The 68679-nt window shown below is 48.0% G+C and overlaps 4 protein-coding genes across 5 annotated transcripts in view; 2 read left to right on the top strand and 2 right to left on the bottom strand.

Annotated features, from left to right (window-relative positions):
* The first annotated feature begins 10196 nt into the window (after nt 1-10196).
* On the top strand, nt 10197-22571 carry SMG5 (SMG5 nonsense mediated mRNA decay factor). The gene is made up of 22 exons (XM_044272892.1): nt 10197-10449; nt 12209-12307; nt 12419-12542; nt 12633-12789; nt 12981-13070; nt 13244-13333; nt 13407-13485; nt 13573-13698; nt 14794-14862; nt 14997-15205; nt 15601-15732; nt 15905-16558; nt 16641-16810; nt 17481-17556; nt 17635-17810; nt 17892-18050; nt 18408-18467; nt 18548-18707; nt 18826-18916; nt 18995-19069; nt 19919-20057; nt 22117-22571. The coding sequence occupies exons 1-22, from the start codon at nt 10385-10387 to the stop codon at nt 22198-22200; spliced, it is 3084 nt and encodes a 1027-aa protein (XP_044128827.1). The 5' UTR covers nt 10197-10384; the 3' UTR covers nt 22201-22571.
* Nucleotides 22572-25840: 3269 nt separating this feature from the next.
* PAQR6 (progestin and adipoQ receptor family member 6) lies at nt 25841-50540 on the top strand. The gene is made up of 8 exons (XM_044272889.1): nt 25841-25984; nt 43096-43230; nt 43926-44053; nt 46620-46825; nt 48580-48706; nt 48944-49040; nt 49373-49517; nt 49708-50540. Exons 2-8 carry the CDS (start codon nt 43180-43182, stop codon nt 49977-49979), a joined length of 1026 nt encoding a protein of 341 aa, XP_044128824.1. The 5' UTR covers nt 25841-25984; nt 43096-43179; the 3' UTR covers nt 49980-50540.
* Nucleotides 50541-51801: 1261 nt separating this feature from the next.
* LOC122922311 (bone gamma-carboxyglutamate protein) lies at nt 51802-59513 on the bottom strand. The gene is made up of 4 exons (XM_044272880.1): nt 59305-59513; nt 59005-59046; nt 57992-58058; nt 51802-55332 (listed from the first exon to the last, which is right to left on the bottom strand). The coding sequence occupies exons 1-4, from the start codon at nt 59363-59365 to the stop codon at nt 55200-55202; spliced, it is 303 nt and encodes a 100-aa protein (XP_044128815.1). The 5' UTR covers nt 59366-59513; the 3' UTR covers nt 51802-55199.
* Nucleotides 59514-64122: 4609 nt separating this feature from the next.
* Nucleotides 64123-68679, bottom strand: part of PMF1 (polyamine modulated factor 1) — a 4852-nt gene continuing 295 nt past the window's right edge. The window contains exons 2-5 of one of the 2 annotated variants that reach the window (XM_044272884.1): nt 65396-65501; nt 64778-64878; nt 64374-64569; nt 64123-64295 (exon numbers count right to left, since the gene is read on the bottom strand). In XM_044272884.1, coding sequence (XP_044128819.1) covers nt 64278-64295; nt 64374-64569; nt 64778-64878; nt 65396-65501 — 421 coding nt within the window. In that variant the 3' untranslated portion in view covers nt 64123-64277. The remainder of the gene's footprint in view (nt 64296-64373; nt 64570-64777; nt 64879-65395; nt 65502-68679) is intronic. The other variant, XM_044272883.1, reaches the window with a different exon arrangement.

Here is a 68679-nt window from a genome sequence, read left to right on the forward strand (position 1 = left end):
CTGATTGTATATTCTGCTCTTGGGTTTTTACGCCCCAGGTGCATTATCTTGCACTTATCAACATTACATTTTAGTCCTTTTCCATTTGGTGTATCCCTCCAGGAACATCAACCCTGTTACAAATCTTTGTGTCATCAGCAAAAAGACCCACCTTACCATCGAGGCCTTCTGCAATTTTGCTGATATTAAACAATATGGGTCCCAGAACAGATCCCTGAGGTACCCCTTCTGCTACATTACGATGAGAAAGGTCTGGAAACGCGTGACTCTCCCATCACACAATACAGGAGACACGACTGACACCGCACACCCCTCTGATCGGGCAACCATCCTTTAATCCGGAACTTCCGCTTATTTGCAATCCGGTTTTTCAGATTATAGGAGAGTTGCTCTGTGCTCTGTCTTTCCAACTGCAGTGGAACTACAAATCTCAGCAAACCCTGTGCATGCGCAGTCAGCTGGAGCGACCACAGAGATAGCGATATCTCCGGATGCTGGAAGTCCTCCACCCAGATACAGGGTGTAAGAGAGAGCGGTGGGGACTCACCTGGCAGCTCTGGCCCTATAAATAATACCATTAAATGTGCCCAGGGATCATGAACGCAATGAAAAAGCTGCGGTGAAAACTGACACACAACACACGAGAGGGCAAATGCAGCCTGATGTCATTCTGCAAAACAGTATCAGCCCCATCAGGGTCAGTGGAAACCAGGGTGACAACTGTATACCCTGCGCTGCGCGATCTGGATCTTTGTACACAGCCGTCTTCATTTGAAGCCCCTTTCTGTATGTCCAGTTAGGGCACATGGAGGCAGCGAGGGGACCCCTTCACCATACATCACATGTGGATTCACGGGTCAGTTTCCCAGCCATCTCCTAACCCCAACTTTACACAGGAGGAGGGTGTACAACAGCGCCCCACACAGAAGGAGGGTGTACAACAGCGCCGCAAACAGGAAGAGGGTGTACAACAGCGCCCCACACATGAGGAGGGTGTACACCAGTGTCCCACACAGGAGGATATAACCGGAATACCCCTTTAAGAATTCTGCCTCGAGGTGAGAAAAGCCGCGGGACCATTAAAACGTGAAAGTCGCCCTCAGGCTGTCACAACCAGACAGCTGAGAAGCTCTGACAGAGGCCTTTCAGAACCTCCTCCTTGAGTTTCTGTGTTGTGGTATTCAGCTCCTCCTCTCGTTAGCCTCTCTCAGCTGTCATGTGTTGGACTAATTGCTTCCCTTTAAATTCTTCCCCAGAAGGCTTTTCTGGGCGGCTTATACTACTTCCTGGAGTGTGTGTGCTCGCTGACTCTGTCCTCCTGTTTGCTTCAAAGCTAAGTGTTGTACCTTTATCTGTTATTTTCTGTTTGCTGGATCCCAGGTGACCCTGACTCCCTCCATATCTTGTGTAGGGAGCCGGTGGTCGTGTCCCCTCACTATTGTAGGGTGCTCAGGGCTTTATAGTCAAGGTTCGTGGTTATGCAAACCTCCACCATTCGGATCTTTGCATAGGCTGAGCAGCCAGGGAAAGTGCCAGGTCTTCTGCAGGGGTCTCCCTTGGTTCCTTAGTTTTGGGATCCAGCGAGTCGTTTATACATGTTGCTTTGCCTTGTTGCCTGTACACCGTCCGTGACATTATAAGCCGCCATAACCGTCTCAAGCATGGATCCGGTTTCACTTTTGGCTGAACGCTTCCAGGGTCTTTCATTGGAGGTAGCTGATCTCCGTAAGACTTTTTCTCAGCTTCAAGTGACCGGTTCAGCTTGCGTTCATGGAGTTTGTTCTGAGCCTAAGATCTCGCTCCCGGATACGTTCTCCGGGGGTAGTGAGAATTTTGTGCGTTTTAGAGAGGCTTGCAAACTCCATTTTCGCCTTCTTCCCCACTCCTCTGGTGATGAGGAACGGAGGGTGGGGATCATTATATCGCTGCTCAGAGGTAACGCTCAGTCCTGGGCATTTTCGCTGCCGGAGGGGGCACGGCCTCTCCGTTCAGTGGATGAATTCTTTTTAGCCCTGGGTCAGATATACAGACGTGGGCAAAATTGTTGGTACCCTTTGGTCAATGAAAGAAAAAGTCACAATGGTCACAGAAATAACTTTAATCTGACAAAAGTAATAATAAATTAAAATTCTATAAATGTTAACCAATGAAAGTCAGACATTGTTTTTCAACCATGCTTCAACAGAATTATGTAAAAAAATAAACTCATGAAACAGGCATGGACAAAAATGATGGTACCCCTAGAAAACACAGAACATAATGTGACCAAAGGGACATGTTAATTCAAGGTGTGTCCACTAATTAGCATCACAGGTGTCTACAACCTTGTAATCAGCCATTGGGCCTATATATATGGCTCCAGGTAATCACTGTGTTGTTTGGTGATATGGTGTGTACCACACTCGACATGGACCAGAGGAAGCAAAGGAAAGAGCTGTCTCAAGAGATCAGAAAGAAAATTATAGACAAGCATGTTAAAGGTAAAGGCTATAAGACCATCTCCAAGCAACTAGATGTTCCTGTGAGTACAGTTGCACATATTATTCATAAGTTTAAGATCCATGGGACTGTAGCCAACCTCCCTGGACGTGGCCGCAGGAGGAAAATTGATGACAAATCTAAGAGACGGATAATCCGAATGGTAACAAAAGAGCCTAGAAAGACTTCTAAAGAGATTCAAGGTGAACTTCATGCTCAAGGAACATCAGTGTCAGATCGCACCATCCGTCGTTGTTTGAGCCAAAGTGGACTACATGGGAGACGACCAAGGAGGACACCATTGTTGAAAACGAATCATAAAAAAGCAAGACTGGAATATGCCAAACTACATGTTGACAAGCCACAAAGCTTCTGGGAGAATGTCCTGTGGACAGATGAGACAAAAATCGAAGTTTTTGCCAAGGCACATCAGCTGTATGTTCACAGACGAAAAAATGAAGCATATCAAGAAAAGAACACTGTCCCTACTGTGAAACATGGAGGAGGCTCTGTTATGTTCTGGGGCTGCTTTGCTGCGTCTGGCACAGGGTGTCTTGAATCTGTGCAGGGTACAATGAAATCTCAAGACTATCAAGGAATTCTAGAGAGAAATGTACTAGCCAGTGTCAGAAAGCTTGGTCTCAGTCGCAGGTCATGGGTCTTGCAACAGGACAATGACCCAAAACACACCGCTAAAAACACCCAAGAATGGCTAAGAGGAAAAAATTGGACTATTCTAAAGTGGCCTTCTATGAGCCCTGACCTCAATCCTATTGAGCATCTTTGGAAGGAGCTGAAACATGCAGTCTGGAAAAGGCACCCTTCAAACCGGACACAACTGGAGCAGTTTGCTCATGAGGAGTGGGCCAAAATACCTGCTGAGAGGTGCAGATGTCTCATTGACAGTTACAGGAAGCGTTTGATTGCAGTGATTGCCTCAAAAGGTTGCGCAACAAAATATTAAGTTAGGGGTACCATCATTTTTGTCCATGCCTGTTTCATGAGTTTATTTTTTTACATAATTCTGTTGAAGCATGGTTGAAAAACAATGTCTGACTTTCATTGGTTAACATTTATAGAATTTTAATTTATTATTACTTTTGTCAGATTAAAGTTATTTCTGTGACCATTGTGACTTTTTCTTTCATTGACCAAAGGGTACCAACAATTTTGTCCACGTCTGTATGATGATCCGGATCGTATTGCTCTGGCTGAGTCTAAACTACGTCTATTATGCCAGGGTAAACAATCCGCAGAAATATACTGCTCAGAATTTCGGAGATGGGCAGTTGATACTGGTTGGAATGATGCTGCGCTCCGAAGTCAATTTTGCCATGGTCTTTCAGAGGGATTGAAAGATGCATTTGCCTTTCATGAGAGGCCTATTTCTTTGGACTCTGCTATGTCTCAGGCCGTTCGTATTGACAGGCGTCTTAGAGAGAGGGGAGAGATGTCCCCTTCCTGTCATACTCAGTCCCAGGACAGTGCAGCGGTCCCGTTCTGTGCGCAGGGGTCTCAGTCGCCGTCAGCCCCTTCTGAGCAGGAGCTCATGCAGCTGGGGTTGAGTGCTTCTGACAATAGAAGATTCAGCCCGCATGGGAGGGTTTGTTTTTGTTGTGGAGGTATAAATCATTTGGCAAATATTTGTCCCTCTAGGAGATTCAGGCAGTTTTCTGGGAGTAATAAAGAAACAAACAGGAAAAAATCTTTTAAAAATGTTCCGTCTGTTACTATTGGCAGGGTTGAGGCGGAGATTGAAGGTTTTCCATTTGCTTGTAGTTCCCGTTTTGTCCTGCCGGCTAGGGTGGCGCTAGAGAGCAAGAACATTTTTTGTGAGATTTTTGTGGATAGTGGAGCAGCGGTTAATCTCATTGATAATCAATTTGCGATAACTCATGGTTTCCAGGTGCGCACTTTGGGAAAGGATATTCCTGTTTTTGCTATCGATTCCGCTCCACTTTCTCAAAAATCATTAAAGGGCATAGTTCACAATATCCGTTTAATTGTGAGTGATGCTCATGTTGAGGATGTGTCATGTTTCGTCCTTAGCGGTTTACCCACCCCTCTGGTGTTGGGGCTGCCCTGGCTCACTAAGCATAACCCCACCATTGATTGGCAAGCGAGGCAAATAAATGGTTGGAGTGACTTTTGCAGAGAGAATTGCCTCATGACATCTGTTTCTGAGGTTGCTACTAAGACTATACCATCTTTTCTCTCTGAATTTTCGGATGTCTTCTCTGAGAGTGGAGTTCAGGATTTGCCCCCGCACAGGGAGTACGATTGCCCTATTAATCTCATCCCAGACGCCAAGCTGCCTAAATCTCGTTTATACAATCTTTCCCAACCTGAGAGGATCGCTATGCGTGCTTATATCTCTGAGAGTCTGAGAAAGGGACACATACGACCCTCGAAGTCACCTGTTGCCGCTGGTTTTTTCTTTGTTAAGAAAAAAGATGGTTCCTTAAGACCTTGTCTGGATTTCAGGGAGCTGAACAATATCACAATTCGTGACCCTTATCCGCTTCCTCTGATCCCGGACCTATTTAACCAGGTTGTTGGGGCTAAAGTCTTTTCCAAATTAGATTTAAGAGGGGCATACAACCTGGTCAGGGTCAGAGAAGGGGACGAATGGAAGACGGCCTTCAATACCCCTGAGGGCCATTTTGAAAACTTGGTTATGCCTTTTGGTTTGATGAATGCCCCAGCCGTTTTTCAGCATTTCGTGAACAGCATTTTTTATCATTTGATGGGAAAATTTGTATTGGTGTATTTGGATGACATTTTGATTTTTTCTCCCGATTTCAAAACCCATAAGGAACATTTACGTCAGGTCTTGCTCATCCTGCGGGAGAATAAATTATATGCGAAACTGGAAAAATGTGTGTTTGCGGTTCCAGAAATTCAATTTCCGGGGTTTCTTCTCTCCGCTTCTGGTTTTCGCATGGACCCCGAGAAGGTCCGCGCTGTGCTTGAGTGGGAGCTTCCTGAGAATCAAAAGGCGCTGATGCGTTTTTTGGGCTTTGCCAATTATTACAGGAAGTTCATTTTGAATTATTCTTCTATTGTTAAACCACTCACTGATATGACCAGAAAGGGGGTCGATTTTTCTTCTTGGTCAGTAGAGGCGCGTAAGGCTTTTTCTGATATCAAGGAGAGTTTTGCTTCCGCTCCCATCTTGGTGCAACCTGATGTTTCTTTACCCTTCATAGTTGAGGTTGATGCTTCTGAGGTGGGTGTGGGGGCGGTCTTGTCTCAGGGTTCCTCTCCTGCCAATTGGCGACCGTGTGCCTTTTTCTCAAGAAAACTCTCCTCCGCAGAGAGAAATTACGATGTGGGAGATAGGGAATTGTTGGCCATCAAGTTGGCTTTTGAGGAATGGCGCCATTGGCTAGAGGGAGCCAGACACCCTATTACCGTATTTACTGACCATAAAAATCTGGCCTACTTGGAGTCAGCCAAGCGTCTGAACCCGAGACAGGCCAGATGGTCTTTGTTCTTTTCTAGGTTTAATTTTGTTGTCACGTTCCGCCCTGGAGTTAAGAATGTGAAGGCAGATGCCCTGTCACGTTGTTTTCCGGGAGGCGGGAATTTTGAAGACCCGGGTCCCATTTTGGCTGAAGGTGTGGTGGTCTCTGCTCTTTATCCTGAATTGGAGGCAGAGGTGCAGGTAGCCCAGTCAGAGGCTCCTGATCTTTGTCCTCCTGGGAGGTTGTTTGTGCCTCTCGCTTTAAGACACAAGATTTTTAAAGAACACCACGATACGGTCCTTGCTGGGCACCCGGGGGTAAGAGCCACACTGGATCTCATCGCTCGGAGATTCTGGTGGCCTGCGCTTCGTAAGTCGGTTGAGGGTTTTGTGGCAGCCTGCGAGACTTGCGCTCGTGCCAAAGTCCCTCATTCACGGCCATCAGGTCCTCTCCTTCCCTTACCCATTCCTTCCCGTCCTTGGACACATCTGTCCATGGACTTCATAACGGACCTGCCTCGTTCCTCGGGGAAGACTGTGATTCTGGTGGTGGTGGACCGTTTTAGCAAAATGGTGCATTTCATCCCTTTTCCTGGTTTGCCCAATGCTAAGACGCTGGCGCAGGCATTTTGTTGATCACATTGTCAAATTGCACGGTATTCCTTCAGACATAGTCTCTGATAGGGGCACGCAGTTTGTTTCCAGATTCTGGAAGGCTTTCTGTTCTCGCTTGGGGGTTCGGTTGTCATTCTCTTCTGCTTTCCACCCGCAGTCGAATGGCCAGACAGAGCGCGTCAATCAGAATCTGGAGACATATCTGCGTTGTTTTGTGGCGGAGAATCAAGAGGATTGGTGTTCTTTTTTGTCCCTTGCTGAGTTTGCTTTAAATAACCGTCGTCAGGAGTCCTCTGATAAGTCACCATTTTTTGGTGCATATGGGTTTCATCCACAGTTTGGGACTTTCTCGGGAGAGGGGTCTTCTGGTTTACCTGATGAGGACAGATTCTCCTCGTCTTTGTCATCTATTTGGCAAAAGATTCAAGATAATCTAAAGAGCATGAGTGAGAGATATAAGCGTGTGGCTGATAAGAGACGTGTGCTTGGTCCGGACCTGAATGTTGGTGATCTGGTGTGGTTGTCTACCAAGAATATCAAATTGAAGGTTCCCTCCTGGAAGTTGGGTCCTAGGTTTATTGGGCCTTACAAAATCCTGTCTGTCATCAATCCTGTTGCCTACCGTCTTGATCTTCCTCAGACTTGGAAGATCCATAATGTTTTTCATAAGTCCTTATTGAAACCTTATGTTCAACCCATTGTACCCTCGCCTTTGCCTCCTCCTCCGATTATGGTTGATGGGAATCTTGAATTTCAGGTCTCTAGGATTGTGGATTCTCGTCTTGTCCGCGGTTCTCTTCAGTACCTTGTTCACTGGGAGGGGTATGGTCCTGAGGAGAGGATGTGGGTCCCAGTGACGGACATTAAAGCCTCTCGTCTCATCAGGGCTTTCCATAGGTCCCATCCTGAGAAGGTGGGTTCTGAGTGTCCGGAGTCCACTCGTAGAGGGAGGGGTACTGTCACAACCAGACAGCTGAGAAGCTCTGACAGAGGCCTTTCAGAACCTCCTCCTTGAGTTTCTGTGTTGTGGTATTCAGCTCCTCCTCTCGTTAGCCTCTCTCAGCTGTCATGTGTTGGACTAATTGCTTCCCTTTAAATTCTTCCCCAGAAGGCTTTTCTGGGCGGCTTATACTACTTCCTGGAGTGTGTGTGCTCGCTGACTCTGTCCTCCTGTTTGCTTCAAAGCTAAGTGTTGTACCTTTATCTGTTATTTTCTGTTTGCTGGATCCCAGGTGACCCTGACTCCCTCCGTATCTTGTGTAGGGAGCCGGTGGTCGTGTCCCCTCACTATTGTAGGGTGCTCCGGGCTTTATAGTCAAGGTTCGTGGATATGCAAACCTCCACCATTCGGATCTTTGCATAGGCTGAGCAGCCAGGGAAAGTGCCAGGTCTTCTGCAGGGGTCTCCCTTGGTTCCTTAGTTTTGGGATCCAGCGAGTCGTTTATACATGTTGCTTTGCCTTGTTGCCTGTACACCGTCCGTGACACAGGCAGCTTGAGGCCAGTGGAAAAGGATGGGCAACGCTGACGCATTTTGTGTTTCACAAATTCTGTGAAAAGGAAGGTGGTGTCAGCGCCTCGTCTCAGCCCCTGTTCACACCTGCACTATGGCTTCCATCTTTATCAGAAACCACAATGCTCTGTGCGATTCATCGACCAATGGATCCCACATGGATAGACTAGAATAATATAGACCCCTTGACACATTATTGAAGTTTGTGGTTTTGACTGCATGTATCCTAAGGCCAGGTTGGCACTGCTTCATGGCCCCCCGCTGAGCTGTCCCTTGGGGGGTATACGTTTGGATACCATAAAGCGGTATTCTAATGTATAATGTGACGTTAAATGAGGCAGACGGAGTCCAAGGGATTCTTATCTTAGGATTTAGACTGACCTTCTTTCTGATTGTTTCCAGCTGAACAGAATAGCATAGAAGACTACAGGAATTGCAGGAAACATACAGAAAGGTCAGTCTGAGTCCATAGATGAATCTCTTGGACTCAGTCATGGTGTGCATATGAATAACACCTTGGGGCATGCAAGCCTATGTTCATCTGGACAGCCCTGTGGGGGACAATAATGTGGAGTGGTATAGGTATATAATATACATGTTGTAGGAGATTGACAGGAGGCGGGGCAACAGAAGTAGGAGGGGCCAGCAATACCATAGAGCAAAATACCATATACCACAATGCAGCACGATATACTGCCCCAAAAGCTTTTCTTCTGTGGCTGCCATCTTCTGTCCTCCTCCTCCAGTTGTCTCTGATTAAGGCTCCATTCAGACGTCCGTGTGAATGGTCCGGATCCGTTCCGCATACGGACCTATTCATTTTCAATGGGGCCGGAAAAGATGCGGACAGCACACAGTGTGCTATCCACATCCGTTCTTCCATTCTGCGGCCCCGAAATTCCAGTCCGGGGCTCCGCAAAAAAGTAGAACATGCACAACCCCTCCTCCAGCTGATTCCAACGCGTCCACATGAGTTCCGGTGCAGCTACATCACTTTCGGGTATAGACTTTTGTCCGGGTATAGACAGGTGGCAGAACACGGGCGATGTGCACATGGCCGGTGTCAGTGTTTTGAGGATCTGCAGAACACTTACGGATGTGTGAATGGACCCTTAGACATGGAGCAGGGGCTTAGGAAGATGCGGCCATAGTTGAATTCAGGAGGACATTCACTGGGTACATGAGTACCTAAATCCTGCTGAGACCTCATTATGTACCCGGCCAGCGGCAGAGAGGGGGCTTGGGCGGCCCCCAGGGCATCAGCCCACCAGGAGATTTCCCTGTAAGGTCTATGACCAGTCCGCCATTGAATATAAAACATATTGTATATGTATAATATTGGGAGGTATATAATATACTGAGGTATGAAAGGAGTGTATGATGTAGTATGAGGTATATAATATACTGAGGTATATAAGGAGTGTATGATGTAGTATGAGGTATATAATATATAATACACGGTATATCTATAATACTATGAGGTATATAAGGGGTGTATGATGTAGTATGAGGTATATATAACACACGGTATATGTATAATACTATGAGGCATATAATATATAACACACGGTATATCTATAATAATATGAGGTATATAAGGAGTGTATGATGTAGTATGAGGTTTATCATGTATAACACACTGTATATCTATAATACTATGAGGTATATCATGTATAACACTGTATATCTATAATACTATGAGGTATATAAGGGGTGTATGATGTAGTATGAGGCATATAATATATAACACACGGTATATCTATAATAATATGAGGTATATAAGGGGTGTATGATGTAGTATGAGGTATATAATATATAATACACGGTATATGTATAACACTATGAGGTATATAAGGGGTGTATGATGTAGTATGAGGTATATAATATATAACACACGGTATATGTATAATATACTGAGGTATATAAGGGGTGTATGATGTAGTATGAGGTATATAATATATAATACACGGTATATGTATAACACTATGAGGTATATAAGGGGTGTATGATGTAGTATGAGGTATATCATGTATAACACACGGTATATCTATAATACTATGAGGTATTTATTACCATATCACACACCATACACCCGTCTCTGCACTCTATCTCTCAGGTACCCTACACCGACCACTTTCCCGCCGCCAGGTCGGTGACGTAACGAGTCCTATAGACTAGCTCCGCCTACTGAGTCCCGTTTGGGGACGGTCCAGGCAGGCACGCCCACCCGCGTAGTCTTTCCTGTACTCCCGCGATATTTGGCAGCTGACTGACAGACATGGCGGACTTGGTGGATCGGCGCTGACCGGAGACATGAGCCAGGGAACCGCTGACACCGAGCCTGAGGCCAAGGTGCTGCACACCAAGCGGCTGTACAGGTGAGAGGACGGGACGTGCGGGGGACAGTGTGTACAGGGACATGAGAGCATGGGGCAGTACAAAGGGGGGCACCAGGGGGCAGTGTAAGGAGGGCACCAGGGGATCAGGAGGCAGTGTAAGGGGGGCACCAGGGGATCAGGAGCCAGCGTAAGGGGGGCACCAGGGGGCAGTGTAAGGGGGGCACCAGGGGATCAGGAGGCAGTGTAAGGGGGGCACCAGGAGACAGTGTAAGGGGGGCACCAGGGGATCAGGAGCCAGCGTAAGGAGGGCACCAGGGGATCAGGAGGCAGTGTAAGGAGGGCACCAGGGGATCAGGAGGCAGTGTAAGGGGGGCACCAGGGGATCAGGAGGCAGTGTAAGGGGGGCACCAGGAGGCAGTGTAAGGAGGGCACCAGGGGATCAGGAGGCAGTGTAAGGAGGGCACCAGGGGATCAGGAGGCAGCGTAAGGAGGGCACCAGGGGATCAGGAGGCAGTGTAAGGGGGGCACCAGGGGATCAGGAGGCAGTGTAAGGAGGGCACCAGGGGATCAGGAGGCAGTGTAAGGAGGGCACCAGGGGATCAGGAGGCAGTGTAAGGAGGGCACCAGGGGATCAGGAGGCAGTGTAAGGGGGGCACCAGGGGATCAGGAGGCAGTGTAAGGAGGGCACCAGGGGATCAGGAGGCAGTGTAAGGAGGGCACCAGGGGATCAGGAGGCAGTGTAAGGAGGGCACCAGGGGATCAGGAGGCAGTGTAAGGAGGGCACAAGGGGATCAGGAGGCAGTGTAAGGGGGGCACCAGGGGATCAGGAGGCAGTGTAAGGGGGGCACCAGGGGATCAGGAGGCAGTGTAAGGGGGGCACCAGGGGATCAGGAGCCAGCGTAAGGAGGGCACCAGGGGATCAGGAGGCAGCGTAAGGAGGGCACCAGGGGATCAGGAGGCAGTGTAAGGAGGGCACCAGGGGATCAGGAGGCAGTGTAAGGAGGGCACCAGGGGATCAGGAGGCAGTGTAAGGGGGGCACCAGGGGATCAGGAGCCAGCGTAAGGAGGGCACCAGGGGATCAGGAGGCAGCGTAAGGAGGGCACCAGGGGATCAGGAGGCAGTGTAAGGGGGGCACCAGGGGATCAGGAGGCAGTGTAAGGAGGGCACCAGGGGATCAGGAGGCAGTGTAAGGGGGGCACCAGGAGGCAGTGTAAGGGGGGCGCCAGGGGATCAGGAGGCAGTGTAAGGGGGGCACCAGGGGATCAGGAGGCAGTGTAAGGGGGGGCACCAGGGGATCAGGAGGCAGTGTAAGGAGGGCACCAGGGGATCAGGAGGCAGTGTAAGGAGGGCACCAGGGGATCAGGAGGCAGTGTAAGGGGGGCACCAGGGGATCAGGAGGCAGTGTAAGGGGGGCACCAGGGGATCAGGAGGCAGTGTAAGGGGGGCACCAGGGGATCAGGAGGCAGTGTAAGGGGGGCACCAGGGGATCAGGAGGCAGTGTAAGGGGGGCACCAGGGGATCAGGAGGCAGTGTAAGGGGGGCACCAGGGGATCAGGAGGCAGTGTAAGGGGGGCACCAGGGGATCAGGAGGCAGTGTAAGGGGGGCACCAGGGGATCAGGAGGCAGTGTAAGGGGGGCACCAGGGGATCAGGAGGCAGTGTAAGGGGGGGTGGACAGGAGAGGGTCAGGAGGCAGTGTAAGGGGTGGACAGGAGACGTGGGGGACATGATAGTAAAGCGCTCCTGGGATATGTAGTCCACCACGCTGTCAGTAAGAGGCACGTTTCGTGTCTTGCAGGGCCGTGGTGGAGACGGTGCACCGCCTCGATCTTATCATTTCCAACAAGACCGCCTACCAGGAGGTGTTCAAGCCTGAGAACATCAGTCTACGGAACAAGTGAGTCCGGTCCTCCACCATACTCCTGCTAGAGCGCCCCCTATAGTCTTTTATAGCGCCCCCCTCCACGCAGACAGAGGTTGTCTCACCCATGTTGTGCTCCGCCCGCAGGCTACGGGAGCTGTGCGTCAAGCTTATGTTCCTTCACCCCGTGGAATATGGCAGGAAAGCTGAGGAAGTTCTCTGGAGGAAAGTCTACTATGAAGTCATCCAGCTCATCAAGACCAACAAGAAGGTGAGCCTTCTGCCCGGCAGTAGATTGTAAGCTCTGCGGGTCAGCGGTATCCCTGCTGTGCTGATATAATGCTCTGGCTTTCTTCTGCAGCACATTCACAGCCGCAGCGCTCTGGAGTGCGCCTACCGCACCCACCTGATCGCCGGGGTGGGCTTCTACCAGCACCTCCTCCTCTACATCCAGTCCCACTACCAGCTGGAGCTGCAGTGCTGCATAGATTGGACCCACGTCTCCGACCCGCTTATCGGTCAGTCCGTGGGGGGGGGGGGGGGGATGCCTTGATCCAATAGAGAACAGGGAACGTTGATCAGCTACATTGATTTTTTTTGCTAAGCAACAATTAAAAATTTAGCGAGTCATTAAGGCCCTGCCCTGTCAAGTGGAGTTCCCCTTTAAGCGGTCTGTGACCATTTCCTCTGCTTTGCGTTCCCGCCACAGGCTGCAAGAAACCGGTTTCTGCCTCCGCGAAAGAGATGGAGTGGGCGCAGATGGCATGCCACAGGTGTCTGGTGTACCTGGGAGACCTGGGTAAGGCCGCTTTATGCATCTGCTAATACTGGTTTATCAAGATCTCTGCTTGCTGTTAGTGAATAGGAACCTTTACTGTTTACATCCAGATATTGGGAATTGTACAGACCCGGTTTGCCGCGGTTGTACCCCTCGCCCCCTACAGAATTCAACGTGTGTTTGTCTCTCTCCAGCTCGCTATCAGAATGAACTGGCGCTCGTCGACACGGAGAAGTTGGCGGAGAGGTTTTATTACCAGGCTCTGACAGTGGTGCCTCAGATGGGTGAGTTGTCGGGGGCACAGAGCAGGGTCCGGGAGCGGCGTGCTTGACGTGAACGTGTTTTCCTCTTTGTCAGGGATGCCCTTTAACCAGCTTGGCACGTTAGCCGGGAGCAGGTACTACCACGTGGAAGCCACCTACTGCTACCTGCGCTGGTGAGTGCAGTCACTGCGCAGCGGATGTTTTCTCTGCCTTGCGCTCCCCTCCCCCCCTGACATGTTCCCGTTGTCTCCCCTGCACAGTATACAGTCCGAGGTCTCCTTTGAAGGGGCGTACGGCAACCTGAAGAGACTGTACGACAAGGCGGCCAAGATGTATCACCAGCTGAAGAAGACTGAGAACCGCAAGCTGTCCCCCAGCAAGAAGAGGTGAGGGTGGCGAATACCGGGGCAACCAGGCGTCATATGGTACCGGACAATCCCAGAACCTCACATGGATCCAGAGATCTCCTCAATCATTGCTCCATTTGCTGTGCTAGATGTATTTCTAACTGGCAGCTCCGGGGGCGTGTCCCTTCTGCTGCAGCTCTCTCTCTATCACAGCTCAGGGGGCGTGTTCTCTCAGCTGCAGCTTTCTTCCTATCACAGAACACGCCCCCTGAGCTTTCTGCTGCAGCTCTCTCCCTATCACGGCTCAGGGGGCGTGTTCTTTCTGCTGCGGCTCTCTCCCTATCACGGCTCAGGGGGCGTGTTCTTTCTGCTGCGGCTCTCTCCCTATCACGGCTCAGGGGGCGTGTTCTTTCTGCTGCGGCTCTCTCCCTATCACGGCTCAGGGGGCGTGTTCTTTCTGCTGCAGCTCTCTCCCTATCACGGCTCAGGGGGCGTGTTCTTTCTGCTGCAGCTCTCTCCCTATCACGGCTCAGGGGGCGTGTTCTTTCTGCTGCAGCTCTCTCCCTATCACGGCTCAGGGGGCGTGTTCTTTCTGCTGCAGCTCTCTCCCTATCACGGCTCAGGGGGCGTGTTCTTTCTGCTGCAGCTCTCTCCCTATCACGGCTCAGGGGGCGTGTTCTTTCTGCTGCAGCTCTCTCCCTATCACGGCTCAGGGGGCGTGTTCTTTCTGCTGCAGCTCTCTCCCTATCACGGCTCAGGGGGCGTGTTCTTTCTGCTGCAGCTCTCTCCCTATCACGGCTCAGGGGGCGTGTTCTTTCTGCTGCAGCTCTCTCCCTATCACGGCTCAGGGGGCCGAAGATACGGCTGGTGACAGCTGAATACTTACTGATTGCGCTCATCCAACCCCCGTGGGGTTGACGAGAAGTAGGGAAAATAACAAACAGCAGGTGGCGCTATACAGATAGATGTTACTGAATAGCTCACCGGCTGTACTAAATCTTTATTTACATGCAATTGCTAAAGCATTAGGGTCCAGGTGATGGAAAAGTATGTAGAATGTGGAATGTTTTTAGTAGATGCCTCTGGAGCGAGGCACGAGGCTCTGGCTCCACTGACTTTCTATTGCTCCTGCAGGTGTAAGGACATCAAGCGATTGCTGGTCAGCTTCATGTATCTTCAGAGACTCCTGCAGCCTAAGAGCAGGTAAGTGGCTCTTCCCGCCTGTCCTGTAACACAGTGTTCACCTACCTGCGGCACGCCCTGAGATCCCTCAGGTGTCCGGGTACACTTCTGGATCCAGGATGCTTCCTTTAATCACCCGTCTCCCCTCCCCCCAGCTTCATGGATGCAGAGCTCACCTCTCTGTGCCAGTCAGTCCTGGAGGATTTCAACCTGTGCATGTTCTACCTGCCCTCCTCCATCAACCTGAGCTCTGCCAGCGAGGATGAGGAGGAGTATGACGGAGGCTATTCCTTTCTGCCGGATCTGCTGGTCTTCAGGATGGCTGTCGTCTGCCTGATGTGCGTCCACAGCATGAAGAGGGCAGGTGAGATTGCGTCTAGGCGCCAGATCGCCGATCACCATTATCGCCGATCACAGACACTGCCTCCAGGTATTTGCTGTGTAAAGCAGCAGGCATCTGACAGCTATGGCGCTGGTTCAGTTCCTGAGGGGCGGCATCATTAATGTCCGGATATCCACTGCACATGTATGGCAGATGTCCTAAAGGGGCGTTCCCTTTCCCTCAAAATCTGTGCAAATTAGCCCCACAAGTGGGTAACCCTGGTTGTCTCTTCTCGGTAGATGTGTGGGCACATTGGTTTCCTGCCCCAGACGGGCACTGTGGTGGACGCCTCTTTTTCTATAGCATTGTGCAGTACACATCTGACTGTAAACCAGTACATACCAGTGATCCCCAGTGACTACTCCTTCTCCTACCAGATTCCAAGCAGTACAGCGCCGCCATAGCCTTCACGCTCGCCCTCTTCTCCCATCTGGTGAACCATGTGAATATCAGACTTCAGGCAGAACTAGAGGAGAGCTCGGTCCCTGCCTTTCCGAACGACAGTCCAGGTGGGTGCTCAGATCACTTACGATGGGTGTTCAAGCTCCGTTACGATTGCTGCCTCCATTGGGCAGATCCTATACAGGAATTTCAGGGTGGCGCGTGATTCAGCACTTTTTGGGGGGTTTCAAGTCCATGTATTAGAGAGTGACGCCATTGGCTTGTAATTTCCTTCTGCAGAAGATCCAGAATCCAGAGAGGTCTCTCACGTGACTGAGCGAGACCCTGAACCTGAGCTGAACCAGGTCAACAAGCAAGCACGAGCCAAACCTCAAAGCAAGAAAAGCCAGAAATACTCGCGCCTCTCCCGTCTCAGGAGAAGGAGACCTGTCAGAAAGGTGGATGAGAGCGACCTGAGTGAGGGGTTTGACTCCGACTCCAGCCACGGATCGGCCAAGGGCAGTGACATTTCTGAGAGCGCGTCGGAAAAGAGCGACGAAGAAGCCGCCTTTGACATAGAGTCTGATTCTGACATGAACAGTCAGGAGTCACGCTCTGACCTGGAAGACATGGAGGACCACCCCAAAGAGGAGGCAAAGAACCCAACGGAAATCAAGGAAGCTCTAAGGACCACAGAAGATACCAAACCTGTAGGCTCTGCCAAGGCAGATGCCCAGGAGTCTGTGAATGGTCCTGTTGCCACCACCAGTGAAGCCAGCATAGCCAGTAACCTGCAAGCCATGTCTACCCAGATGTTCCAAACCAAGCGCTGCTTCCGCTTGGCGCCCACCTTCACCAACGTCTTTGTGAAACCAGAACCTGCACCTCCGGTCACCAAAGAACCTGAACCGCTCATGAACGGAGAGGCAGAGAAGACCAACCTGATGGGACAAGGTAAGTTTGTCACCCAGACTTCCTATTTGATGCATGTGCCTTTCCATCGCCTGCCAATTATTGAGCCGCCGACTCTTCCTAGGAGATGTCTCTGACTCTGAAGAAAGTGTGGAGAGCAACAAATCTGGTCCCAACGAGCGGAGTCTTCAGGAGAGGCTGGAGGTGATCACCAGCGAGGGGCTTCTGGCAAGTGTCAAGGTCTTCCTGGACTGGCTGAGGACCAACACGAATATAATAATCATGTGTGCACAGGTACAAGGCTGAGAAACCGTTGATATGCCGGGGCTGTGATCTATATTGTGACCCCCCCGCCCCCCATCCCAACTGGGGAGTCAGTCTTAAAGGGGTTGTCCCACAATTACATATATCCGTGGTATAGATCATACATGACCATTGCTTACCGTTCCCTCTCATCTAGTAAAGAGTTAGGACAAACATGCGCAGTATGGCGCCACCAGGTGTTCCTTTACTTACATACTACGGCGCCACCAGGTGTTCCTTTACTTACATACTACGGCGCCACCAGGTGTTCCTTTACTTACATAGTATGGCACCACCTGGTGTAGAAATGCTTTGAATGAGCTGAGTGCTGGTGGTCAGTCGCTCCCCCGAAGATGGCGTCTCTGCATATGCTCCTCCGATCACAGCAGGTCAGCCACTGACTGGGGAGCTGAGAACCATGTTCACAACTGCCAGGGGGAGAAGCAGACTGACCAGGGAACTTTCTGAAGACTATGTGCAGATGCTAGAGGGGGAAGCGGACTGACCTGTGAACTGTATTTGTAGTTCTTAGCGGGATAACCTGTTGATGATCCCTCCATCCATTGCTTGCCGTCCCGGCTCCCCCCTCCAGCCGGGCTCTGTATTTAGGGGTCTGCATTAGATAGGGTCTTGTTCAGACGTCTCCTCTTTCCCCTCTCAGAGCTCCCAGAGTTTATGGAACAGACTGTCGGTGCTCCTCAACCTGCTACCGTCTGCTTCCAAGATCCAGGAGTCTGGTAAGCAGATGATGGGGGTTGTATGACCTGTGCATATCTGCTGCCTGTACCCATGTAGTAATCCGTGCTGTTCCTCAGGGATCTCCCTGTGCAGCGAGGTTCAGAGTCTGCTGCAGGAGTCGGAGCAGGCGGACATGAGCCACCACATCTTGCTCCCCGAGGACGCTGCTCTGAGGAACCTACCGCCACTCAAGGCAGCACATCGCAAGTTTAATTTTGAGAAGGAGCGTCCAGTGCTGACTGTCCTGGAAGAGGTAAGGATCCTCATCATCCGGTCTCTAGTAATCGCTTGATTGGTATGCGCCACCCTCACATCTCTGCTCTTCTGATTTCAGTCCATTGTGCGCAGCTGTTACATCCGAAGCTTCGGCCATTTCCTCACTCGGCTGCAGGGCAACGTCTTGCAGTACAACCCGGAGCTAGGGATCTTCACCAGCATCGTCGAGTCCCAGCAAGACAACACTCTGCACCAGGCGCAGGCGCAGTTCCGCATGGTGAGCTCTGCCTTATATCCTAATGAGAAGCCTCATCAAGGCTGCAGTGCCTTCTTGTGACCACTAGATGGCAACCTATTCATTCACCAGTTACACAGTCCACAACCCAGTCTGTTGCTGGTGGGTGACTTGAGGCTTCCACCCATATGCTGGCATGCAGAAGGTTAATATTTTATGTCACCCGTTTCTCGTGGAATCATTGTCAGCTGAGCAGGGTTTAGGCTGGAGATGGATGGGGACAGCTGGCACCGCCATTAATAGCCACTGTCACTTCCGGTGGGAAATGAAGCTGATCCTCTGGTATTTTGTGAACCGTGACCCCGCCAAGATGTCTGACGGCTAGTGTCTTTTTCCTAGGCTCAGGAGGAAGCTCGGAGGAACCGTCTGATGAGAGACATGGCCCAGCTAAGGCTCCAGGTAACCTGTCCTGTCCCTGCCACCCCCCTGTACCTGAGCACACCAGGTCCATGGGTCACGTTTGGTTTCCTTGCCTGTAGTTGGAGGTATCGCAGCTAGAGGGCACCCTACAGCAGCCTAAATCTCAGTCCGCCATGTCGCCGTACCTCATACCGGACACCCAGGCCCTCTGCCAGCACCTGAACGTCATCCGGCAACTTGCCAACAGCGGGAGGTTCATCATCATCATCCCTCAGACGGGTAAGTCCACGGCCCAGTGCCACGTTCAGATCCCATCAGCAGATTGGGCCCGTGATGCGTTGCGGTGGAAGTTTGCTCAAGCATTAATTGAGTGACCCCCATCCTCCCCCTCTTCTAGTTATAGACGGCCTAGACTTTCTGAAGAAGGAGAACGCCGGTGCCCGAGACGGGATCCGATACCTAGAAGCCGAGTTTAAGAAGGGGAACAGGTAGGATCGTGTCCTCGCAGAGCGTCGCCCTGGGCTTGTAAGGGTTAATCGTGACCAGCGCTCTCGCCTTGGTTTCAGGTATATCCGCTGCCAGAAAGAAGCCGGAAAGATCTTCGAGAGGAGCAAGCTAAAGCGGCAGGATACCAACGCCTGGTAAGAGACGCCCCCCCCCAGTGCTTTAATGTAATAGGGCAGCGCTGGCTCATTCCTTGCCCATTCTCTGCCCTTCATTCCCGAGCCGAGACTGGTTCCTAGGAAAAAACGCCAATGAAGCCCCTCCATAGCAACCACACTGCCAGGTTCGGAACGCCCACCAAGGTTGGCATCTTGCAGCCAGAAGCGGAGAAGCTTCCTGGCGACAGTCATGTCATCCCATTCTCTCACCCTATAGTCTTGGGGTCCATTCACACGTCCGTAGTGTATTGCGGATCCGCAATACACCCGGCCGGCACCCCCCATAGAACTGCCTATTCTTGTACGCAATTGCGGACAAGAAATAGGACATGTTCAATTTTTTTGGTGGAGCCGAAGCCCGAAAGTTCAGTGCTGCGTTCCGGAAACGCGGAGAGCACATAGTGTCCGCATCCCATTCTGCCCCATTGAGAATGAATGTCCCGCACCCATTCCCGATATTGCGGACCCATTTGCGGACGTGTGAATGGAGCCTTAAAGGGATCTGAAAAAACATGGGCAATTCCCCCCCCCCCCCCCCCCCAAAAAAAAAAACAGCGCCACAGTTATAAGCAGGTTGTAAGTGATATTGCATCCCTTCTGCAGTACCACACACAGCCTGTGGACAGGGGTGGCGCCCTTCTAATCGTGTACAACTCCTGTATTCCACAAGTTTGCAGTGTGGGGCGGCCTGCTTTGTGTCGCCCCGTTCTCGTATGTGGTCACCCCTCTGGGATACTTGGCTAGGGCAGGTCTTGGCACTGGTGGATGGAGGGGGTCTTCGGACGTGTCCTCCCCTCATGTATGACTCCTCACCATCATCTATGACAGGCATCTGTATAAGATTCTGGACAGCTGCAAACAGCTGACGGTGTCGCAGGGCAGCAACGAGGAGGAGACGGCCGGCATGGTGACCATTATAACCGGCTTCCAGCTCGATGACCCGGAGCGTTTCTCCCCGGCTGTGCAGGTATGTGCTCGCCCCATGCAGGTATGTCCCCCCCAATCCCATGTATCTATTACTTGGTACAGGAGGTGAGGGGGCACCAGGAGCCTCTCGGCTGTACAGTCCCACCAGTATACTGAGGCAGGGGCCCAAGCGGCGGAGACGTTTCCATGTTTAGTTTTGGGACTAGAAAGCTCAGGAAATGTTTGCGCTTCTCAGTCTCTGATGTTTTGTGTAGATTTCATCTCCTACTGGGCTCAACACAAAAACCACAGCTTCCGTTTTTCAGAATTTTTTTTTGATTTCTAAAGACTGTAGAAACCACGGAAGGAACCTGCTGTGTGGAAACCAAGGATTGGCGTCAAACAGGGACTTAGAAAGAGAACATTCACCACTAGAAGTCAACATAGATTACTCATCCTGTATTATACTCCAGAGCTGCACTCGCTGTGTACATACATTACTTATCCTGTACTACCTCCTGTATTATACTTCAGAGCTGCACTCACTATTCTGCTGGTGCAGTCACTGTGTACATACATTACTTATCCTGTACTACCTCCTGTATTATACTTCAGAGCTGCACTCACTATTCTGCTGGTGCAGTCACTGTGTACATACATTACTTATCCTGTACTGATCCTGAGTTACATCCTGTATTATACCCCAGAGCTGCACTCACTATTCTGCTGGTGCAGTCACTGTGTACATACATTACTTATCCTGTACTGATCCTGAGTTACATCCTGTATTATACTCCAGAGCTGCACTCACTATTCTGCTGGTGGAGTCACTGTGTACATACATTACATTACTTATCCTGTACTGATCCTGAGTTACATCCTGTATTATACTCCAGAGCTGCACTCACTATTCTGCTGGTGCAGTCACTGTGTACATACATTACTTATCCTGTACTGATCCTGAGTTACATCCTGTATTACACTCCAGAGCTGCACTCACTATTCTGCTGGTGCAGTCACTGTGCACATACATTACTTATCCTGTACTGATCCTGAGTTACATCCTGTATTATACTCCAGAGCTGCACTCACTATTCTGCTGGTGGAGTCACTGTGTACATACATTACATTACTTATCCTGTACTGATCCTGAGTTACATCCTGTATTATACTCCAGAGCTGCACTCACTATTCTGCTGGTACAGTCACTGTGTACATACATTACTTATCCTGTACTGATCCTGAGTTACATCCTGTATTATACGCCAGAGCTGCACTCACTGTTCTGCTGGTGGAGTCACTGTGTACATACATTACTTATCCTGTACTGATCCTGAGTTACATCTTGTATTATACTCCAGAGCTGCACTCACTATTCTGCTGGTACAGTCACTGTGTACATACATTACTTATCCTGTACTGATCCTGAGTTACATCCTGTATTATACTCCAGAGCTGCACTCACTATTCTGCTGGTGCAGTCACTGTGTACATACATTACTTATCCTGTACTGATCCTGAGTTACATCCTGTATTATACTCCAGAGCTGCACTCACTATTCTGCTGGTGCAGTCACTGTGTACATACATTACATTACTTATCCTGTACTGATCCTGAGTTACATCCTGTATTATACTCCAGAGCTGCACTCACTATTCTGCTGGTGTAGTCACTGTGTACATACATTACTTATCCTGTACTGATCCTGAGTTACGTCCTGTATTATACTCCAGAGCTGCACTCACTATTCTGCTGGTGGAGTCACTGTGCACATGCATTACTTATCCTGTACTGATCCTGAGTGACATCCTGTATTATACTCCAGAGCTGCACTCACTATTCTGCTGGTGCAGTCACTGTGTACATACATTACTTATCCTGTACTGATCCTGAGTTACATCCTGTATTATACTCCAGAGCTGCACTCACTATTCTGCTGGTGTAGTCACTGTGTACATACATTACTTATCCTGTACTGATCCTGAGTTACGTCCTGTATTATACTCTAGAGCTGCACTCACTATTCTGCTGGTGCAGTCACTGTGTACATCCATTACTCATCCTGCATTATACCCCAGAGCTGCGCTCCCCCGTCACTTACCCTGTGCTGTTCTGTCAGTCTGCCTTGCAGGCCGTGTCCACCTCCAACATCGAGATGAAGAACGTCCTAGATTTCTACAAGCAGTGGAAGGAGATGGGCTGAGGTCAGAGGTCATTGGCGCTGGTGATATAAGAAGAAATAAAACGATTTGGAAAACGAAGAAAAACGAAACCAAACAGCGAAGAAGTAACAACCAGCGAGATGTACAAGAGACGCACCCCGTCCTCTCCTGCGCAGCGGGTGGGCGTGGCCCCAGAAAGATGGTGGGCGGAGCTTGCCTCCCGCTGGCTGTGCCCTCCGTGTTTGACTGGGGGTCGCGGCGTCCATCTTCCAGACCCCTGGCCTCTGTCTCGTGTAGTGTGGTGACTGGACCTTGCGCAGTGCCCCCCCCCCCTTTGTCCCCTCCCCCTTCCCATGATCCCCTGTTTTCTTTATGCTCTTGGAGAATGTCGAATAAAGAAAACGGCGCTATTTTATTTAACGCACGACCGGAAAGTGGTTATTGTGTGCGCTGTGCGCGGAGAGCTCGGGGTAGGTGGCCGATGCTGCCGCACGGTGGTGGCTCCCGTGTACTGCACTGGCTTTGTACCAATGACTGAGACTTGATGACATCATCAATAGGTGAAAACGGAATCCTACAAATATCGGAAACACTTCGCCGGGTATTCTACTTCGGCTGCGAATAAGATTCATGTCTTGTGCTCCGGTCACATCCAAAGCTGTGTGTACAATGCTTTCCTGTGTCCTCTAAAGCTTCAGAGTTTCTGTCTCCGGTACAGTGCACGCTCGGCTCTGCTGCATCACGAGAGATGTAGTCGCACCAGAGAGTCGGCTGCATGCCGGAGAGAATGCGGTGCGCTCAGCGGGTTATACTCTGATAACCAGTTCATAATGGGGACCAGCAGAACTGCGACTGATGCAGCTCTAGATGCGACTGGAGGATACGGTCTGATGCAGCGCTAGATGCGACTGGAGGATACGGTCTGATGCAGCGCTAGATGCGACTGGAGGATACGGTCTGATGCAGCGCTAGATGCGACTGGAGGATACGGTCAGATGCAGCTCTAGATGCGACTGGAGGATACAGTCTGTTGCAGCTCTAGATGTGACTGCAGGATACGGTCTGATGCAGCTCTAGATGTGACTGTCTGATGCAGCTTTAGGTGTGATTGGAGGATACGTTCTGATGCAGCTTTAGGTGTGATTGGAGGATACGTTCTGATGCAGCTTTAGGTGTGATTGGAGGATACGGTCTGATGCAGCTCTAGGTGTGACTGGAGGATACGGTCTGATGCAGCTCTAGGTGTGATTGGAGGATACGGTCTGATGCAGCTCTAGGTGTGATTGGAGGATAAGGTCTGATGCAGCTCTAGATGTGACTGGAGGAAACGGTCAGATGCAGCTCTACATGTGACTGGAGGATACGGTCTGATGCAGCTCTACATGTGACTGGAGGATACGGTCTGATGCAGCTTTAGGTGTGATTGGAGGATAAGGTCGGATGCAGGTCTAGATGATACTATCTGATGCAGCTTTAGGTGTGATTGGAGGATAAGGTCAGATGCAGCTCTAGATGTGACTGGAGGAAACAGTCTGATGCAGCTCTACATGTGACTGGAGGATACGGTCTGATGCAGCTCTACATGTGACTGGAGGATACGGTCTGATGCAGCTCTACATGTGACTGGAGGATACGGTCTGATGCAGCTCTACATGTGACTGGAGGATACGGTCTGATGCAGCTCTACATGTGACTGGAGGATACGGTCTGATGCAGCTCTACATGTGACTGCATACGCACTTGTTCGGCTGTTCTTGTAACTCCTATAGAACTGAAAGTAGGAGCAGTAGGGAGCTGTAGTATTAGAACAGCTGGAGTATAAGCTATGGATTGATGCAGCTCTAGCTGTGACTGGAGGATAAGGTCGGATGCAGCTCTAGCTGTGACTGGAGGATAAGGTCGGATGCAGCTCTAGATGTGACTGGAGGATAAGGTCGGATGCAGCTCTAGATGTGACTGGAGGATAAGGTCGAATGCAGCTCTAGATGTGACTGCATACACACTTGAGCCGGAGTATAAGCTATGGCTTGATGCAGCTCTGGATGTGACTGGTGTAGAAGACGATGCAGCGCTTTATTTTGCTCAGTTACAGGTGGGTATTGTGCTGCCATCTGGTGAAATGGCGTAACCAGGCTGTTTTCAGTACGAAGCTGCAGCTTTGAAACCCGGAAGTTTACTAAAACCCTGCCTCCTGTAGCTAAAGGCTGGGAGCCTCCCTTATATTTGGGGGTGCGATGGGTCTGATGGCGGCGCTTGGCAGGGATTGGCGGCTCGTTCTCCAGCGCAGGGATGGCTGCCCGCTTTCCCTTGGCAAAGCTTTTCGGGCAGGAGCCGTGAATGTTAATGAGAATTACGGCCCCAGAAAAGAACGGGAGCAACTGCAGGCTTAAAGGGGCCCGAGCTTAACCCCTTCCCAGCTGGCATGGGGTCAAAAGCATGGCGGCTACAGGTATAAAGCGGCATTATAACTGCCTGTGCAGAATCCGATATCAGCGGCGCCCGCATGGGCCCCACGTCTCCTCGGATTCCACATGCGTTATTGTTATCTGTGCCCTTATCCCAGTGGAAAATCGCCCGTAACTTTATTAAAGGGGCGTTTCTAAGTGCCCTCCCCTCCTCCGTGGGCTAGCTGCTTGTAGTTTACATTCATTCTGGCCCTGCTTCAATAGAAGTAATGCTATGTGCTGAGCCAAGCTGCAGGGTAAAGCATGGGAGAGAAACTTGGCAGCAGGCGGGGCTTCTTATCACACAGAAAATAAACTGAACTTACAGTATTACAGATCCATCGGTAATTAAAGTCTGGTTCTATAATACGGTGTAATAATCTGCAGGATATATCACTGTGTATCTGTCAGGAGGTAGAGGATAGAGCGATGTTCTGCAGATCTCTAGAGAGGTCAGTGGTGTAATAGTCTGCAGGATATATCGCTATGTATCTGTCAGGAGGTAGAGAAGACAGAGCGATGTTCTGCAGATCTCTAGAGAGGTCAGTGGTGTAATAGTCTGCAGGATATATCGCTATGTATCTGTCAGGAGGTGGAGAGGACAGAGCGATGTTCTGCAGATCTGTAGAGAGGTCAGAGGTGTAATAATCTGCAGGATATATCACTATGTATCTGTCAGGAGGTAGAGAGGACAGAGCGATGTTCTGCAGATCTGTAGAGAGGTCGGGTGTAATAGTCTGCAGGATATATCACTATGTATCTGTCAGGAGGTAGAGAGGACTGAGCGATGTTCTGCAGATCTGTAGAGAGGTCGGGTGTAATTGTCTGCATGATATATCGCTATGTATCTGTCAGGAGGTGGAGAGGACAGAGTGATGTTCTGCAGATCTCTAGAGAGGTCAGTGGTGTAATAATCTGCAGGATATATCACTGTGTGTCTTGGTTCCCGTGACACTTGTTGAGGATCAGTTCCTTGGGATGTGAGGAAATTAACCCTTTCCCTCCCTGCAGCTGCGGTCTCTGGGGAGGATGGGGTTAAGTCCGCTGTCACCGTCTTTTCTTTGGCCTCCGGATTGTTGAGGGAATTGATTGCTGTGGGGCTCACAATGGAGGGTGTGTACATGGGGCACAGTGCGGGGCCCGCTCCAGGGTAATACAAAGGACCGTCTTACAGAGCCCGGATCTCCTGACTACAAGCCTCTGACCAATGGGAGACTGGGGGGGGGGGGGGTCTGGCGCTGGTCCAGCCGTCCAGCCAAGGAATGTGGTGAAAAAAAGCAGTCGGCTAAAGCAGATCAAATCCATCCAAAAACAGCAACACCACCTACAGCAAAGCCGGGAGTCGAGGAGGACCCATGACAGCAGGAGCAGCCAGGACCAGGTCAGTCATGGGGGCAGCAGACTGGCACTACCAGCTGTGCCCTGCCTGTGCATACCTTATATCGCGCCATCTTCCTGTACTCTGCTTGTGTCCTTATGTGTATCGTGCCTTATAGCATAACTGAGCCAACAAGCTGACACTCCAATACCTGCCAGTCATAAAAATAAGGAGTAACTATTCACTTGTATGCAGCCTGTCAGTAAAACATAAGCACTATTGTGTTTCCAGGACGTACGCATCTGAGGATGCCGCCTACATACAGCATACCCACATATCTACTGTGTGTTATATAGATGGGTGACTGGCTGATCTGCACTGGGAGCAAGAGCCGGACTGCAGGAATACCATTATCACAATATAACTGCTATAATACTGCTCCTGTGTACAACAATATAACTACTATAATACCGCCTCCTATGTACAGGAATATAACTACTATAATACTGCCTCCTATGTACAAGAATATAACTGCTATAATACTGCTCCTATGTACAGGGATATAACTACTATAATACTGCTCCTATGTACAAGAATATAACTACTATAATACTGCTCCTATGTACAAGAATATAACTACTATAATACTGCCTCCTATCTACAAGAATATAACTGCTATAATACTGCTCCTCTGTACAAGAATATAACTACTATAATACTGCCTCCTATGTACAAGAATATAACTACTATAATACTGCCTCCTATATACAAGAATATAACTACTATAATACTGCCTCCTATGTACAAGAATATAACTACTATAATACTGCTCCCATGTACAAGAATATACCTACTATAATGCTGCTCCTATGTACAAGAATATAACTACTATAATACTGCTCCTATGTACAAGAATATAACTACTATAATACTGCTCCTATGTACAAGAATATAACCACTATAATACTGCTCCTATGTACAAGAATATAACTACTATAATACTGCCTCCTATCTACAAGAATATAACTGCTATAATACTGCTCCTCTGTACAAGAATATAACTACTATAATACTGCCTCCTATGTACAGGAATATAACTACTATAATACTGCCTCCTATGTACAAGAATATAACTACTACAATACTGCCTCCTATGTACAGGAATATAACTGCTATAATACTGCTCCTATGTACAAGAATATAACTACTATAATACTGCTCCTATGTACAAGAATATAACTACTATAATACTGCTCCTATGTACAAGAATATAACTACTATAATACTGCTCCTATGTACAAGAATATAACTACTATAATACTGCTCCTATGTACAAGAATATAACTACTATAATACTGCCTCCTATGTACAAGAGTATAACTACTATAATACTGCCTCCTATGTACAAGAGTATAACTACTATAATACTGCCTCCTATGTACAAGAGTATAACTACTATAATACTGCTCCTATGTACAAGAGTATAACTACTATAATACTGCTCCTATGTACAAGAATATAACTACTATAATACTGCTCCTATGTACAAGAATATAACTACTATAATACTGCTCCTATGTACAAGAATATAACTACTATAATACTGCTCCTAGCTGGGAGGACGTGTGTTAGAGGTTCCCCTAATCCCAACAGCAGCACAACTGCGGTATTACTGCCTCTGTGGACAATCAGGACAGGTGGAACTTTTTATTAATTAAATCAAAATAGTGATAATTAACCAATTAGGCCCCTATAAAGACCTCCCCAAACACAGTGCGAGTTATTTATTATTTTTTTATTTGCGGACAGAAGGGACAGGTCGCCGTCTCTTGGAGACCCATTTGTTCTCTATGTATTCCAATTTCTCTCTGTTCTTACAGTTTCAGCCGTGAGGATCGGCGTGCGGTTTCCGCTGGGGGCGACGGTCCCTTGTACCTGACGCAGACAGGGTCTTATGTTTACCTTGTGTAGAGCAGTTTAGGTAGCATTTTTCTAAACCTACCATGCTCCACCGTCGCCATTTTGGTCCTGGCGTCTCTGCCCCTCTCCGGTTGGCGGGGGGGGGGGGGGGGGGGGGGGATCGGGGAACTACCAGACCGGAAGTACTGGTTTAAACCTAAAGTATTAATCACTATTTTAATTTTCTGACATAAAATTGGTGGTTTTCCCCGCTTCTACCTTGAGCTTCCCCCTATTTAAAGAGGACCTTTCGCCTAGATATCCTAAATCAAATTATTATCCTACCTCATAGTGTGGCCCCCACTGATGTCTTGGCGGTCGTCTGCTGTGGTCCCCGTATCTTTTGTTGCCTCATATGCTATCGAGGCGACTCGGTTATACTAGTCGTGGACTTGTATTTCTCCTGGGCGCGGTTATCTTCTCCCTGGCCACGGGACCACAGCGGGCGAACGGGGGGTTCTCTAGAAAAAAAAAAAAGGGCCAAGACATCAGTGGGGGCCGCACTATAAGGTAGGATAATAATTAGATTAAGGATATTCAGGTGAAAGCTATCCGCTATTTTCATTAATAGTTTTTTTTAAAATTGTTTTCAAAGGTCTTCTCCGGGCTCGGGGAAAGTGCCCTCTTCGGGACGGAAGGCCTCTTCCAAACGCAGGCACCTGATGTGTTGGGGCTGTAGAGCCTTGCTGCCTGACGACGATATTTATAGCAAATGTCAGAGTTGTCGCCCCCTCCAGATACTGAGCCCCATTCTCTGGACATGATAACCTGGGTGAAGGAGTTCGTGGGCAAGTCCATAACTGACGCTTTAGCCCAGAAAAGGCCTAGACATAGTTCTCCTAGATCTTCGTTTTTTGGAGAAGACCTGATGATTGTTGATGAAGCCCATTCCTCAGCTTCAGATAGTGAGGAAGATGAGGACACTACCACCCAGATATTCCCGGTGGAAAAAGTTCACGACTATTGAGATCCATCAGGTCAAGGGACCAGGATGTTGATCAAGGGGAAGCTTCTACATCTACCACTTGGGGGCCTAGAGCCTTCAAAGTGGAAGAGTCGCTCAGAAATAAAAAAAAACTGAATGGAAGCATCCAGAAAAGGGACTGGTAATATCTAAAAGGTTTAAAACATGATATCCCCTAGTCCAAAGTCAACTGGACCAATGGGTTCTTCCTCCCAAGGTGGATTTAGCCATATCCAAGCTGTTAAGACGCACGGTGGTTCCCTCCGAAGATTTTTCTAATCTCCAGGATCCACTGGATAGAAGAGTTGAATGCACTTTAAGACTAAGCTATTCTGCCGCCTCAGTTGCAGTTGCGTCCTCGGAGGTTGCAAATTTTCGCAAGAAGAAGCTACTGGAAATTCCAACAGATGTAAACTCTGGCGTGGCTAGAACTGATATCAGTTCAGTTCAGGTCTGCTCTTTTGGGAGCAGATTTCCTGTGAGGCAGCTTCTCAACAGCTTAAGTTGGCTTCAAAGTCGATGGCTCTTTCTGTGGCCAGTAGGATTGCCTCTAAGTACAATCTCTGTGGTCTCCCTTACAAACCGGGGAGACTATTCTGGTCTGAGCTAGATAGGATTATGGAGGGACTCTCTGATTAAAAAAAAAAAAAAAAAAAGCAATGTGTCTCCCTCAGCAATCCTCTATAGGGAGAGGTAGGAAGTTTAGGGGATCCAGATGCCAATCCTACCATAGATCCCGCAGAGTACAAGGCTCTCGCGGCAGAGGAAATCCTCGCACCCAGGACCCTAGGGAGAAGAAGTCGAGCCTTTGACGCCATCTCTACTCCCCTGGCAGGTCTTATTGTAGACCCTCTTATTACCCCCGGCTTGCTCACTCCTGTAGGTGGACGTCTCCACCATTTCCTAAAAAATTGGGAACACAGTATTTCAGACCAGAGGGTCCTTCAAGTTATAAGAGAGGGGTACAGAATAAGCTTTTTAGCTCCTCCTCCTTCAAGGTTCGTGAGGACCTTACTCCTCCCTCCTTTAAAACAGGCGTGCTTAGAACAATACATTCTTCTTAACCTACAAAAGGAAGCGCTGGATGAAGTGCCCTCTGCAGAGAAAGGATCCGGAGTGCATTCCCCTGTGTTCCTTGTACCCAAGCCGGTCAAGAACTGAAGAATGATAATAGATCTCTGTTACCTGAACCGTTTTATAACCCAAAAGCGGTTCAGAATGGAGACAATTCGCTCGGTCATACAGGTTCTGCAACCAGGGGATCTCATGCTCACCATAGACTTCAAGGATGCATCTCTTCATGTACCCGTTCATCCGGATCACAGAAGATACCTACGGATTGCTGTCTCTCTCAGGGGCACTGTCAGACATTTTCAGTTTGCTGTCCTGCCCTTTGGAATCTCTTTTGCCCTCCACACCTTCACAAAGGTTGTGGTCATTATAGTGGCAGCCTTAAGGCTAGGGGGTTTAGAAATTATTACTTATCTAGACGACTAGCTACTAAAAGCCGCGTCTCTAGATATGTTGCAGTACCATCTTCATCAGGCTCTTACTTTTCTCCGGCATTTAGGCTGGATAATAAATTGGAAGAAATCTGAGATCGTACCAGCAACATCAAGAGGTTTCTTGGGGTTCATAATAGACTCTTCTCCGATGACTCTCCCTCACTTCTGAGACGCCAGAAAGTAATCAGGGCTGCAGTGTTTCTGATGGTCCCCCGTGTGGTTTCCATCACAACCTTGATGAAGATGAGGCAGTTCCTTGAACCCTAGCACACTTGCGCCCTCTTCAGTCAGAAGTGTTGGGCCTGTGGAACCGCAACCCTACTAGGTTAGACAAGAAATGCTTCCTGTCTCTTCGGGTACGCCGCTCCCTCAGGTGGTGGAAACAGCTGAAAGATGGGAGGTCCTTGATTGCACACCAGTGCATCATGTTGACCACAGATGCGTCCCTTCTAGGTTGAGGAGCCCATCTGGAAGAAGTTCCAGTACAGGGTAGTTGGACTCCCCAAGAGAGCCAAATGTCGTCAAACGTAAGAGAATTAAGAGCGCCTCAAGTCTAGGGTAAGGCAGTCAGAGTTCGCTCAGACAATATGACGACCGTATTCTACATAAACAGACAGGGAGGAACGAGATCTCAACCTCTCCTCCAGGAAGTGGGATTGATCTGGTCTTGGGCAGAGAAGAAACTTACCCACCTAGCCACAGTTTACAATCAGAGGAACTCTCAATGTGGTGGCGGATCGTCTAAGTCAAAATCTTCCAGTGCCAGGCGAGTGGTCCCTAAGGGCTCTTTCACACTTGCGTTGCCCGGATCCGTCGTGTACTCCATTTGCCGGAAGTGCCCGCCGGATCCGTAACGCCGCAAGTGAACTGAAAGCATTTGAAGACTGGATAATAAATCGGAAGAAATCTGAGATCGTACCAGCAACATCAAGAAAATTCTTGGGGTTCCCGGGGCGCTTCAGAGTGACGTCAGGGCGCCCCACGCGCATGGATGACGTGATCGCATGGACACGTCATCCATGCGCATGGGGCGCTCTGACGTCATTCTGGAGCGCCCCGGGAGCTGCACAGACGGTAAGTATACTGCTCCCCACTACTACTATGGCAACCAGGACTTCAAAATGCGTTCAGTGTTACTATGGCATCCAGGACGCTATTAAAGACGGATCATCTTAAAAATGCGTTCAGTGTTACTATGGCAGCCAGGACGCTATTAAAGACGGATCATCTTAAAAATGCGTTCAGTGTTACTATGGCAGCCAGGACGCTATTAAAGACGGATCATCTTAAAAATGCGTTCAGTGTTACTATGGCAGCCAGGACGCTATTAAAGTCCTGCTTGCCATAGTAGTAGTGGGGAGCAGGGGAGCAGTATACTTGCCGTCCGTGCGGCTCCCGGGGCGCTCTAGAATGACATCAGAGCGCCTCATGCGCATAGATGATGTGTCCATGTGATCACGTCATCCATGCGCATGGGGCGCCCTGATGTCACTCTGAAGCGCCCCGGGAGCCGCACGGACGGTAAGTATACTGCTACCCACTACACTTTACCATGGCTGCCAGGACTTTAGCGTCCTGCCAGCCATGGTAACCATTCAGAAAAAGCTAAACGTCGGATCCGGTAATGCGCCGAAACGACGTTTAGCTTAAGGCCGGATCCGGATTAATGCCTTTCAATGGGCATTAATTCCGGATCCGGCCTTGCGGCAAGTGTTTAGGATTTTTGGCCGGAGCAAAAAGCGCAGCATGCTGCGGTATTTTCTCCGGCCAAAAAACGTTCCGTTCCGGAACTGAAGACATCCTGATGCATCCTGAACGTATTTCTCTCCATTCAGAATGCATTAGGATAAAACTGATCAGGATTCTTCCGGCATAGAGCCCCGACGACGGAACTCTATGCCGGAAAAGAACAACGCAAGTGTGAAAGAGCCTTAAGCCAAGAAATCTTCCATCAGATTACGCAACGGTGGGGAATGCCAGAGATCGATCTTATGGCGACAAGGTTCAACACCAAGGTGGACAGATTCTGCTCCCTATACGGGGAGGACAATCCTTGGGCGGTAAGTTCTCTGCCCATTCCGTGTAGGTTGAGGCTGGCCTATGTATTCCATCCAGTTTCCATGATACCAACAGTATTGATGAAACTCGGGCAAGACCAGACCTCAGTGATCGCCATAATACCCTTCTGGCCGAAGAGGTCTTGGTTCACCCAGCTCAGGCACATGAGCCAGGGGCAATATTGGAAGCTTCCCCTGAGGCAGGACCTAGTACATCTGGCAGGGTCCTGCCTAGACTTTGAAGAGTCTCAACCTGATAGCCTGGAAGTTGATTGCCCCCTTCTAGAGTCTAGATTGTTTTCTGCGAGGGTCCTGAGGACTTTATCTCATTCCAGATCGGTAGCTACCAACAAAGCCTATTCAAGAAGGATTTTTGTGCAGTGGTGTGCCCTAAATGAGGTGTCCTCATTGGATCCCCCTCTTTCTTCCGTTCTTCAGTTCCTACAGGATGGATTAGACAAAGGTCTCAAACCTTCAACCTTAAGGGTACAGACCTCAGCTTTGTCTGCAGTTTTGGGCAAGCCCTTTTCTCAGGACCCTATAATCAAAAGGTTCCTTAAAGGAGCCGAAAGACTGCAACCTAGGATCCTGAGCCCTATACCTCAGTGGGATCTGTCAGTCGGCTCAGGGGGTTATGTTCTCCCCCCTTTGAGCCCCTACTGAGCGTGGTGTTAAAATTATTATCTTGAAAACCAGTTTTTTGCTTGCCATTACTTCAGCAAAGAGAATTGGAGAATTGCAAGCCTTGGCTGCTGTGGAGCCATATACTCTAGTCGTCCTGCGGTTTCTCCCTACCTTTGTTCCTAAGGTACCTTCTTAATGCAATTTAAACCAGGTCATTTCTTTACCTGTTTTTTATCTATCTCCAGTGTCGGAAGAAAAGCAGGTCCTACAGCCCCTAGATGTTGCCAGAAGTATGAGAATATACCTAGAAAGAACTAAAGACTTCCAGAGATCCGAGAATTTTATTTTTCATTCTTTTTGCCGGAAGGAACAAAGGTCTTAAAACTTCGAAACCGACATTAAGCTGTTGGATCAAGAAGCCATCAGAAAAGCTTTTGTTGCTCAGAGATTAGTGCCCCCTGCTTTTATCCACACTCATTCTACCCGAGCGGTAGCCTCTGCGGCTGAGAGGAGCCTAGTACCGTTGGAGCACATTTGTGCTGCTGCCTCATGGAGTTCTCACTCTAGATTTGTAAGCCATTATAGGCTTGACTTAAGGAGTTCAGAACACACCGCCTTTGGCAGGTCTGTCTTGAATTCAGTTCAGCTGGAGGACCCTCCCTCATAGGTTCTCTTCTTGCTAAGTCCCCAGTTGTGCTGCTGTTGGGAAGTAAGGGAATTGTTAATTGTTTCATGGAAGTTTAAAAAGTAAAAGTAAAATCCAGCAAGGTGCCCAGCATGGAGGACAGAGCTCGTCCCATGCAGCAGGTGTGCAGCTCACAGACAGTGGAGAACCTCCCTTGAGAGATTGATATTACAGGAGGACCAGCAGCAGCATGATCAGGTGTCCGACATGGCGTGCTCAGGCCGCACAAGATCTCAGGCTGGTGGTGGGAGCATGAAACATGCTGAGAAGCCTGTGGAGATGGCCCAGAGGAAACCTGCAGCAAAGTCTCCAGGACTATCACAGGTGCAGACTCTAGAGCCAGTGATGAGACCATCAAGCCAGGAATGGGGAAGCTGAAGGACACTGAGTTTTAACAGCCTCAGACTTTGCCCAAACCAAGACGGCGCTCTCACCTGAGCTGCAGCTGGAGGAGGAGATCCCAGGGCTGGTAAGAAGAATGGGGGAGCTGAACCACCATAAGGAAATGCTGCAGATGCAGATACTGTCTGTATAAACTAAAGACTGCAAATACTGAGAGTAACACCTTATATGATGGCAGGCTGCACTCACTGAGCGTAGAGCTGGCTGGGGTTTTGAGGGAGATGGACTGTGTCCTGGAGAAAATGGGGCCCCTGGCAGAGTCCTATAACGGTTTGCCACATATAGGCAGAGTACAGAACTGGAGCCCAGATCCTCTAATAATACCCCAGATGAGCCCCGGCAGAGGACACGGCTTGTCCTGCAGGCTCCAAGCTTCTCCTTCCAAGAGGGTGATGCATGCAGAGAGAAGCAAGCATAACACAGTCCCAGCAGGCACCATGCAACAGAGACCTACACCCCAAGTCCTAGCAGGCACAATGTAGCCTGTACCACAAGTCCTAGCAGGCACTGTGCAACAGCAGCCTCAGAGTTCTGCAGCTGTGTCACGGTAGGTAGGTAAGCGGGAAAATTCCCAAACACGGGAAAACAAACTACTAGGCACAAAAGCTAGGGAGAAAAGTGTCACCTCCTAGCGATCCCTAAAAGCTTTCCCTAAACTGCTGTGCCCATGTGCATACCCTTAGGGTGGATATGCACATGCCCTTGTGCCTAAAACCTAAACACCCTGGGCAAACCCTAAGCAGCAGGTAAAAGGGAAGAGGCAACCTGCTTCTTCAAACCAGGAGGAAGCAAGCGTCTCCCTAGAGGCCTAGAAAAACACACAAAGGGAAATGGAGAGCAGAGCTGAAGCAGATGATCCACCACAAATCGCGAGCTCCCAGGAAATAATTATAACCCGCACAGGCCACTGAAGGAGAGATAAATGGCCTCACTAACAATAAAACCAAGTACACCTGAGGGAAGGTGGTTCCAGCTCAAACCCAAATCAAAACAAACAAAGTCAGACATGTGCAGCCAGTCTGACAGATCTCCGCATATTTACAGGGCAAGGCGTGACAAGCTGTCCCTGAGCAGCAGTAAGAAGCCCAAGAACCAACAGAGGCACCAGAAGTCCCAGCAGGCATGCACAGCATAAGGACAGTGGACATTCCCCCAGGTATCAGGGTGATGTGGTAGCAGAGCTCTATTGCTGGGGAACAGACTGGGACTGATGGAGGACATGAACCTGCTGGGTCAGAGACAGGAGGGGGACATACAATCTGTGTGGGACCTATCTGATGGTGAGATATAGGTGGATGGGGTGGGAGAAGCTATGCAGAGTAATGTGCAGGATTTCCCCCCTTTACCTACAACCACACAAGGTAGTACAGACCCCTCTAGAGCAGACGCCCCCCCTGTAGATCAGGCCGTGAGATCCGTCAGGACACCATCAGAAATGCCTGGAGTCACGGTGCTCCATCATTCGCTTCCAGTGCAAGCTATACAGGCCAGGCCTTTAAAAGAAGAAATGTGGTGAGGTTCAAACACTGAGGCGGCAAAGAAGACCTGATAGGTTTGTAGTGAGGGAACTTATGTGTCACCAGATGGGGTTCGTGCCAGCTGACATCTTGCCGTGATAAACCAACCAGATATACAGGGCTATGGTGTCAGCTTTAAGCTCATGTCTAATCTGGATAGGTTCTGGGCTAGTTTCCCCAGGTTTAGGGACACAGAAGGTTGGAGTGAATTCATTTTTTTTTCCAATCTCCAAACCAGACAGTCATATTCTGGAATGAGGCCGTTCCTCCCCAGGATATTGTGGTGTGGCTCCGGAGACACTGCGACCTTATGTCTGACCTGACTAAGAACAGGGATGATGATGGCATATGGACGGGAGGGTGGAAGGTGCTGGTAAAACTGCGGCAGCAACAATATAACATGGCATCTACCCAACTCTTTCTACATTGGGAGAGAGAAAGGCGTCCGATTCTACCCAGGAAGTGCTTCACTGTGGTGAAGTGCAATCTGTGTGGTGAGGTCGGCCATACAAGTGCAAGCTGTCAGACCTTCAGATGTAATCTGTGTGGAAATATGGGCAGAGATTGCCCAGATGCATGGCACAACATCTGTAAAGAGCTTCCTGATGAGGAACTGGTTGAAGAGGCAGAGGCTGTAGAGGAGGAGGCCTTAATGTCAAGGACAATACTGACCAGGCAAGAAGTCCAGCAGGGTGACATGGAGACTGTATCTCAGGTCCAACAACAGCCAGATGGAGCCTCATTTGTATCACCATCTGTACCTGAGGAGAGCAAGCAGGGCAAACGGAGGGAAAAAGACAAGTCCTCCCATAAGCCCGAGGCAGATTACAACATGGGCCAGAGGACCAAGAAAAAAAAATACAGGTGCAGATGTAATGGTGATATCTATTAGGTACGAGGTCCGATGGTGATTACGACAGAGAGTTACAAAGATTAGATGCTGAATGTGAAGGCGACACAGGAAGACACCCCCCCACCCCCCCAACAAAAAGGAGACCCATTGCTGTATAAGATCACCTAGAGTCAGACATGGAAACAAGTGGCAGACAGGACAACCCAGACTCTGACCTATGATGATGGGGACTTCCCTGCTTTTACTTTATCTGATGGCCAGCTTCAATTAATGGGAACAGCAGAAAAGTAAGGAGTACGAGAGACTCTGTGTACGACCATCTCAGGTATCTGGATGTAGATGTCATCATCTTGCAGGAGACCCTTATGACCACATTGGGGCTTTTAGGTGAGGCAGAAAGAGATTGGAGGCCTGGTCCCTCTTTCTGGTCACAGACTGTGGAGCCCTATGCTGGAGTGGCTATCATGTTCACCACCAATAATGTGACTGTACATCGGTTAACAGAGGTGGCTATGGGAAGACGTCTGGTTCTAGAAGTCACTATTCATGGTAGAAGGCTCCGGCTCATTAATATCTATGGCCCACAGTCAGTGGCGGAAAGGATCCAGTTGTTCAGTGAGGTGAAGCAGTATCTCTTTACCTCAGTTCCTGTGTAATGGCTGGAGATTTTAATGTTGCTAGAACATTGGGTGGCAGATCCTCTGGTCGAGCAGTGACCAGGGACTCCAAGGTCTTAAATAACATGATCTTGCAGGCAGGTCTCAGTGATGTCTTTGCCCAGGGAGGTAGGAAGCCAAACTTCACCTACTCTTATGCTGACAGAAGAAGTAGGATAGATTTGGCTTTTGTTAGTCCGGCAGTGACTGTCAGTGGGATGAAGGCGCGAGTAGTCCCTTATTCAGTTCATCTGACCTTGTTTTTCTGCTTGGGATCCATGAAGCACCCTGATATTGGTAGGAGGTTATAGAGACGTATCTCCAGTCTTCTGGAGGATCCTTATGTCCAGGGTTGTGTCCCCTCTCTTTTTCAGCATCAACTACAGAGGGTAGGCTTTTACAACAACATGGCTGACTGGTAGGAGGACGTCAAGGAGGAGATCAGATCCCTCTTGAGGAGACTGTCATTTAAGAAAGGGAAGAGTAAGTATAGCCAGTACTTCAAGCTGCAGAAAGAATTGGAGTCACTGTATTCGGCGGGTGGGGATGAAATGGGTGGGGATCATTACAGTCATTAAGTACTATCACTGGAACACCAGAACCAGAGTGTCCATCAGTAACGAACCGTTCAGCCCACAAAGGCAGTGAACCTCATTATGTCAGAGCTGAGGTGGATCAAATCCCTGGAAATCGGGAAAAATAGTGGACATTGTGGAGGAATGTGTATATGGATTAACGTTACTCTTAATGCATTTGGAATATGCTTGATTTAATTTATTTATTTTCTCTCCCTCTTCTATTAAAAGAAATGGACCCATATTAAGTTGAAGTTATGAGTTTACTCTGTATTGTAGGTGTATGATTTTCTGCTTAATGACTATTGTTTTTAAACGTTTGTAAATGAAATTTCATTTTTCTGTTTGTTTTTATTAATAAAAATTGCCTCCTATGTACAATAATATACCTACTATAATACTGCTCCTATGTATAAGAATATAACTACTATAATACTGCTCCTATGTATAAGAATATAACTACTATAATACTGCCCCTATGTACAAGAATATACCTACTATAATACTGCTCCTATATACAGAATATAACTACTATAATACTGCCCCTATGTACAAGAATATAACTACTATAATACTGCCCCTATGTACAAGAATATACCTACTATAATACTGCTCCTATATACAGAATATAACTACTATAATACTGCCCCTATGTACAAGAATATAACTACTATAATACTGCTCCTATGTACAAGAATATAACTACTATAATACTGCCTCCTATATACAAGAATATAACTACCTTAATACTGCCTCCTATGTACAAGGATATAACTACTATAATACTGCCTCCTATGTACAGGAATATAACTACTATAATACTGCTCCTATGTACAAGACTATAACTACTATAATACTGCCTCCTATGTACAAGAATATAACTACTATAATACTGCTCCTATGTACAATGATATAACTACTATAATACTGCTCCTATGTACAGGAATATAACTACTATAATACTGCTCCTATGTACAGGAATAAATCTACTATAATACTGCTCCTATGTACAAGAATATAACTACTATAATACTGCTCCTATGTACAAGAATATAACTACTATAATACTGCCTCCTATGTACAAGAATATAACTACTATAATACTGCCTCCTATGTACAAGAATATAACTACTATAATAATGCCCCTATGTACAAGAATATAACTACTATAATACTGCTCCTATGTACAAGAATATAACTACTATAATACTGCCTCCTATGTACAAGAATATACCTACTATAATACTGCTCCTATGTATAATAATATAACTACTATAATACTGCCTCCTATGTACAAGAATATTACTACTATAATACTGCTCCTATGTACAAGAATATAACTACTATAATACTGCTCCTATGTATAAGAATATAACTACTATAATACTGCCCCTATGTACAAGAATATAACTACTATAATACTGCCTCCTATGTACAAGAATATAACTACTATAATACTGCTCCTATGTACAAGAATATAACTACTAATACTGCTCCTATGTACAAGAATATAACTACTATAATACTGCCTCCTATGTACAAGAATATAACTACTATAATACTGCTCCTATGTACAAGAATATAACTACTATAATACTGCTCCTATGTACAAGAATATAACTACTATAATACTGCCTCCTATGTACAAGACTATAACTACTATAATACTGCCTCCTATGTACAAGAATATAACTACTATAATACTGCCTCCTATGTACAAGAATATAACTACTATAATACTGCCCCTATGTACAAGAATATAACTACTATAATACTGCTCCTATGTACAAGAATATAACTACTATAATACTGCCTCCTATGTACAAGAATATAACTACTATAATACTGCCCCTATGTACAAGAATATAACTACTATAATACTGCCTCCTATGTACAAGAATATAACTACTATAATACTGCCTCCTATGTACAAGAATATAACTACTATAATACTGCCCCTATGTACAAGAATATAACTACTATAATACTGCTCCTATGTACAAGAATATAACTACTATAATACTGCCTCCTATGTACAAGAATATAACTACTATAATACTGCCCCTATGTACAAGAATATAACTACTATAATACTGCCTCCTATGTACAAGAATATAACTACTATAATACTGCCTCCTATGTACAAGAATATAACTACTATAATACTGCCCCTATGTACAAGAATATAACTACTATAATACTGCTCCTATGTACAAGAATATAACTACTATAATACTGCCTCCTATGTACAAGAATATAACTACTATAATACTGCCCCTATGTACAAGAATATAACTACTATAATACTGCTCCTATGTACAAGAATATAACTACTATAATACTGCTCCTATGTACAGGAATATAACTGCTATAATACTGCCTCCTATGTACAAGAATATAACTATTATAATACTGCTCCTATATACAAGAATATAACTACTATAATACTGCCTCCTATGTACAAGAATATAACTACTATAATACTGCCTCCTATGTACAAGAATATAACTACTATAATACTGCCTCCTATGTACAAGAATATAACTACTATAATACTGCCTCCTATGTACAAGAATATAACTACTATAATACTGCCCTATGTACAAGAATATAACTACTATAATACTGCTCCTATGTACAAGAATATAACTACTATAATACTGCCTCCTATGTACAAGAATATAACTACTATAATACTGCTCCCTATGTACAAGACTATAACTACTATAATACTGCCTCCTATGTACAAGAATATAACTACTATAATACTGCCTCCTATGTACAAGAATATAACTACTATAATACTGCCCCTATGTACAAGAATATAACTACTATAATACTGCTCCTATGTACAAGAATATAACTACTATAATACTGCCTCCTATGTACAAGAATATAACTACTATAATACTGCCTCCTATGTACAAGAATATAACTACTATAATACTGCCTCCTATGTACAAGAATATAACTACTATAATACTGCTCCTATGTACAAGAATATAACTACTATAATACTGCCTCCTATGTACAAGAATATAACTACTATAATACTGCCTCCTATGTACAAGAATATAACTACTATAATACTGCTCCTATGTACAAGAATATAACTACTATAATACTGCTCCTATGTACAAGAATATAACTACTATAATACTGCCTCCTATGTACAAGAATATAACTACTATAATACTGCTCCTATGTACAAGAATATAACTACTATAATACTGCCTCCTATGTACAAGAATATAACTACTATAATACTGCCCCTATGTACAAGAATATAACTACTATAATACTGCCTCCTATGTACAAGAATATAACTACTATAATACTGCCTCCTATGTACAAGAATATTACCTACTATAATACTGCTCCTATGTTAAGAATATAACTACTATAATACTGCTCCTATGTACAAGAATATAACTACTATAATACTGCTCCTATGTACAAGAATATAACTACTATAATACTGCTCCTATGTACAGAATATAACTACTATAATACTGCCCCTATGTACAAGAATATAACTACTATAATACTGCCCCTATGTACAAGGATATAACTACTAATACTGCTCCTATGTACAAGAATATAACTACTATAATACTGCTCCTATGTACAAGAATATAACTACTATAATACTGCTCCTATGTACAAGAATATAACTACTATAATACTGCTCCTATGTACAAGAATATAACTACTATAATACTGCCTCCTATGTACAAGAATATAACTACTATAATACTGCCTCCTATGTACAAGAATATAACTACTATAATACTGCCTCCTATGTACAAGAATATAACTACTATAATACTGCTCCTATGTACAAGAATATAACTACTATAATACTGCTCCTATGTACAAGAATATAACTACTATAATACTGCCTCCTATGTACAGAATATAACTACTATAATACTGCTCCTATGTACAAGAATATAACTACTATAATACTGCCTCCTATATACAAGAATATACTACATAATACTGCTCCTATGTACAAGCATATAACTACTATAATACTGCTCCTATGTACAAGAATATAACTACTATAATACTGCCTCCTATGTACAAGAATATAACTACTATAATACTGCTCCTATGTACAAGAATATAACTACATAATACTGCCTCCTATGTACAAGAATATAACTACTATAATACTGCTCCTATGTACAAGAATATAACTACATATAATACTGCTCCTATGTACAAGAATATAACTACTATAATACCTGCTCTATTGTCACGAATATAACTATAACTGCCTATAATAACTGCTTATATACTAGTACAAGATTAACTACTATAATACTGCCTCCTATGTACAAGAATATAACCTACTATAATACTGCTCCTATGTACAAGAATATAACTGCTATAATACTGCTCCTATATACAAGAATATAACTACTATAATAATGCCTCCTATGTACAAGAATATAACTACTATAATACTGCTCCTATGTACAAGAATATAACTACTATAATACTGCCTCCTATATACAAGAATATAACTGCTATAATACTACCGTGCAGGATGTCAGGTTGTTGTACCTTTAATAGAGAGCAGTGTTACTGTATAGCGGAGGTACAGTGCCGTGCAAAAGTATTCACCCCCTTGACTTTTTTCGTATTTTAGTGCCTCCCCCCCTGGAATTAACATGGATTGTTTGAGGATTTGCATCATGTCATTTACAGAAGATGCCGACAACTGTGAAGAGGTTTGACTTTTTCTGTTATTTTGTCCTATTTGTGGTTTTCTTCACAATAAACAAACCTCGTCAGAGTTGTCGGCATCTTCTGTAAATGACATGATGCAAATCCTCAAACAATCCATGTTAATTCCAGGGGGGGAGGCACCAAAATACGAAAAAAGTCAAGGGGGTGAATACTTTTGCACGGCACTGTGTGTGGGTGGCGGGGGGTGTAATAGGGAGAGGTCTGGCTCCAGTACATTATACATGTGATCTGGGGTCACGTTATCTCGGTCTGCAGACTGATGTCTTGTTTTCCATCACGCTGTATGGCAGGATTGTATTCATCCTGATCTTAATGTTCCATGAATATAATTCCAGAACAACAGTGATCACTGACACAGAGCAGTAGAATAGAGGGAGCAGCGTAGGGTTATCTGGCACTGCAGGTCCGCGGAGATGCTGGGTGCGCACGCAGTAGGGTTGTCAGGTTCGGCTGTGTTCGGAGCGCCCCCTTGATTCCTGGAATCGCAGGCACAGAACATCTGGAGTTGATATTTGCTGCTGGGATGATGTTTGTGCAGTTGACTTGTTGCCAGGGACGCCCGCTCTCGTCCTCTCGCTGACACTCTCCTCACTTCCTCTGCCGTGGGTCTGTCTTGCAGGGCGGATGTGTGGTCGGGGCCTGCAGGTTGCATCGCAGGTTGCAGAAGCGGCTCCATCCCTGAAGTGGACTGGCCGGGGGCAGGATGCTGACCATCAAACTGCCCCAGCTGCTCAGCGTCCATCAGATGCCCCGGGTGAGTCGACCTCGAGTGTTACTGTTCTGAGCAGGTCTTATACTCCAGTCACAGCCAAAGCTGCATTCACATTTATCACTGGTGTGCATCAGAGCCCCATGAAGCACTGCACTGACATGTACAGGGGTGGACTTCACCATCATCCAAACAAGGGACCATGCTGCCCTATGGGGCCCCCAGACATCACTTTGCTTAGGGCCACGTAGATGTAAAATCCGCCCCTGCTGATGCACCCTTCATTACCGTTTTATAATTCTACATTTGCCATAATGCACCACAGCAGAACATGCCTCATGTCATACTGCAGTCACATCCAAAGCTGCAGCGTCACAGGTCCTCACTTCTCACTAGCTCCCCCTGCACTGTGGGATATGAGGCAGTGAAAGAAGCAGCCTGCAGAACACTGATTGCAGCTCTGGATGAAACTGGAGTATTGGACTCATCAAAAGCTAATTAAAGATGGGGCAGCATTATGTGTGACTGGAGTACAAAATAGAAGGGAAAATCTCTGAGCTAGTAGAATACACACTCCATGTGGTGCAATAATCTGCAGGATATGTCACTGTGTATCTGTCAGGAGGTAGAGAGGACAGAGCGATGTTCTGCAGACTGTAGAGAGGTCAGTGGTGTAATAATCTGCAGGATATGTCACTGTGTATTACATTATAACCTGTGAATCATTTCCCGGATGTCAGGTGTTCTGGGAGGACGGGATCATGTCGGGGTACAGACACCCCAAAAGTTCTGCCCTGGACTGTCTGCTCAGCTCTTTTCAGATGACCAATGAAACTGTTAATATCTGGACCCATTTTCTACCAACGTGGTGAGCAGAGACCTAAGAAATCCATGTATCTAATCCTGTCCTGTGTGATACTGTCTGCTGAGCTGTGTATCTAATCCTGTCCTGTGTGATACTGTCTGCTGAGCTGTGTATCTAATCCTGTCCTGTGTGATACTGTCTGCTGAGCTGTGTATCTAATCCTATCCTGTGTGATACTGCCTGCTGAGCTGTGTATCTAATCCTATCCTGTGTGATACTGTCTGCTGAGCTGTGTATCTAATCCTATCCTGTGTGATACTGCCTGCTGAGCTGTGTATCTAATCCTCTCCTGTGTGATACTGACTGCTGAGCTGTGTATCTAATCCTATCCTGTGTGATACTGACTGCTGAGCTGTGTATCTAATCCTATCCTGTGTGATACTGACTGCTGAGCTATGTATCTAATCCTATCCTGTGTGATACTGACTGCTGAGCTGTGTATCTAATCCTATCCTGTGTGATACTGTCTGCTGAGCTGTGTATCTAATCCTATCCTGTGTGATACTGTCTGCTGAGCTGTGTATCTAATCCTATCCTGTGTGATACTGACTGCTGAGCTGTGTATCTAATCCTATCCTGTGTGATACAGCCTGCTGAGCTGTGTATCTAATCCTATCCTGTGTGATACTGACTGCTGAGCTGTGTATCTAATCCTATCCTGTGTGATACTGTCTGCTGAGCTGTGTATTTAATCCTATCCTGTGTGATACTGTCTGCTGAGCTGTGTATCTAATCCTATCCTGTGTGATACTGACTGCTGAGCTGTGTATCTAATCCTATCCTGTGTGATACTGACTGCTGAGCTGTGTGTCTAATCCTATCCTGTGTGATACTGTCTGCTGTGCTGTGTATCTAATCCTGTCCTGTGTGATACTGTCTGCTGAGCTGTGTATCTAATCCTATCCTGTGTGATACTGACTGCTGAGCTGTGTATCTAATCCTGTCCTGTGTGATACTGTCTGCTGAGCTGTGTATCTAATCCTCTCCTGTGTGATACTGTCTGCTGAGCTGTATATCTAATCCTGTCCTGTGTGATACTGTCTGCTGAGCTGTGTATCTAATCCTATCCTGTGTGATACTGCCTGCTGAGCTGTGTATCTAATCCTCTCCTGTGTGATACTGACTGCTGAGCTGTGTATCTAATCCTATCCTGTGTGATACTGACTGCTGAGCTGTGTATCTAATCCTATCCTGTGTGATACTGTCTGCTGAGCTGTGTATCTAATCCTATCCTGTGTGATACTGACTGCTGAGCTGTATATCTAATCCTATCCTGTGTGATACTGACTGCTGAGCTGTGTATCTAATCCTATCCTGTGTGATACTGACTGCTGAGCTGTGTATCTAATCCTATCCTGTGTGATACTGACTGCTGAGCTGTGTATCTAATCCTATCCTGTGTGATACAGCCTGCTGAGCTGTGTATCTAATCCTATCCTGTGTGATACTGACTGCTGAGCTGTGTATCTAATCCTATCCTGTGTGATACAGCCTGCTGAGCTGTGTATCTAATCCTGTCCTGCGTGATACTGTCTGCTGAGCTGTGTATCTAATCCTATCCTGTGTGATACTGACTGCTGAGCTGTGTATCTAATCCTATCCTGTGTGATACAGCCTGCTGAGCTGTGTATCTAATCCTGTCCTGCGTGATACTGTCTGCTGAGCTGTGTATCTAATCCTATCCTGTGTGATACTGACTGCTGAGCTGTGTATCTAATCCTATCCTGTGTGATACTGCCTGCTGAGCTGTGTATCTAATCCTATCCTGTGTGATACTGCCTGCTGAGCTGTGTATCTAATCCTATCCTGTGTGATACTGTCTGCTGAGCTGTGTATCTAATCCTCTCCTGTGTGATACTGTCTGCTGAGCTGTGTATCTAATCCTATCCTGTGTGATACTGTCTGCTGAGCCGTGTATCTAATCCTATCCTGTGTGATACTGTCTGCTGAGCTGTGTATCTAATCCTCTCCTGTGTGATACTGTCTGCTGAGCCGTGTATCTAATCCTATCCTGTGTGATACTGTCTGCTGAGCCGTGTATCTAATCCTATCCTGTGTGATACTGTCTGCTGAGCCGTGTATCTAATCCTATCCTGTGTGATACTGACTGCTGAGCTGTGTATCTAATCCTATCCTGTGTGATACTGACTGCTGAGCTGTGTATCTAATCCTATCCTGTGTGATACTGACTGCTGAGCTGTGTATCTAATCCTGTCCTGTGTGATACTGTCTGCTGAGCTGTGTATCTAATCCTATCCTGTGTGATACTGTCTGCTGAGCTGTGTATCTAATCCTATCCTGTGTGATACTGTCTGCTGAGCTGTGTATCTAATCCTATCCTGTGTGATACTGTCTGCTGAGCTGTGTATCTAATCCTGTCCTGTGTGATACTGTCTGCTGAGCTGTGTATCTAATCCTGTCCTGTGTGATACTGACTGCTGAGCTGTGTATCTATCGTGATATATATCAGTGTTTTGAGTTCCTGTATGAAGCCTCCTGCGCCCTCTGGTGGAGGAGGTGTACACTGCAGGCTGTTGCCAGTCTACATCCTTGTCTTTTCTCTTTGCAGGTACTTCCTCTGGAGATTCCTGCTGCTGTCTTACACTTTGGATTTTTGGGGGGAGTCTTATAACTGGCCCCTCTTAGTTTACATGATGCTCATTTGTCTGTACCCCTTTACCTCCAGTTTTGCCCACACCTTCAGCAGCATGTCTGCCCATGCCCGTCACATCTGCTACTTTCTGGACTATGGAGCCCTGAGTCTCTACAGTCTGGGTATGTACTGACTCTGTATCTTGCGCTGCGCCTCTGTATCTTGCGCTCCTCTAGTGTTATAGGCCGGTTCTCGTGCACAGCACCACTCCTCTAGTGTTATAGGCCGGTTCTCGTGCGCAGCACCACTCCTCTAGTGTTATAGGCCGGCTCTCGTGCACAGCACCACTCCTCTAGTGTTATAGGCCGGCTCTCGTGCGCAGCACCACTCCTCTAGTGTTATAGGCTGGCTCTCGTGCACAGCACCACTCCTCTAGTGTTATAGGCCGGCTCTCGTGCACAGCACCACTCCTCTAGTGTTATAGGCCGGTTCTCGTGCACAGCACCACTCCTCTAGTGTTATAGGCCGGCTCTCGTGCACAGCACCACTCCTCTAGTGTTATAGGCCGGTTCTCGTGCGCAGCACCACTCCTCTAGTGTTATAGGCCGGTTCTCGTGCACAGCACCACTCCTCTAGTGTTATAGGCCGGTTCTCGTGCACAGCACCACTCCTCTAGTGTTATAGGCCGGTTCTCGTGCGCAGCACCACTCCTCTAGTGTTATAGGCCGGCTCTCGTGCACAGCACCACTCCTCTAGTGTTATAGGCCGGCTCTCGTGCACAGCACCACTCCTCTAGTGTTATAGGCCGGCTCTCGTGCGCAGCACCACTCCTCTAGTGTTATAGGCCGGTTCTCGTGCGCAGCACCACTCCTCTAGTGTTATAGGCCGGCTCTCGTGCACAGCACCACTCCTCTAGTGTTATAGGCCGGTTCTCGTGCGCAGCACCACTCCTCTAGTGTTATAGGCCGGCTCTCGTGCACAGCACCACTCCTCTAGTGTTATAGGCCGGTTCTCGTGCACAGCACCACTCCTCTAGTGTTATAGGCCGGTTCTCGTGCACAGCACCACTCCTCTAGTGTTATAGGCCGGTTCTCGTGCACAGCACCACTCCTCTAGTGTTATAGGCCGGTTCTCGTGCGCAGCACCACTCCTCTAGTGTTATATGCTGGTTCTCGTGCACATTACCACTCCTCTAGTGTTATAGGCTGGCTCTCGTGCACAGCACCACTCCTCTAGTGTTATAGGCCGGCTCTCGTGCACAGCACCACTCCTCTAGTGTTATAGGCCGGTTCTCGTGCACAGCACCACTCCTCTAGTGTTATAGGCCGGTTCTCGTGCGCAGCACCACTCCTCTAGTGTTATAGGCCGGTTCTCGTGCACAGCACCACTCCTCTAGTGTTATAGGCCGGTTCTCGTGCACAGCACCACTCCTCTAGTGTTATAGGCCGGCTCTCGTGCACAGCACCACTCCTCTAGTGTTATAGGCCGGTTCTCGTGCGCAGCACCACTCCTCTAGTGTTATAGGCCGGCTCTCGTGCACAGCACCACTCCTCTAGTGTTATAGGCCGGCTCTCGTGCACAGCACCACTCCTCTAGTGTTATAGGCCGGTTCTCGTGCGCAGCACCACTCCTCTAGTGTTATAGGCCGCTTCTCGTGCGCAGCACCACTCCTCTAGTGTTATAGGCCGCTTCTCGTGCGCAGCACCACTCCTCTAGTGTTATAGGCCGGTTCTCGTGCACAGCACCACTTCTCTAGTGTTATAGGCCGATTCTCGTGCACAGCACCACTCCTCTAGTGTTATAGGCTGGTTCTCGTGCACAGTACCACTCCTCTAGTGTTATATGCCGGTTCTCATGCACAGTACTACTTCTCACCCCCTATACCTGATAATGTTGTGTATTTCCGGGGCTGACCATGTTGCCTTGACCTCTGCAGGCTGTGCCTTCACCTATGGAGCCTATGTCATGCCGGACCGCTGGATAAATGGCGTCCTCCACCGACACTTTGTCCCGATCGCTGCCTTTAACACCTTCATCTGCACCGGCCTGTCCTGCTACTCCCGGTATGGAGAAATGTCCGTCTCCTCCTTTTACAGCGTCAGACCCAAAACTGCAATAATATGACCCACAGCAACCGACCTGATGTTTAACGTGAGATCTGATTGGCCGCTGCTGTCGTCTTGTTATTACCCAGTCATACCTCCATAAAAGTGGTCTCCTTTAAGGCTATACCTTGAAGATAAAATCACATGACCTCTCATTAAATATATTTTTGGCACTTATGCAGATCTCCATTACAGATTCCTGGAGGTGGACCGCCCGGCACTCAGTAAAATCTTCCGCACAGCAGCCTTTGTTCATCCTTTCGTCTTTGACAACATCCCTCTGTTTTATCGGGTGAGAGTTTCTTCTTTCTACAGATGTGCAGTACTGAGACCTGCCAGCAGAGGCAGCGACGAGTGTATACAATATCCATGTTACAGGACAATACTGCTCCCCTGCCAGAGTCTTTTGAATCATGCGGCATCATGGTAGCGACCACAGTATAAGGCGTCATCTTGAGATTGCTCGGGCGTTCCTTTCCGTCCCCGCCACTGCTCGGGGCGTCCCTTCGGTCCCCGCCACTGCTCGGGGCGTCCCTTCGGTCCCCGCCACTGCTCGGGGCGTCCCTTCGGTCCCCGCCACTGCTCGGGGCGTCCCTGTGACTGTTGTGTTATTTTGTCCTGCAGCTCCTGTTTTGCTATGGGGACGATTGTAACAGGAACGAGGCCATTCCTCTCCACCTCTATCATCTCTTCTTCGCCTTCCTGACTGGATTCCTTTTCGCTTCCCACCTGCCGGAACGGCTGGCCCCTGGACGATTTGACTATTTTGGTAAAATTTGCTGCAGGATAAGTAACTCGGAAGTCTAGGAATACGACAGTTCCCTGATCTCGCCTATCCACAGGATTGATAGGTGTCTGACCACAGAAGGGGGGTGTGGGGTTCCACCAGTAAATAGCAGGATCCAGTAATGGTTAGGCACTGGGGACACAGGATAATGTGGTGTGTTCTCTCTTTGTAGGCCACAGCCACCAGCTCTTCCACGTCTGTGCCGTCCTGGGTACGCACTTCCAGATGGAAGCCGTCCTTGCTGATCGATCATCTCGCCAAGCTTGGCTAAGTTCACATTCAGAAGCCGACACACTCGCCAGCACCTTGGGGGTTGTGGCCACTTCGGCCATTGGAAACGTTATTCTCATCTGTTTCTTCACTGCAACTTTACTATGGTCTCCTCAAGCCGACTCCATTCTCCAGAATCACATCCCAGGTGAGGCCAAAGTGAAAGAGCATTGACCCTACAGCCCTGCGTCAGAAGAAGGACCATGTTCATCTCCGTCTTCGCCATATTGGGGATTTCTCCCCCCTCTCTACCCCAGGTTTCTCCAGCTCTTCTCCGACTAAAGGGCTGATGCTAGAAAATGTATTTTTGAGAAAAAAAGGAAATTAACAGCAGCACCGAGTATATACCGCCAAGTGCGGGAGGTTTTCAGCCCCCATCTCTTTATAAATCTTGTGGAAGTGCACGGTCCTAGTCACGATCACGTTGAATCAGTTGCTCAGGTAGACGTCTTATTGTTTGACCAAGGAACGTTGAGTTGGTTTTCTGTATATGTAGCCATCTTTAGGTCCACAATTATGGTGAGGTGAGGGATAGTAGCATTGGATAGGCTCCATAAGTGCATATGAAATCGCACAGAGATCCCCTGGTGCAGCCGGGCTCAGTTTAGAGACCCCCTGTTAACGGTTATTGGTCTCGTGAAGAAGGACATGCTCTGGGATTTACACACTGATGACCTATCCTTAAGGGCTGTTTCACACGAGCGGATGCCGTGCGTGACATCCGCTGCGTCAATGACAGCCAAAACCCGATGCGGACAGCAGAAGCACGGAGCATTAACATGATTGATAATGCTCCGTGCCTCTCTATGATGTCTTTACTACAAAATCACGGTGACAACTTTATCTCACTGTGATTTCGTAGTAAAGAGATGATAGAGAGGCACGGAGCATTATCAATCATGTTAATGCTCCGTGCTTCTGCTGTCCGCATCGGGTCTTGGCTGTCATTCACGCAGCGGATGTCACGCACGGCATCCGCTCGTGTGAAACAGTCCTAACTCTTAGGTTTTTTGCGTTTTTCATTTTTCTTCCCTATTTTTTGTGAGCCATAACTTTTTTATATTTCCGGTCACATATCTGTATGAGGGCTCATTTTTTGCGGGACAGGTTGCACTTTCTAATGCCACCATTAATTATGGCATAAAATGTAGTGGGAAGCGGTGGTGAAATGGGAAACAAAACGCAATCCCACCACCATTTTACAGGATTTGTATACGGCAAAACTGACCCAAGCCCTTCATTCTCTGGGTCAGTACGATTACAACGATGGCTCATATGTATAGTTTTTTTTTATGTGTAAATAGTGTAAAAATACATTTAAACTTTGATCATTTTTTTTAACATCACCATATTCTGACCCCCATAACTTTTTTATACTTCTGTCTACTGAGCTGTTTAGGGGCTCATGTTTTGCGGGACAATTCATAGTTTTTATTGATACCATTTTGGAGTATGTGTGACTTTTGGATCACATTTTATAAAAAAAAAATATTGGGGTAAGAGAAGCAATGAAAAAATGGCAAATCGTCCATTTTGATCCTTTTTTCCGTTACGCCATTCGCCTTATTGGATTTTTATCTTTTTTTTATATTAATATTATGGGTGTTTTCAGTCGCGGTTTATATTTATTGTTATTTAGGTTTTTATTTAAATTATACGGGGGTGATTTAAATAAAAAAAAAATTAAAAAAAATATATATATATATATAATATATATTTTAACTTTTTTTTTATTTATTTTTTATCATCATTGTAAGGCTCATAAATGATCGTATAAATGATGTTATTGAATTTTTCACTTTGACCTATAAGTGATTAAAAAAAATCTAGTTTTTTTTGCATTTTGCTCAATTCTTATGCTGGCCTGCCATCTGGTGGCCAAAATAAGAATTGCAGCATTAATGCTCTGAATGTCTCCATAGAGATTCAGCGCATGTATTAAAGTCCCTATTGGCGGCGCGGGGCTTCAGTACTTCCGGGTTTTTGCGCATTCAGGTGCCGTGATCTCAAAGCATTTAATTACTGCGATCGGCATTATTGCAGGTTGCGGTAATTAGCTGCTGCTCTCTGCTGCTCTACACGAGCGAGCGGGCGTCGTGCTTGCACAGCGCTACCAGCGAAAGGGTTAAGATAAGTCATCAATATGAGATTGACAGGAGTTTGACACACGGGACCTCCACAATCAGCTGTTTGAGGGGATCACAGCTCTCCCATGAGGGCTGCAGCCTTCTAACGGCTTACCAAGCACAGCGCCGTACATTGTATGGTGGCTGAGCTCGGTATTGCAGTTCACGTAAATGGGGCTGATGAGCCATGTGACCGATGAACATAATGGCCTAGGAAGAGGCCTAACATGCAGGGAACTGAAGCCTTTTCATACAGCTGATCAGCGGGGTTCCAGGGAGTCGCCCCCCCCCCACCAATCTCACATCCCAGATAACCCATTTAACCAGGATCTTTAATCAGTGGCGGCTCATCTAGGGTCCTTTCACATTGGGTGCTCGTGTGAGATTAATTAGCACTGGAGGCTTTGTGGGACCATTAAAAACTGGGGCCATTTAACACATGGGGGCTTGTCCGGGATCATTAAACATTGCTACTGCCAGGTCTATCGGGGGCTCACTGGAAAATTTCTCCCAAAAATGGATGGGATGAATCGGTGCAGGAGCACAGAACGTTTAATATGAATGTGGAAAAAGGACGGAGTGTTGTCATGGTGGGTCGGTCCTGGGGCCGATTGTGTTTAGCTCCTTCACGGAAGGGGTCAGACTGGAGTTCTGAATAAGTAGATCGGGTTTATTGCAGGTGAATTTTAGAGTTGATATTTTTTGTGTAAAGAGGAAACGCAATAGAAAAGGAGGAAGGGCCCCTAAATATACATGCGCCACGTTTAGCCAGTTCTCACCTCATTGGAGAAGATATGAATCCTGTACCATGCTGGGGCCACAGGAGCTAGCAGTGCCTCTGGCGCCATCTAGTGGTTGAAGCGCAGCATTGCTGTAGAGTTTTATCCGATGACTCGGTGCTGCTGAAGTAAAAGAATATATGGTTACCATGTTGGCCAGTAAATAGGCGATTCCTCAGTGCGTGAACAGATGATGCCACAATTGCAAGCCTTGAAGGCTACTTGGGCCTATACACCAAAGTACATGGGGAAAATGAGACAAGCGATGGAAAGCAGATCGGTTTGGGTGGAGGAGGTAATAGATAAGGATCCAGGACATCATGGTCAGGAGCTCACTGTCCTCTCCAACAACAACAACACATATAATAACCGCTCAGGACTACCAGGTCCCAGGTGCGTTCTCCTGCACCCCCACCCCCAATGGCCTCTGTTTGATTGAATGTACTAAATGTCCTACTGGGGTCGCGATGTCGGAGAAACTGGTCAAAAGAATGAACTCTGGAAGATCTGCCTGGAATGGAATTCCAAATCTCAGAGGGAGCGGAGAATCTGGGAGTGAGAGCTCGTGACTGCCTTGGACGCACTCGGATCAGGACGTGTCGGACCTCCCGGGTTCATCGACTGGATATCGGAGGACAATAAACCTTCCCCCTCCATCTCTACAGCTGCTGTTTGCCCCTCCACCCACCGATCTGCTTTACATCACTCCTGATGTAGAAATACGGTCTTAAAAGACGCCCGAGCGGTTCGTCCAACCACTGAGGAATCGCCATCTTTATTTTCTCTTTACTTCGGTGCTGCTATTAATTTTCATCGAAAAAATATTTATCACAGATTTTTAAACACGAAGGGTCGAGCCCTGACCACTTTCTATCTGCTGACGCAGGTCAAGCACATGCCCCCCAATTTCCCCCCTCCCCAATCAGGGTGACGTTGGGTGATGACCCCTGTGAGATGTGCACTGGCGGCCATATTGCTCCCCGCCCTGGTTTTAGGGGGTGCCTATTATGTGCCTTCGTAGAAATCTTTTTATAACCGCCGGATACTTTTTTCTATTAATTTTTCTAACAATTTATTTTTGTAACAAATCTTTTTTATTTTGGTGTTGACGATTAACTCTTTGATTACCGGGGTCAGGTTTCTGGCTGGGGCACACTCCTCTCTGGACTATTGTATTGTGACTACTGAGTATTAACCAATCTCTATCGCTGTAATTAAAGGGCACCCCCCCCCCCCCAAAAATAAATAAAGCCGCCCTCTACAACAGAACTCCGCTAAGGGCCCCCATAAACTGCTGCGCCCTCCTAACCAATCAGAATTGCTCCCAGGACTCATGTGACACTTGGCCAGGAGGGACGCCGCTCTTGGTATACGACTGGCCCACCTGGGCGCAGATACCATTAATGCTACATGCAGAACGTTATTATAGGAAGCGCTCCCTTTACAAGTAGTTGCACTTCCAATGGTAACCTACAGCGCAGTGGGGGCTCCACCATACGCAGGCAGATGGTGGAGCTTTAAACCTAACACCCTCCCAAAAGTGAAGGATTTAAAGGAACTATACTGTATAAAAAAAAAAATATATGTCTGCCTTCTTGCATAAACAGCGCCACGCCTGTCCACAGGTTGTTTCTGGTATTGCAACGTAGCCCAATTCAATCCAAAGCAGACACCATCCCTAGGCCGGTGCCTGGAAGAAGGCAGCCATGTTTTTCTAATCCCTTTGGTCTGGATTTGAGGAACTGTGGTGGGCGGAGACATGCAAATGAAGCCATTCTCCATCAGTCAGACTAAAGCAATTGATGACGTCGCCCTGTAGGTCGGCACTGTGACTCTGTACCCCAAATTGCTCTATGGGGAGGGGGGGGGTGCCCTAGCAGCAACAATAACTGGAACCTACTGATTGATGCGTTGTTAACCCTTTAATCCCTGGGGAGGGGGAGATGGATGGATCGGGGTCCCCCGCTCTACCCTCCCCCCCCAACCAACCAGGTGCTTTTCTTGGATGTTAATAATGGATATAATGGTGGGCATTAAACGAGTGAAGAACCTCATGTGTCAGTGTCGGTGATATAGCAGAGCCAGCGAGGCGGGGTAATCTGACAGTCATTTATTGTAATCTGCATTCATAACCACAGTGATGAGTACAAGACAAGCTTATTACATCTCATAGGTGACGTACAATCCTCCGTCCAATGTAAACACCACCAGGGGGCGCCAACAGCAATATGGAGTGTGGCGCCCTCTGCATGCAGCGGGGTAGGTTTACATCTTCTGACTGGAGTTAGATAACATATCTGCATTGATTATACACTCCTGTGATCGACGAGCAAAGTGCCGGCAGTATAGCACCGGGAGCCGTGTCGGTATCCGGCCTGCGCAGCTAAAACGCGTACATACAGAGCCTACAGCTACACAAGTCCACCATCAGCTGTAGAGGAAGCACCATGAGGGGGGTTGTAGTCGTGCTGGGAGTACTCTGCATCGCTTTACACCGGGCCATAAAATCTTTTGTAAGCCTCCTGGAAACCAATGTGATCGGCCAGCTCATCGCAGTCCGGGTTCAGCTCGCACACCTCTCTCTTCGCTTCTAAGGGGGATCTCACTGGGGCTCTGTGTATCCTGCGGAGTTCACAAGAGGCTTAGATACAGTATGAAACATGGCAGGACCAGCTACAAAGCTCAGCAGGTAGTATCACACAGGAGAGGATTAGATACACAGCTCAGCAGGCAGTATCACACAGGACAGGATTAGATACACAGCTCAGCAGTCAGTATCACACAGGATAGGATTAGATACACAGCTCAGCAGACAGTATCACACAGGATAGGATTAGATACACAGCTCAGCAGACTGTATCACACAGGATAGGATTAGATACACAGCTCAGCAGACAGTATCACACAGGACAGGATTAGATACACAGCTCAGCAGTCAGTATCACACAGGATAGGATTAGATACACAGCTCAGCAGTCAGTATCACACAGGATAGGATTAGATACACAGCTCAGCAGACTGTATCACACAGGGCAGGATTAGATACACAGCTCAGCAGTCAGTATCACACAGGATAGGATTAGATACACAGCTCAGCAGACAGTATCACACAGGATAGGATTAGATACACAGCTCAGCAGACAGTATCACACAGGATAAGATTAGATACACAGCTCAGCAGTCAGTATCACACAGGATAGGATTAGATACACAGCTCAGCAGACAGTATCACACACAATTGGATTAGATACACAGCTCAGCAGACAGTATCACACAGGATAGGATTGGATACACAGCTCAGCAGTCAGTATCACACAGGATATGATTAGATACACAGCTCAGCAGACTGTATCACACAGGATAGGATTAGATACACAGCTCAGCAGTCAGTATCACACAGGATAGGATTAGATACAGAGGTCAGCAGTCAGTATCACACAGGATAGGATTAGATACACAGCTCAGCAGACTGTATCACACAGGACAGGATTAGATACACAGCTCAGCAGACAGTATCACACAGGATAGGATTAGATACACAGCTCAGCAGACTGTATCACACAGGATAGGATTAGATACACAGCTCAGCAGTCAGTATCACACAGGATAGGATTAGATACACAGCTCAGCAGTCAGTATCACACAGGATAGGATTAGATACACGGCTCAGCAGTCAGTATCACACAGGACAGGATTAGATACACAGCTCAGCAGTCAGTATGACACAGGATAGGATTAGATACACAGCTCAGCAGGCAGTATCACACAGGATAGGATTAGATACACAGCTCAGCAGTCAGTATGACACAGGATAGGATTAGATACACAGCTCAGCAGACAGTATCACACAGGATAGGATTAGATACACAGCTCAGCAGTCAGTATCACACAGGATAGGATTAGATACACAGCTCAGCAGACAGTATCACACAGGATAGGATTAGATACACAGCTCAGCAGACGGTATCACACAGGATAGGATTAGATACACAGCTCAGCAGTCAGTATCACACAGGATAGGATTAGATACACAGCTCAGCAGACAGTATCACACAGGACAGGATTAGATACACAGCTCAGCAGACAGTATCACACAGGATAGGATTAGATACACAGCTCAGCAGACAGTATCACACAGGATAGGATTAGATACACAGCTCAGCAGGCAGTATCACACAGGATAGGATTAGATACACAGCTCAGCAGGCAGTATCACACAGGATAGGATTAGATACACAGCTCAGCAGACAGTATCACACAGGATAGGATTAGATACACAGCTCAGCAGACAGTATCACACAGGATACGATTAGATACACAGCTCAGCAGACAGTATCACACAGGATAGGATTAGATACACAGCTCAGCAGATAGTATCACACAGGATAGGATTAGATACACAGCTCAGCAGACAGTATCACACAGGATAGGATTAGATACACAGCTCAGCAGACAGTATCACACAGGATATGATTAGATACACAGCTCAGCAGACAGTATCACACAGGATAGGATTAGATACACAGCTCAGCAGTCAGTATCACACAGGATAGGATTAGATACACAGCTCAGCAGACAGTATCACACAGGATAGGATTAGATACAGAGGTCAGCAGTCAGTATCACACAGGATATGATTAGATACACAGCTCAGCAGGCAGTATCACACAGGACAGGATTAGATACACAGCTCAGCAGGCAGTATCACACAGGATAGGATTAGATACACAGCTCAGCAGACAGTATCACACATGATAGGATTAGATACACAGCTCCGCAGGCTGTATCACACAGGATAGGATTAGATACACAGCTCAGCAGGCAGTATCACACAGGATAGGATTAGATACACAGCTCAGCAGACAGTATCACACAGGATGGGATTAGATACACAGCTCAGCAGACTGTATCACACAGGACAGGATTAGATACACAGCTCAGCAGACAGTATCACACATGATAGGATTAGATACACAGCTCCGCAGGCTGTATCACACAGGATAGGATTAGATACACAGCTCAGCAGGCAGTATCACACAGGATAGGATTAGATACACAGCTCAGCAGACAGTATCACACATGATAGGATTAGATACACCCGGCTCAATATCTCCCTCATGATAGGTGTGAGGAGGAGAGCAGCAGTAACAGGAGGGGTGTCAGTGGACAGGTGGGTACTATAGAGAACTGGCAGCGCTCCTCGGCCAGGCTGGAGGAGGTCACTGGGGGGCGCTGCAGTTCTCTCTCATATGGTTCCTTGTGCAGTGACGGCTGTACTTACTGATTGTGGAGGTTGCTGCTCTTTTGTCTATTGGCAAAATTAGCAGATTCTTGTCTAGAGATGAACGCTGTAGGAGAGAAAGATGCTGCTGGTGAGAAACCTCACATGTCCTATAGTCTGCACAGTACCTCTTCTCTGTGTGTCTCTCTATATGATGCACAGGACCTCTTCTCTCTATATATGTATGGACAATGCACAGTACATCTCCTCTATATATGTATGGACAATGCACAGTACATCTCCTCTATATATGTATGGACAATGCACATTACCTCTTCTCTCTATATATGTATGGAGGATGCACAGTACATCTCCTTTCTATATACGTATGGACAATGCACAGTACATCTCTTCTCTATATACGTATGGACGATGCACAGTACATCTCTTCTCTATATACGTATGGACGATGCACAGTGCCTCTCCTCTCCTTCTATATGTATGGACGATGCACAGTACATCTCCTCTCTCTATATATGTATGGACAATGCACAGTACATCTCCTCTATATATGTATGGACAATGCACATTACCTCTTCTCTCTATATATGTATGGAGGATGCACAGTACATCTCCTTTCTATATACGTATGGACAATGCACAGTACATCTCTTCTCTATATACGTATGGACGATGCACAGTACATCTCTTCTCTATATACGTATGGACGATGCACAGTGCCTCTCCTCTCCTTCTATATGTATGGACGATGCACAGTACATCTCCTCTCTCTATATATGTATGGACAATGCACATTACCTCTTCTCTCTATATATGTATGGGCGATGCACAGTACATCTCCTTTCTATATACGTATGGACAATGCACAGTACATCTCCTTTCTATATACGTATGGACAATGCACAGTACATCTCTTCTCTATATACGTATGGACGATGCACAGTACCTCTCCTCTTGCTCTACCTGCTGGATGTGACTGACCAGTCAGCTATATGTCAGAGGCTCCATGTAATCAGAACAATAAAGCGGTAAGGTGGGAGAGAGGTACTAACCTTCTGCGCTGCGGGAATCGGCCATGACACTGCGATTGGGATCTAAAACACAAAGAGATAGGGTGAGGTTATTAAATGGCTGCAGTAAGGGTTCGCTGTCTGCTCTATATGGGGATATAGCATATATACCCAACAGGCATAACCAATCAGTGAGCAATAACAGCAACTGTGAGGCTTGATTAGTTCTGTCTGCTCTATATGGATACAATACATAAAGGAAAGTCTATGGAGGTAATCCACACAACAGACAGGACCAATCTCTCACAGACACGATCAGTCACGATGGGGTGATGCACGTACCTCGTCGACCCAAGACCAGGGTGACCAACCCAAGAAGAATGGCAAAGATGAAGAGTCTCATGGCTGAGGGTCTTGTATGGGTCCTCGTCTACTTCTCAGAATCTCCAGGTCCATATACTTATACCCCAGGTGCCAGCGGAGGAGGGACCGGGCTCAGTGCCAGTGGGTTTACAGCACCGGGCAATTCTGAAGTCAGCTGACATCTAAAAAAAATTACAAACCTCTTAGCCAAAAAATCAGCACAGCGGAGATTAACTCCTGCCGTGCCGGATGATGAGCACTCACCCTGGTTTTACTCCCGATACAAGGAAAAGTTGCCCAGCGGGCACAACTTCAAACAAATGGCGACTTCTCAAGTCATGAATTATATGGGCATTGTTCAGACAGTAAAGCTGACCCCTCTACAGATGGTGAAGGGTTAAAGAGACTGAGGCATTATACCCTTATGATAGCACGGTCGGAAGCTATGAGGCAGCGCCATATAATTATTCACTCCTCGTCTTCCTCTCTGTGTAATTCACATGAACAAGGAAACATTTCCGCCAGTGGTCAGACCGCAACTGGAGAGTTGGGTGCAGTGACCGGAGGGTGCCCGAGCCACGTCTTGTACCGCTGTGTGCCAGTCACACCACGTGGGCACTGACAGCAACCAATCCCTCTGCAGTGCCCGCTGCCTGCTATTAAAATACTGAGGAACATGAACGGTTCATTATCCTGTACCCCCAGTGTCAGCGTCATTATCCTGTACCCCGAGTGTCAGTGTCATTATCCTGTACCCCCAGTGTCATCATCCTGTACCCCCAGTGTCAGTCAATATCCTGTACCCCGAGTGTCAGCGTCATTATCCTGTACCCCGAGTGTCAGCGTCATTATCCTGTACCCCCAGTGTCAGTGTCATCATCCTGTACCCCGAGTGTCAGTGTCATCATCCCGCACCCAGAGTGTCAGCGAGTCATTATCCTGTACCGTCAGTGTCAGCGAGTCATTATCTCGTACCGAGTGTGTGTCAGTATCCTGTACCCCCAGTGTCAGTATCCTGTACCCCCAGTGTCATTATCCTGTACCCCCAGTGTCAGTGTCATTATCCTGTACCCCGAGTGTCAGTGTCATTATCCTGTACCCCCAGTGTCAGCGTCATTATCCTGTACCCCAAGTGTCAGTGTCATTATCCTGTACCCTGAGTGTCAGTGTCATTATCCTGTACCCTGAGTGTCAGTGTCATTATCCTGTACCCCCAGTGTCAGTATCCTGTACCGAGTGTCAGCGTCATTATCCTGTACCCCCAGTGTCAGCGTCATTATCCTGTACCCCCAGTGTCAGCGTCATTATCCTGTACCCCCAGTGTCAGCGTCATTATCCTGCACCCTGAGTGTCAGTGTCATTATCCTGTACCCCCAGTGTCATTATCCTGTACCCCCAGTGTCAGTATCCTGTACCCCCAGTGTCAGTGTCGTTATCCTGTACCCCGAGTGTCAGTGTCATTATCCTGTACCCCCCAGTGTCAGTGTCATTATCCTGTACCCCAGTGTCAGTATCCTGTACCCCCCAGTGTCAGTATCCTGTACCGAGTGTCAGCGTCATTATCCTGTACCCCCAGTGTCAGCGTCATTATCCTGTACCCCCAGTGTCAGCGTCATTATCCTGTACCCCCAGTGTCAGCATCATTATCCTGTACCCCCAGTGTCAGCGTCATTATCCTGTACCCGAGTGTCAGTGTCATTATCCTGTACCCCCAGTGTCAGTATCATTATCCTGTACCACCAGTGTCAGCATCATTATCCTGTACCCCCAGTGTCAGCGTCATTATCCTGTACCCCCAGTATCATCATCCTGTACCCGAGTGTCAGCGTCATTATCCTGTACCCCCAGTGTCAGTATCATTATCCTGTACCCCCAGTGTCAGTATCATTATCCTGTACCCCCAGTGTCAGTATCATTATCCTGTACCCCCAGTGTCAGCGTCATTATCCTGTACCCCCAGTGTCAGCGTCATTATCCTGTACCCTGAGTGTCAGTGTCATTATCCTGTACCCCAAGTGTCAGTGTCATTATCCTGTACCCCCAGTGTCATTATCCTGTACCCCCAGTGTCAGCGTCATTATCCTGTACCCCCAGTGTCAGCGTCATTATCCTGTACCCTGAGTGTCAGTGTCATTATCCTGTACCCCCAGTGTCATTATCCTGTACCCCGAGTGTCAGTGTCATTATCCTGTACCCCCCAGTGTCAGTGTCATTATCCTGTACCCCAGTGTCAGTATCCTGTACCGAGTGTCAGCGTCATTATCCTGTACCCCCAGTGTCAGCGTCATTATCCTGTACCCCCAGTGTCAGCATCATTATCCTGTACCCCCAGTGTCAGCGTCATTATCCTGTACCCCCAGTATCATCATCCTGTACCCGAGTGTCAGCGTCATTATCCTGTACCCCCAGTGTCAGTATCATTATCCTGTACCCCCAGTGTCAGTATCATTATCCTGTACCCCCAGTGTCAGTATCATTATCCTGTACCCCCAGTGTCAGCGTCATTATCCTGTACCCCCAGTGTCAGCGTCATTATCCTGTACCCCCAGTGTCAGTGTCTTTATCCTGTACCCCAAGTGTCAGTGTCATTATCCTGTACCCCCAGTGTCATTATCCTGTACCCCGAGTGTCAGCGTCATTATCCTGTACCCGAGTGTCAGTGTCATTATCCTGTACCCCCAGTGTCAGTATCATTATCCTGTACCCCCAGTGTCAGCGTCATTATCCTGTACCCCCAGTGTCAGCGTCATTATCCTGTACCCCCAGTATCATCATCCTGTACCCGAGTGTCAGCGTCATTATCCTGTACCCCCAGTGTCAGTATCATTATCCTGTACCCCCAGTGTCAGCATCATTATCCTGTACCCCCAGTGTCAGCATCATTATCCTGTACCCCCAGTGTCAGCATCATTATCCTGTACCCCCAGTGTCAGTATCATTATCCTGTACCCCCAGTGTCAGTATCATTATCCTGTACCCCCAGTGTCAGTATCATTATCCTGTACCCCCAGTGTCAGCGTCATTATCCTGTACCCCCAGTGTCAGCGTCATTATCCTGTACCCTGAGTGTCAGTGTCATTATCCTGTACCCCAAGTGTCAGTGTCATTATCCTGTACCCCCAGTGTCATTATCCTGTACCCCGAGTGTCAGTGTCATTATCCTGTACCCCGAGTGTCAGTGTCATTATCCTGTACCCCGAGTGTCATTGTCATTATACTGTACCCCCAGTGTCAGTGTCATCATCCTGTACCCCGACTGTCAGCGAGTCATTATCCTGTACCGTCAGTGTCAGTGAGTCATTATCCCGTACCGAGTGTGTGTCATTATCCTGTACCCCCAGTGTCAGCGTCATTATCCTGTACCCCCAGTGTCAGCGTCATTATCCTGTACCCCCAGTGTCAGCGTCATTATCCTGTACCCCCAGTGTCAGCGTCATTATCCTGTACCCCCAGTGTCAGCGTCATTATCCTGTACCCCCAGTGTCAGCGTCATTATCCTGTACCCCCAGTGTCAGCGTCATTATCCTGTACCCCCAGTGTCAGCGTCATTATCTTGTACCCCCAGTGTCAGTGTCATTATCCTGTACCCCCAGTGTCAGCGTCATTATCCTGTACCCCCAGTGTCAGCGTCATCATCCCGTCCCGTACCTCAAGTGTCAGGATTTTGTCATGATTCAGATCTGTGAGTTTCATCGATACAGAGTAAACATAACTAGTCAGATCATCACAATTCCAGGGGACGCCTGTGGGGACGTTTACGGCTCTAATTTGGGGGGTGCTGGATTAGTAAATCAGTAGAAGCCTGTCCGAGGCCGGATCTCTCAAACACAGATGAGGGGATGGAGTTCACAGGAGACCACAAATCACAGCGCGGCTTCTGCCAGGCGCTGATCCGAGCCTAAACCCACAGAGTCTTGTTTACAGCTGGAAAGGCAGCGGTGTACCGAAATATCACAGTCAACCACCACGAACCTCATCACCCCGAACGTGTCCTCACAGGACAGGAGCTCACTGCAATGGTGCTTATAACGGCATATACCGTAACCCATTATGGCTATTTAACTGTGATTTCCCCTCGCGCACCTTTAATTTTTTCATGTCGATACCATTTTGGGGTACATATTGTTATTAACTACGTTTAGCACGTTCAAATCTGTATGAACGCATATAGATTTATTTTATTTTTTTACACCACGTGGTGTATAACTTGACACCCAGTATAAACCATCAATTGTGACAGAGGTGCCCCTTAGGCCCCTTTCACACGAGCGGGTATTCACCACATTGCGTCCGCACAGAATCCGGACCGATTCATTTTAATGGGGCTGTGTACACGTGCGTTGGTTTTCACGCATTAAGCATTGCGTGAAAATCGCAGCATGTTCTATATTTTGCTATTTTCACACAACGCTGGCCCCATAGAAGTGAATTGAGCTGCGTGAAAAGCTCACGCGGATGCGATGCGTTTTCCTGCATGGTTGCTAAGAGATGATGTTTGTTTACACTCGGTTTATCACGTGCGTGCAAAATGCATTAAATCAAAAAACTTAACGCGATCGCAAACAAAACTGAACGGACTTGCTTGCGAAATCGCGCAGTTTTCACTGAACGCATCCGGACATGCTCTTCTGCAAGGGGCCTTAGGCTTCTTAGTTGCCGCAGTCAATTACTGACCGCAGTGTCCAAGGGGTGTAAGGGCGAGGTTCAGCAGTTTCATATTACAGGAGGAGCCCCCTTCTCATTTACAGCCGGGCTCCAGCGGCTGATAGCATAGGAACAGCAAAACACAAAACGGTATTCATGGAAAAAACAACTTTATTAACACTGACAACCAGAAAAAGACGGAGCAGAAGAATCGGTGATACCACTGGAGGACTGATGAGCTGAGGTCAGATCCCCTCCCTCGACCCCTGAATGGAAAGAATGAGCTCCCTCTGCGACTGACTCAGACTCTAGAAAGAAAAAAAATACTGAAGTGATGAACTACAACTCCCACAATGCCCTGAGAGCCACAGAACGCCATTCTAGAATCCGCTCTGGCTTATTACCTGCCAGGCCTGCTTCCTCCTCTCAATCTCTCTCCGCATCTCCTCTATCTTCTCCCTCCCGGACAGGACGGACTGCGCCAGCCTGGCGTTCTCCTGCTGCTTCTCCTTTAAGAGCCGTCGCATGTATTCCCGCTGCTGGAGGAGGTACGGCACGAGGTGGCTGCGGACGTCTTCCTCTGGAATCCCACTAGGACGCCTGCGGGCAATGCACCAAAGTTACAGGGGCTACCTGCACCGACAGAGGAACAAAGTACCAGGGCGGAAGGGAGACGTGTGCTGGATACAACTGTAACAAACCTTCCGCTGTGACAAGTATCAGGTTTTTAGCTTATGGATGTAAATTCAAATGCGCCCATTCATAGACAGCAAGCAGAGTTCTTAGAAAGCTGGAGCCAGGTACTCACCATTGTGGGTCGGTTTTAGTTTTGGCCTCTCGCTCCAGTTTGTCCAGAGACTCCAGCAGCGCCTCCAGGCTCCCCTCATCCTTGATCTCCTGGATCTCGGCCTGGAAGAAGCGGGAGATCTGGAGACTCGGCACCGACGACCCCCATATATATTCAGAGGGGTCATGGGAGCCATTACTCCTGGACCGCTCACGGCAGTTAACCCCTCCCGTACCAGCCCATTCCAAGCGCCAGTGATTCCCACCAATGCAACCATCTTTGATAAGACCATTTTTGGGGTACATACTTATTAACGTGCCTCATTTTGGGGGGGAAAGAGAGCAATCCTCTAACTGTACTCTGCAATTCCCCTGGTAGGCGATGGCTTATAGATCAGTAAGGCAGGGCCTAATAAGCACAAGGCCAAGGCAGGCCTGGGGGTCCTCGCTAGGTCCCCGATTGCCATGGCAACACACTGGCACCCCACAATCAACTCATGTGGTGAAGAGGGAGCCCCCTTTCCTCTGTCTAATCCCCTACATGCTGTGCTCTCTATGAGCCCTGGCATCTAAGGGGTTAAACCGGGATCAGACTGTGCCGGATTATTGGACTACAGACAGCGGATTGCTGGACACCTACGTTTATTGATGCGTGCAGCTGCGATACAAACTGGTCGTAGATGCTGCGGGTGATCTCCGGCTGTACGTTGTAGAACCTCCGGTAACAGCGAGCGAACCTCTGATAACTGCGGAGAGAAGGAGAGCGTCACTGTCCGATAATCCAGAACCTGTGGTAACTGCGGAGAGAAGGAGAGCGTCACTGTCCTACAGTCCAGAACCTGTGGTAACTGTGGAGAGAAGGGAGCGTCACTGTCCGACAGTCCGGTAACTGCAGAGAGAAGGGAGAGCGTCACTGTCCGACAGTCCAGAACCTGTGGTAACTGCGGAGAGCAGGGAGAGCGTCACTGTCCGACAGTCCAGAACCTGTGGTAACTGTGGAGAGAAGGGAGAGCGTCACTGTCCGACAGTCCAGAACCTGTGGTAACTGCGGAGAGCGTCACTGTCCGACAGTCCAGAACCTGTGGTAACTGCGGAGAGAAGGGAGAGCGTCACTGTCAGACAGTCCAAAACCTCTGGTAACTGCGGAGAGAAGGGAGAGCGTCACTGTCCGACAGTCCAGAACCTCTGGTAACTGCGGAGAGTGTCACTGTCCGACAGTCCAGAACCTGTGGTAACCGCGGAGAGAAGGGAGAGCGTCACTGTCCGACAGTCCAGAACCTGTGGTAACTGCGGAGAGAAGGGAAGAGCGTCACTGTCCGATAATCCAGAACCTGTGGTAACTGCGGAGAGAAGGCAGAGTGTCACTGTCCGACAGTCCAGAACCTCTGATAACTGCGGAGAGAAGGAGAGCGTCACTGTCCGACAGTCCAGAACCTGTGGTAACTGCGGAGAGAAGGGAGAGCGTCACTGTCCGACAGTCCAGAACCTCTGGTAACTGCGGAGAGAAGGGAGAGCGTCACTGTCCGATAATCCAGAACCTGTGGTAACTGCGGAGAGCGTCACTGTCCGACAGTCCAGGACCTTTGGTAACTAGGGAGAGCGTCACTATCCGACAGTCCAGAACCTGTGGTAATTAGGGAGAGTGTCACTGTCAGACAGTCCAGAACCTCTGGTAACTGCGGAGAGAAGAGAGAGCGTCACTGTCCGACAGTCCAGAACCTGTGGTAACTGCGGAGAGCGTCACTGTCCGACAGTCCAGGACCTCTGGTCACTGCGGAGAGCAGGGAAGAGTGTCACTGTCCGACAGTCCAGAACCTGTGGTAACTGCGGAGAGAAGGGAGAGCGTCACTGTCAGACAGTCCAGAACCTGTGGTAACTGCGGAGAGAAGGGAGAGCGTCACTGTCAGACAGTCCAGAACCTGTGGTAACTGCGGAGAGAAGGGAGAGCGTCACTGTCCGACAGTCCAGAACCTGTGGTAACTGCGGAGAGAAGGGAGAGCGTCACTGTCCGACAGTCCAGAACCTGTGGTAACTGCGGAGAGAAGGGAGAGCGTCACTGTCCGACAGTCCAGAACCTGTGGTAACCGCGGAGAGAAGGGAGAGCGTCACTGTCCGACAGTCCAGAACCTGTGGTAACTGCGGAGAGTGTCACTGTCCGACAGTCCAGAACCTGTGGTAACTAGGGAGAGCGTCACTGTCCGACAGTCCAGAACCTGTGGTAACTAGGGAGAGCGTCACTGTCCGACAGTCCAGAACCTGTGGTAACTGCAGAGAGAAGGGAGAGCGTCACTGTCCGACAGTCCAGAACCTGTGGTAACTGCGGAGAGTGTCACTGTCCGACAGTCCAGAACCTGTGGTAACCGCGGAGAGAAGGGAGAGCGTCACTGTCCGACAGTCCAGAACCTGTGGTAACTGCGGAGAGCGTCACTGTCCGACAATCCAGAACCTGTGGTAACTGAAGAGAGAAGGGAGAGCGTCACTGTCCGACAGTCCAGAACCTGTGGTAACTGCGGAGAGTGTCACTGTCCGACAGTCCAGAACCTGTGGTAACCGCGGAGAGAAGGGAGAGCGTCACTGTCCAACAGTCCAGAACCTGTGGTAACTAGGGAGAGCGTCACTGTCCGACAGTCCAGAACCTGTGGTAACTGCGGAGAGAAGGGAGAGCGTCACTGTCCGACAGTCCAGAACCTGTGGTAACTGCGGAGAGAAGGGAGAGCGTCACTGTCCAACAGTCCAGAACCTGTGGTAACTAGGGAGAGCGTCACTGTCCGACAGTCCAGAACCTGTGGTAACTGCGGAGAGAAGGGAGAGCGTCACTGTCCGACAGTCCAGAACCTGTGGTAACTGCGGAGAGAAGGGAGAGCGTCACTGTCCGACAGTCCAGAACCTGTGGTAACTGCGGAGAGAAGGGAGAGCGTCACTGTCCGACAGTCCAGAACCTGTGGTAACTGCGGAGAGAAGGGAGAGCGTCATAGTCCGACAGTCCAGAACCTGTGGTAACTGTGGAGAGAAGGGAGAGCGTCACTGTCCGACAGTCCAGAACCTGTGGTAACTGCGGAGAGAAGGGAGAGCGTCACTGTCCGACAGTCCAGAACCTGTGGTAACTGCAGAGAGAAGGGAGAGCGTCACTGTCCGACAGTCCAGAACCTGTGGTAACTGCAGAGAGCAGGGAGAGCGTCACTGTCCAACAGTCCAGAACCTGTGGTAACTGTGGAGAGAAGGGAGAGCGTCACTGTCCGACAGTCCAGAACCTCTGGTAACTGCGGAGAGAAAGGAGAGCGTCACTGTCCGACAGTCCAGAACCTGTGGTAACTGTGGAGAGAAGGGAGAGCGTCACTGTCCGACAGTCCAGAACCTGTGGTAACTGTGGAGAGAAGGGAGAGCGTCACTGTCCGACAGTCCAGAACCTGTGGTAACTGCGGAGAGAAAGGAGAGCGTCACTGTCCGACAGTCCAGAACCTGTGTTAATCCGGGATGTCAGTAACCCTATAGATGCCAGATCAGCTGTATCCGCCAATATGGACGCCCCACAACCTTGCCATGCATGATGCAGGAGCCTGGACCAGCTGGGTGCGAACCACTGTGGCCACCATTACAGCTCACACCCATCACTACATTACTGTGGGGAGACTTCCATTCAGGGCTGGGTGACAACCCTTACATGCCGGTCCTGACCTGTCTATGGGGCTGTTCTGTGCCGCAGGTTCATGTACAATTACAGCGACAGACTGAATAGTTAGAGCGTCAGCTCTTCAGACTACACCAATAAGCTGCTATGTACCTGAGGTAACAGCAGCGGCCAATCATATTGAAGGTCCCAAACTTACAACCAATCACAAACCTCGGAGCCAAAACACGCAGCCAATCAATGCACGCAGGTAACTCACACACAGCCAATGAACGACTGGATACAATCTACCAATC

This window comes from Bufo gargarizans, unplaced genomic scaffold (assembly GCF_014858855.1).
Source record: "Bufo gargarizans isolate SCDJY-AF-19 unplaced genomic scaffold, ASM1485885v1 fragScaff_scaffold_187_pilon, whole genome shotgun sequence".
Classification (NCBI taxonomy): domain Eukaryota; kingdom Metazoa; phylum Chordata; class Amphibia; order Anura; family Bufonidae; genus Bufo; species Bufo gargarizans.

What these genes read in the sequence shown, in the direction of transcription:
- SMG5 (XM_044272892.1), top strand. Translation starts at nt 10,385, where the DNA reads ATGAGCCAGGGAACCGCTGACACCGAGCCTGAGGCCAAGGTGCTGCAC. An exon ending in TCATCAAGACCAACAAGAAG is followed by an intron (nt 12,543 to 12,632) that starts GTGAGCCTTCTG and finishes TTTCTTCTGCAG; the next exon opens with CACATTCACAGCCGCAGCGC. An exon ending in CGGCAGGATACCAACGCCTG is followed by an intron (nt 19,070 to 19,918) that starts GTAAGAGACGCC and finishes CATCTATGACAG; the next exon opens with GCATCTGTATAAGATTCTGG.
- PAQR6 (XM_044272889.1), top strand. Translation starts at nt 43,180, where the DNA reads ATGCTGACCATCAAACTGCCCCAGCTGCTCAGCGTCCATCAGATGCCC. An exon ending in CCTGAGTCTCTACAGTCTGG is followed by an intron (nt 46,826 to 48,579) that starts GTATGTACTGAC and finishes TGACCTCTGCAG; the next exon opens with GCTGTGCCTTCACCTATGGA. An exon ending in GGCCTGTCCTGCTACTCCCG is followed by an intron (nt 48,707 to 48,943) that starts GTATGGAGAAAT and finishes TCTCCATTACAG; the next exon opens with ATTCCTGGAGGTGGACCGCC.
- LOC122922311 (XM_044272880.1), bottom strand. Translation starts at nt 59,365, where the DNA reads ATGAGACTCTTCATCTTTGCCATTCTTCTTGGGTTGGTCACCCTGGTC. An exon ending in CCTGGTCTTGGGTCGACGAG is followed by an intron (nt 59,047 to 59,304) that starts GTACGTGCATCA and finishes TTTGTGTTTTAG; the next exon opens with ATCCCAATCGCAGTGTCATG. An exon ending in CGATTCCCGCAGCGCAGAAG is followed by an intron (nt 58,059 to 59,004) that starts GTTAGTACCTCT and finishes TCTCTCCTACAG; the next exon opens with CGTTCATCTCTAGACAAGAA.